This window comes from Macrotis lagotis, chromosome 1 (genome assembly GCF_037893015.1).
Source record: "Macrotis lagotis isolate mMagLag1 chromosome 1, bilby.v1.9.chrom.fasta, whole genome shotgun sequence".
NCBI classification, from domain to species: Eukaryota; Metazoa; Chordata; class Mammalia; order Peramelemorphia; family Peramelidae; genus Macrotis; species Macrotis lagotis.
This window is the reverse complement of record NC_133658.1, coordinates 297,492,978-297,546,659: the sequence shown is the minus strand read 5'-3', so window position 1 is coordinate 297,546,659 and position 53,682 is coordinate 297,492,978. Positions and strand designations below refer to the sequence as shown.

At 42.9% G+C, this 53,682-nt stretch overlaps 5 protein-coding genes across 6 annotated transcripts; 2 read left to right on the top strand and 3 right to left on the bottom strand.

Moving 5' to 3' along the window:
• Nucleotides 1–10,589: 10,589 nt before the first annotated feature.
• On the top strand, nucleotides 10,590–17,107 carry ZSWIM1 (zinc finger SWIM-type containing 1). Its single transcript, XM_074211224.1, has one exon. The coding sequence runs from the start codon at nucleotides 11,131–11,133 to the stop codon at nucleotides 12,514–12,516; it is 1,386 nt and encodes a 461-aa protein (XP_074067325.1). The 5' UTR covers nucleotides 10,590–11,130; the 3' UTR covers nucleotides 12,517–17,107.
• SPATA25 (spermatogenesis associated 25) lies at nucleotides 13,388–15,314 on the bottom strand. The gene is made up of 2 exons (XM_074211226.1): nucleotides 14,454–15,314; nucleotides 13,388–14,055 (listed from the first exon to the last, which is right to left on the bottom strand). Exons 1-2 carry the CDS (start codon nucleotides 14,506–14,508, stop codon nucleotides 13,412–13,414), a joined length of 699 nt encoding a protein of 232 aa, XP_074067327.1. The 5' UTR covers nucleotides 14,509–15,314; the 3' UTR covers nucleotides 13,388–13,411.
• Nucleotides 15,409–18,019, bottom strand: NEURL2 (neuralized E3 ubiquitin protein ligase 2). The gene is given in 3 exon segments (XM_074211225.1): nucleotides 15,409–15,713; nucleotides 17,111–17,861; nucleotides 17,864–18,019. Coding segments are annotated over 3 exon segments (927 nt in total). The 5' UTR covers nucleotides 17,924–18,019; the 3' UTR covers nucleotides 15,409–15,597.
• A 148-nt stretch (nucleotides 18,020–18,167) lies between these two features.
• CTSA (cathepsin A) lies at nucleotides 18,168–23,523 on the top strand. The gene is made up of 15 exons (XM_074211223.1): nucleotides 18,168–18,268; nucleotides 18,483–18,655; nucleotides 18,769–18,880; nucleotides 19,057–19,107; nucleotides 19,221–19,307; nucleotides 19,435–19,590; nucleotides 19,865–19,956; nucleotides 20,615–20,699; nucleotides 20,989–21,080; nucleotides 21,165–21,243; nucleotides 21,514–21,653; nucleotides 21,964–22,039; nucleotides 22,293–22,382; nucleotides 22,569–22,670; nucleotides 22,985–23,523. The coding sequence occupies exons 2-15, from the start codon at nucleotides 18,483–18,485 to the stop codon at nucleotides 23,066–23,068; spliced, it is 1,419 nt and encodes a 472-aa protein (XP_074067324.1). The 5' UTR covers nucleotides 18,168–18,268; the 3' UTR covers nucleotides 23,069–23,523.
• PLTP (phospholipid transfer protein) lies at nucleotides 20,989–37,474 on the bottom strand. 2 transcript variants are annotated; one of them, XM_074211221.1, is made up of 16 exons: nucleotides 37,304–37,474; nucleotides 35,551–35,662; nucleotides 35,244–35,343; nucleotides 32,720–32,848; nucleotides 32,176–32,331; nucleotides 31,135–31,198; nucleotides 30,882–30,945; nucleotides 27,877–27,968; nucleotides 27,590–27,766; nucleotides 27,273–27,332; nucleotides 24,955–25,119; nucleotides 24,796–24,863; nucleotides 24,673–24,715; nucleotides 24,499–24,562; nucleotides 23,914–23,990; nucleotides 20,989–23,833 (listed from the first exon to the last, which is right to left on the bottom strand). In XM_074211221.1, exons 2-16 carry the CDS (start codon nucleotides 35,648–35,650, stop codon nucleotides 23,705–23,707), a joined length of 1,488 nt encoding a protein of 495 aa, XP_074067322.1. In that variant the 5' UTR covers nucleotides 35,651–35,662; nucleotides 37,304–37,474; the 3' UTR covers nucleotides 20,989–23,704. The 2 variants fall into 2 exon arrangements, with proteins under 2 accessions (XP_074067322.1, XP_074067323.1); XM_074211222.1 differs by having other exon boundaries at nucleotides 37,342–37,474.
• Between the last annotated feature and the right edge of the window lie 16,208 nt (nucleotides 37,475–53,682).

Below are 53,682 nucleotides of genomic sequence, written 5' to 3'. Positions count from 1 at the left end.
ATCCTGAGACGAACCCCGAGCTGTGTGGGATGAGTTTACCCACTTAAATAAAACTTGAAGATTTCTCAAGGTATGAAGAGAAAAGTTTTATTCAATTCTCGAGAATTGGACCCCTTGCTCCACTTTAAACATGGAGAGAGAAAAAGGGGTACAAGAGCAGGAAATCCAAGATCCATTTATCCTAGTGTGATTCCCCCCCCACACACTGACCCATCCTCATTAGTGAGAATGTGCTGTTCACAATCTATATGAGTAAATTACTTTAAAGAATAAGCATATAATTTAAACAGAGACAGGTTCTCCCCCTCCAGGACAAGGATTGTAGAACCATCTGGACTTGTCCATATAAGACAGGGTCAGTTTACTCTTTACATTCTGGTCAAGGTAACATAAAATTGCTTGTCAGGGGAGGAGGGGGCAGAAGGGACATAATACACAGCTTTAACTATGTCTAATCTATAATATTCTACTGAAGAAATCTCAGACTTTATCCCATTCATACCTATGAGGAATCATTATTCAGAGTAGGGAAAGCAAAGGTGTAAAGAAAATAAAAATTTATTAACAGAAGTTAGAACACATAAGAAAATGGTGGGTAAAGAGAGACAAAGAAAAAGGAGTCCAGCAGAGTTGACTGCGCTAGTGAGTCAGGAGAAAACTGGTCCCCAGCAATCCTACCCAGATTTTTATTGTCTTGTCCTTATCTAGAGAGCAAAAAGTGAATTCCCTCCCCGCTTATGGACCTAGAATTAGGTAGAGGGTGATGCCTAAGAAGATCAAGATACAAATTTTACATTAAACAATGAATCATTGGTAGATTGTAGATTTACATCTCAAGAATGGGGATCTCCAACCAATTTGAAAAGACTCAAGTCTTTAAGATTACAAATTTTGTTTCTATTATATTCATAATTCACTATATCTTTTCCCTGCATCAGTAAGAAAGGGCAGAGAGTCTTTTCGTTATTGGAGAGATGATGGAACAACAATGTAATAGATGAGGAATTTCATAGAATCATAGTATGTTAAAACTGGAAGGAAATCTTAGAACAGAGAATACAGTGTTGGATCTGGAAGAGATCCTGGGAATGGAGAGGACAAAGTAAATGGGAACAGAAAATTTTAAGACCTTAGGATAAAGACCAGACTGAAATCATTTGGTCTGGTGCTGCTGGCAATGGCAGGTGGAACTCAAAATTTAATAAATCTAGGAGCTTTTTAGGGGTGCATTAAATAAATGTTTGAATATCCAAATGATCCTTGGCAGAGAAAAGGTTCTCCATCTCTGTCTTAGCTCAAAGAATGTTAGGAATGTCCAAAGTGACTGTTTTAAATTTATATTCTTGTAACAATTAACTGGAAAATTCCCCTTTATCATAAAACTTCAAATTGGGTAACAGAAAAATGGGCAAGCTCCAGTTAAAGCTACCAAATACCTCCTGGTAATCAAACTAATTAGCATTTGAAAAGGATGCTTAGAGATGACTCCCTTAATAGTAAAAGGAAACAAAAGGTTCATCTACTAATGTCAACAATAGGCCCTCAAGGTATACTTTTGCTTTGAAGGTCTTTTAGATTCTCCTTTTACTGGAATGCTGCCTCTTCTTGGGTTCCCTCCCTCTCTTTCCTCTCTACTTTGGGGGATGTTACTCTTTTTTGATTGGACAAACCAGAAGTGACTTTTCAAATCTGTCTTTTGGATAGTCAATGCTATTTAAGGACAAGGGGCAGTCCATCAGTGGGAGGTTTGGTTCTCCAGCTGTACCTCCTCCCCAGCCCCCCACAGCAACCTACCAGAAGGATGACTTAGAGTGTGAATCCTAAAATTATAAGAACCTCAAAAACATAGGATTAAAACAACATAACAAAAAAATATAGATTAGACATGAAATTTTATCCTCTGGGATTTATCAAACAAAACTTACAGGTTGGAGATCATCCCATGATAATCACAAAAAGTGGGACAAGCAAGTGGATTCTTTAATCCTTAACATCCTTAATGGCCTCTGTATAGGAATTTGCTCAATATCTCTAGTCAAAATTGATCCAAAAAGATTATCATTTTTGTATCTCTTCCTGAAATCTTCTCTTGTCTCCTCCTAGGAGAGTGGTCTCTTTATAGTCTGAGCATTGTTCTCCTAGATTTGTGATTAACTCACCAGTAAGGCAAGGTGACCTGATCTGAAGTCTAATATTCTCTAAAGGGAATTAATCTTGGATCACAATATAGTTATGTGAAATTACTATTGCTTTCACAAGAGAAATATCAATAAATGTGCTGTTAGCCTAATTCTGTTTTCATTTTCCTGCCAAAATCTCTGGTAATGTTTGTCTCTAATTAGGATAATATTGGAAGGTTATTCTAACAAGCCAGAATGTCAAGTAAGGACCCCTTCTATTTTGGGAGTATATTCACAGAAACTAATAGGGGCCTTACAACAGAACATTAGAAATGGCAAGAATCTTAGAACACAGGCTAATTACAAGCTTAATAGAATACTATAAGTAAAATAGAAATAATCTTTAAAAAATAGAATTTTTAACAAAGGCAATAAAATTATTTTTCTTTTTTAAAATATTTAATAGTATTTTGTTTTTTCATTTACATATAAAGACAATTTTCAACATTCACTTTTTTTGTTTGTTTGTTTTTAGGTTTTTGCAAGGCAAATGGAGTTAAGTGGTTTACCCAAGGCCACACAGCTAGGTAATTATTGTTTGAGACCTGATTTGAACCCAGGTACTCCTGACTCCAGGGCCCGAGCTTTATCCACTTTGCCACCTATCTGCACCCAAGATTCACTTTTTAAGAAGATTTTGAGTTCCAAATTTTGTTCTGAAGGAGAAAGTGAGGCTAGTGATTTAGCAAAGCCTCCCCCACCCCCACTCAAATCCAATTAATGCCTTTGTCATAGCATCACCTCCCTGATGTGGTCTTTTTCGAAATGATCTCTTAGGGATCACAAAGTGTAGGGGCATAGCTCTAAACTTCTCAGTTCACAACTCTCCTAACTCTGCATTATTGTCCCAATTAGAAAAAGGAATTAGAACAAAAAGGAAACTTACAACAGAACATTAAACATAGAAAGAACTTGAGCAAACATTGAAATGGAAAGAACTTTAAACACAGAATTCTTAAGAAATAAAAGAAACCTTAGAAATAGTCTTTATCAAGACTCCTCATACGGCAAATGAGGAGGCTAAAGCTTTATTTACCTCTTAATATTTCCATTGGTCTTATTTCATTCCTTATTTTTCTTACCCTTCTTGTTGTTTTTGGCATATTACCACTTCTCTCCTGACTTCTATGGCCCTGCTCTAAATTCTACCTGACTGTAACTCAGTTTCTTTTGCTGGATTATCAGCCTATTGTTGTCATATGCCTTGTCTGTCTGTGCTAGCCTAAGAAGGGGGACTTCTTAGTTTTCCTAACTAACATTCTTTTGCCCTCTTTGGCCTCCTACAACTGTTCAGCAATTGTTCTGCCTGTATTTGGGAACTCTCAGGCTTTTCTGGATACACATAACTACTGTCCTGCAACAATTAAACCCAAAGGCAAAATCTCTATGGATAATAACTTACTTGAACTCATTCCTGAATGATTAACATGTCCTCCCCCTCTACACCATTCCCTTCCCATTGATTCATAACTCCAAACTGCCAATGTTCAAATTCCTTTCTCCATTCTCCTCTTACTTCTTATCCTCATACCCTTTAATCCAACCCTTTCTTTCCCTCTTAATACTTTTTAATTCTAAATTTATTTTCCCAATTATATGTAAAGATAGTTTTCAACATTCCTTATTTTGTAGTTTTCCTCTCTCCCGCCCTTCCCTTCCCCCCACATTAGGATCACAAATGATCTGATATAGGTTATATTGTATAATCATGTTAAATATATTTCTATATTAGTCATGCTGTGAAAGGAGAATCAGAACAAAAGCAAAAAAAAAAAAACACAAGAAAGAAAAACAAAAAAATTTTTTTAAAGTGAGACTAGTATACTTTGATCTGCATTCAGACTCCCTAGTTCTTTCTCTGGATGATGATAGCATTTTCCATTAGAAATCTTTTAAATTGTCTTAGATCACTGAATTGTTGAAAAGAGCTAAGTCTACCACGGCAAATCATCACACAATGTTGCTGTGCACAATGTTCTCATTTGACTCAGCATTAGTCATGTCTTTCCATGTTTTTCTGTAGTCAGCCTGCTCGTAATTTTTTTTTTCACTTTTATTATTGCCTTGCACTATTTCTTTTTTTTCCCTTAGGTATTTTCCAATTGCATGCAAAGACAGTTTTTAACAGCCATCTTCTTGCAAGTGTTTGAGTTCCACATTTTTCTACCATTCTCCCTTCCCCATGGCAGCAAACAATTTGATATAGGTTCTACATGCAAAATCACATTTAAAATATTTCTATATTAGTCAAGCTGTGAAAAAAATGAGAAGCAAGGAGGAAAAAAACCACAAGAAAAAACATAAGTTTTAAAATGTGAACATTGTATGATTTGTTCAGCTTTCAGAATACATAGATTTTTTTTTTCTCTGAATGTAGATAGCGTTTTTCTTAACAGGTTTCTCTAAATTGTCCTTGATTACTGAACTGTTAAGAAGAGTTGAATTGATCATGGTTGATCTCACAATGTTGTTAGTGTGTATAATGTTCTTCTGGTTCTGCTCATTTCCCTAAACATCAAATCATGCAAGTTTTTCAATGCTTTTCTAAAATCAGACTAAACATTTCTTATAGAACAATAAGATATTCCCCAACTGATAGATATCCTCTCAATTTCTAATTCTTGCCACTACAAAAAGAGCTGCACTGATTTTTTTAAATACATGTTTGTCTTTCCCCCATTTTATGATCTCTTTATTTTATTTATTGCTGGATCAGAGTTTGCACAGTTTTATAGCCATTTGAGCAGAATTCTAAATTGCTCTCCAGAATGGTTGGATTAGTTCACAACAGTGCATTAGTGTCCCAGTTTTCCCACATCTCCAACATTTATCATTTTTCTTTTTTTTTCATTTTAGCCAATCTGATAGGTGTAAAGTAGTACCATGGTTTTTTTAAATTTACATTTTTCTAATTAATAGTAATTTAGAGCATTTTTTATATGACTATAGATAACTTTAATTTCTTCATCTGAAACTACTTCTTCATATCCTTTGACCATTAGCAATTGGGGAATGATTTGTATTCTTATAAATTTGACTCAGATTGAGAATAAGGCCTTTATAAGAGACACTTAAAAATTTTGTAAAATTTTGTTTCCCAGATTTTTGGTTCCTTCTAATCTTTATTGCTTTGGTTTTATTGGTACAAAACCTTCTTAATTTAAGTTAATCAAATTATCTATTTTTAAAAATTTAAATTTAAATTTAAATTTAAATTTAAAAATTTAAAAATGCTATCTCTAGTTTGCCATTTACATTTTTTGGGGTTTTTGTTTGTTTTTGCAAGGTAATGTGGTTAAGTGACTTGCCCAGGGTGATTTGAACTCAGGTCCTGGGGGGGGGGCATGCTCCATCCACACCTAGCTGCCCCACTCTATAGCTAGTTTGATCATAAAATTATTCCCTTCTCCATTGATCTGAAAGGTAGACTATTCCTTGCTTTCATAATTTGTTATGGTATCACCTTGTATGTCTAAAACATGCCAATTTTTGATGTTATCTTAATATAGGGTGTGACTTTGGTCTATGTCTAGTTTCTACCATGTTATTTTCCAACAGTTTTTCAAATAGTAGATTCTTATTCCAGAAATGGTGTCTTTGAGTTTATCAAACAATAGATCATTTTAGTTTACTACTGTATCTTGTGAACCTAACCTATTCCACTGATCTACCACTCTATTTCTTTTTTTTTTTTTTTTGGTTTTTGTGGGGAAATGGGGCCTGATAGCCCGTATCTGAGGCCTGATAGCCAATATCAAATAACTGTCTAATATAGTTTTTAGATCTGATATGGTTAGGCCATCTTCCTTTGCATTTTTTTCATTAATTCTTCTGGTATTCTTGACCTTTTGTTCTTCCAGATAAATTTTGTTATTTTTTCCAAGCTCTATAAAATAATTATTTGGTAGTTTGATTATGTTGGCACTGAATATATTAATTTATGTAGAATTGTCATTTTTATTATATTAACTGAGTCTACCTGTGAGCAACTGACATTTTTTTTCAGTTGTTTAGATCTAATTTTATTTGTGTGAAAAATGTTTTATAGTTGTATTCATATAGCTCCTGAGTTGCCTTGGCAGGTAGACTCCCAGATGTTTTATATGGTTTACAATTATTTTGAATGGAATTTCTCTATCTCTTGTTGCTCCTCCCTCCCAACATCTCTTGGAATCCCCTTCCACTGTGCTCTGGAATCCTTGTTCCACAGGATAGACTAACTTTCATTCTCAATCTTTTCCCTTCTTGATCCCTCAATCTTTTTGCATTTACCTGGTTCCCTCCTGATGCTCTGGCTAGTATTTCCAGCACTGGCCGAATTTTCAATCAGACCCCCCAGTTCACTTGTCTAGGTGTGGATAATTTGTCTCTGTGATTACTTCCAAGCTCTCTACTATTATCCCTCAGTACCCTTTCTCTCCTGGAGGCTCATTAAATACATATTTATTACTCAATCAATATTTTTGTGTCCATTGTCCACCAACTAGAATGATCTTCTTCACTTGAATGTCTGTCTATCCTGCCCCACCTCTCCTAAATTCCTGCTTTCCTACAAAGGAACTTTATATAAATCAATATTCTCTTAAAAAATTATAATCTCCTAGTTTCGGAATTTTCTCATCTCCTTTCTACCCTTCTTCAGTTATACACCAAGGTGAGGCAGCTAGATCTGGAATCAAGATGACCTCAGTTCAGATCTAGCCTTAAACACCAGCTGTGTGATCCTGGGTGAGTCACTTACCCTCTGTCTGCTTCAGCTTCCTCAACAGTAAAATGGCAATCATAATTGCTTCTACTTCTCAAGGTTGTAAGGAACAAATGAATTAATTTAGTAAAACACTTAGAGCAGGACCTGCACATGGTTGTTCAGTAGTTTCAGTTGGACTCGGTGACACCATTTGGGATTTTCTTGGCAAAGATCCTGGAGTGGTTTGTCATGTCCTTCTCCTACTCATTTTACAGTGACTTGCCTGGTCATACAGCTAGTAAGTGATTGAGGCCAAATTTGAACTCAGATCTCCCTGACTTCAGGATTGCTTTTACATCCAGGTACTTAATAAAAACTTGTTTTCTCCTTCTAAGTCCCTTTATACCCTTGATCTTGCCATCATCCACATATGTTCTGCTTCCATGTTTATGAATCTTGAAATTCCCTTAATCTGATTACAGTCATTTCACTTCTACCTTTGTCTTGTAACCCTAAATCCTATTCTGTTCTCCCTGAAATCTCTAATTCCTGTCCCTCCACTCCTCAGTTCTTTGCCAGTTCTTTGCCCTCCACTGGCACAGTCATCTCTCCTCCCCATCTTCAACCCTTGATGAGCCAGTTCAACCCCAGATTTTCTTACTCTCTTATATTACCAATCTTGTCCTAGACTGTCTAGCCTGGATTTGATACAAATGCAAAAGTTCAAAAGATAGATTCTTGGAATAACCAAATTATTATAGTTAGAAAATAATAAAATGAGGTCAGTGATGCTCTTGGAAACCAAATACACCCCTGGAGAACATCCTATGTTAATTACCCTCAAAAAAGTAGGTGTTCCCAACAGGTAGAAATCATCTCTGTTTAAGAATTAATGAAAAAATATATATTATAATGAGAGGTGGGGCTTATACCAATGAGCAAATCACTCTAGAACCCAGACTACACTTCATCTGGCAATCTAGACTTCCCAGACTACTTATTGTTGTGGATTAGATTCTCTTTACCCTTTAATCATAACTAAGTTTTCCCAGTTGGGTAAGATCCTCTCCAAGACCAAAGAAAATGTCAGCCTTGTCCTTCACAAGGCTTTGAATGAGGAAATAGTAAGAGGGGGAAAAAAAAACCCTGGATTTATACCTGCCCCCCCCCCCCCCACTACCACCACCATATTAGTAATTGGTTATAAATTATCACTTCTCTCAGCCTCTACTGCCTTCATGTGCTACTGAAGCTGGCGAAAACCATGAAGCTGTGCTGACTGAATCTACTACAAATTTGTGCTATATATTTTCAATTAAGTCCTCCTGCAGCAATCTTTTTATATCTTTCTAATCTATTCATTTTTACTGCAATGATTTTTCTTTGTCTTTTTTTTGCAAGGCAAATGGGGTTAAGTGGCTTGCCCAAGGCCATACAGCTAGGTAATTATTAAGTGTCTGAGGCAGGATTTGAACTCAGGTACTCTTGACTCCAGGGATGGTGCTCTATCCACTGTGCCACCTACCCCCCCCCCAAACTATTACTTTTAAGGGTAAATGCTCACACAGAAAATTTAACAATCAACTCTCTCTAGCAGGTATGAGTTGGCTCCAACATGTCTCATATTCTCCCAGTCGCTTTACAGGCTCTCAACCTGTTCTCCTTGCTTCTTTAACCTCTCTGTCCCATTTCAAACTACTTATCAAGTCCTATCATTTCTACTTTCTTAGCATCTCTTGTAGGTGCTCCCTTCTCCCTTCTTGATACTGTTGTAGATCCTCATCATTTCAGGTCTGTATTCCCTGCATTGTCTCTCTCCAACCTCAAATGAGGTCAGTCATGCTTTTTGTTTTTTTCAGTTATTCTTCCCCTTCTTTCACACAGTCTCTGCCTTACTTAGTCCAGGCCTTTCCTCTTCACTTCTCATTTGGACTGTCATGGTAACTTTCTAAATGGCTTTCCTGCCTTCAGTTAATCAACAAATGCTTGTTGACTGACTGCAGTCTTTCTCCAGTCTGTTCTCTGTTCTCTGACTGTGAGGTCAAGAAGGCATGGCTGAAACAATTAAACAACTACAACTATATGTGTATTATGTGGAATCCGGATTCTCCAGCTAGAAAAATCACGGCACACTAACCTTATAAGATGCAAACAAACACTTTCTTGGAAGCACTCAGGTATACTTCCCTTCTCTTCAGACCATCAAGTTTGACCAACTGTCGTAAGGGTCGGCAGAAAAAACGAAGGGGAATGGGTTGTGGTTTTTTAAATGCTGCTTCAGCGGCTTTTCCTGCTCTCTCTCTCATGTAAAATTAGGAACTGCCCTGCCTCTTGCAAGAACCAAGTTAAAGGGGTGGCGGGGTGGCTAGGTGGCGAAGCGGATAAAGCACCAGCCCTGGATTCAGGAGTACCTGGGTTCAAATCCAGTCTCAGACAATAATTACCTAGCTGTGTGGCCTTGGCAAGACATTTAACCCCGGTTGCCTTGCAAAAAGAACCGAGTTAAATTTTAACTCTTTGCTACCACTTTGAGAGGACTCTTGAGTAATCATTTGGGGGTTAGGGTTTAAATCCCCCACACACTTTCTAATTGACCTTCCTTCCTTCCTTCGGTTAATCCACAAATAATGTTTGTTAACTGACTGCAGTCTTTCTGCAGTCTATTCTCTGAGTAACTTCCAAAGAGAAGAGTCCTAAAGCAGCTCTAAAACAATGTCACTCCCTTACTCAAAAATGAATGATTTCTACTTGCCTTTGGGATACAAATAGGAACTCCTCAACCTGGAATTTAGCATTAAAGATTTAGAGATGGCCATCTAGTCTTTCAAGATGAAAAGCTAGGGCTTAGAGGAGTTAAGGTCATCTAACTTTCTGAGATGTTTCCTACTGTGGAGTCCATTTCATTAGACTTAGCTTTCTCTAAGGCCTTTCCAGGCTTACTTCATATCAGTCCTTCCCCTTGGATCACTTTCTATCCCATTTTTATTCCCAGGATATACCATGCCCTCTCCTGCCTCCTGGCCTTTATAACACCAGACACTCCATTTTGGATTTCACTTCTTCCTGGTTTCAACTGGTAGAATCTTTGTCTTCAGAGTTCTGGTGCTAACTCCAGCAGGAGACATTTCCCATTCTCCCCTTGTTCTTCCTTTTGAAACTGCTTTTATTTTGTATTTGAAATTTTGTATTATTTATATATTTATATGATTGGCTCCCTTTTGAAATTCCTTTTATTTTTGTATTCTAAATTTTGTACTTATATAAATATTAGATAGATATGATTTATATTTGATCACTTTATTTTAAAAGTAACTTACACTTTTTATTCATTTTGTATTCTTTTTGCACATACCTACTTTGAGTAGTTTTTAATGCCCAGTGGCCCCAGCAGCGTAGTTTTATTGTGGGCATCCCCAGGGCCCAGCACAAGGCCTCGTGCCTAGCAGGGCCTGGATGTTGGACTCGAAGCCCCTTCCGGGGCCCACATCACCCGCGGGTCGGTTGGCCCAGCAGACCGGAAGCTCCCAGGGAGCCCGCTCGGTTATTCCCGCCCTTGCGCATCCGGGGCTCTAGGCCCGGAGTGCAATCATCCGTGTCGGCATTCCCCGCACTTCCCCGCGACTTATGGCCAGGTACCCAAAGAGGAGGCATCTCGCCGACATAGAGCTTTTACTTTTCTAGGGCCTCGGTTGGCTTGTCTTAGGTCAGGGTGCTTCCATAGTAACGCACCCTTCCTTCCGGTCCGCCGGGTCCTCGATGCCCCGCCCCCCAACCTTTGACCGCAGCCTCTCCCCGCCCCTTCCGCTTTTGTCCCTTCCTCGAGGCCGGGCCTCCGGTGGCGCTGGTTACCAGGGCCGCCCTGCCGCCCGCCGGCCGGTGCTCCGCGCGTGGTGAGGGCCGCCGTTCCTGGGGCTGCGGCGGGCGGCTCGCCTGCTGACTGGAGGGCGCGGAAGGCTCTCCGCGCGCGGGCGGTGTCCTGCGGGGCATCCCGGGAAAACGGGCGGACGCGGCAACCGGTAAGCGGGGCGTGAGGCCGCGCGGGCCCCGCTGCCCCTCCCCCCCGGAAGTGAGGCCGCGCGGGCCCTCCCGGCGCGTCCCGGATGCCGGTGGGGCGTCCCCAGCCCTCCCCCCGCCCGCGCTGCACAGCCCCGCCCCCGCGGGGCCCCCTGGGGGGGCGTGACCCGCCCCTGCCCTGAGCCCTCACCCCGCACTGCACTGCGCAGGCGCCTCGGGGAACACGCGGGCTGAGCGCAGGCTTTCCACATGGCCCTCACCGCCCTGAAGGAGCTGCAGGCCGGGGGCCAGGCCTCCTTGCTGGCCTTTGAGATGGGCCGGAACTCCCAGATGGCCTCCCTGAGCTACCAGTCCCCTCATATGCGCCAGGTCTTCCGGAGATTCCCCGAAGTGCTGTTCATAAACCGCACGCACAATCCCCGAGGCAAAATACTGTACACCTTCCTGGTGGATGGCCCCAGGGTGCAGCCTGAGAACCGCCTGACCAGGATGGTGTATTTCTCCATCCCAGTCAAGGAGAATACTGAGGAGTTGGTTCAGCTTCTCCATACGTTCAAGAAGTTTAACCCTGAGTGGGAGAGAATTTGCACCATCCTAGTGGATCCTTATTTCTCCCTGCTGCCTGTCCTAGCTATGGAATTTCCATCTGCAGAGATACTTCTGTCTGCCTTTCACGTATGTAAGTTTTTTCAGGGAAAGTTCCACCGACTTGCCCTGGAGCACTCAGTGAAGAAGCTGCTTCTCACCACCCTGAAGAACACTATGTGTTCAGCCACAGCCAGTAACCTGAAGAAAATGCACACTCTCCTTAGTGACTCCGTGCCCCTGGACCTGCAGGCTGACCTTCACCTGAGCTGGCTGCTAGATGACCGGATCTGGCTGGCACACAGGTGGAGGAGCAAGGCCGAGAGCATCTGCTACTTTCAGGATCTCGAGATCACAACCCGAATCTTAAGCCGATTCTTTGGTATCGAGTTGTCTTTGGAAAGGAGTATCCTTTCCCTGCTAGGGTATTTGAAGCAGAATGTGGAGAAGGATGGGGTCTCCAACCCAGAGCTGAGCATCCCAGCCAACTGTACCCCACCAGAGCCTTCTGCAGAAATGACCAAGCCCCAAGAGGTGGAAGCCTGCGTCCAACATTCCTTGCAAACCATTTGTGCTGAACCTGCTGCCCAGCTCTGCTTGGGAGAGTTTGCTGTGGTCCAGAGATCTGTACAGCTAATTGGCTCAAGCACAGACAAGGTGAACGTCCAGATCTTAGAGGACATTCATGAAGTACATCCTCAAGACCCAGGCAGCTGTACCTGTCGCTTCAGCCAAACATTTGGCCTGCCCTGCCGCCATATCCTGACTGTCCTTAGCTCCCGCCAGCAAGTGCTGCAACCTGAAATGCTGCCTGAACAGTGGAAATCTGGTGGCTGTGGGACACCCCCAGAAAGTGTAGCGAGCCTGACCAATATCCTGGGCAGTAGGTGGAATGGAGCCCTAGAGAAGGAGCTGGTGGTAGCTTTCCTCACTGGGGAGGTGAGGCGGCTTTTACTTCAGTGTAGCCGACAAGAGTTTGAGCGACGCTACAATACCCTCCGTGAGCTGGCAGATAGCTGGATTGGACCTTATTTCCAAGTTCAAGTCTAGGTTCTCTTCCTTTTTCCCTGTTGGATGTGTTCTGCTCTATAACCCAACTACCTGTCCTTCCCTAACTCTCCTAAAGGGAATGATTACTGCCTAGGACAGTGGTATAGCCTTTAAGCCTCAGTTTTCTCTGCCATTAAATGGGGATATCTATCCTACTACCTGCCTCACAAGATTGTTGTGAGGAAAGCATTTTTCTAAAGTATATAGTTCTACAGAAGTGATTTGGTTTTTTTTACCTAGTGGGGAAAAGGGAAGGAGTAATGTACTCCACCACATTCCAACTTGCTTTGCAAACTCTTTGTACTCCCTTTCTATCAGTTGACCTAAGATGGTTAAAGATTTGAGACCAAAGGAGAGGTCAAGTCCCTTTGCCCAGCCAACTGATTTCATACCTGTGATCAATCAGTTGATCTAAGCATTTTTGCAGCCTAGGTGGGGACCTTTCTCTAGCATATATGCTCTATGTCACATTGCTTTACTTGGTCTTATGATTAATTAAACCTGAATTTTGCTTATGTCAGTGCTGCTTATTTAGAATTAGATTTCTACTATCCTATCCCCTGCCCACTACCAGCAGGGGAAATTTGGATTGTTTAAAAGCTATAGCAAAGAGAGTATATTGATTGATTGCTGCTACCATAGCAATAGGGGAAAATACCCCTTCGCCTCCCCAATCAATTTTTGTAATTTTAGGTTATTGCCTTGTTCTCTGGTCAAACCCATTTCCCTATTAAAGTAAATAAGCTTCCCAGCACTTGGCAGTATTGAAGCACTGGTGTGTAGATATATACTCCCCCCCAGACAGTTCCATCCCCTGCAGAAATGGGTCCCCCACCTAGCTGCCCAATAACCATACAGAGAAGCCACCCAATGAGTCTAGTGCAATTTCATCTGGCTACAAGCAGGAACCAGGACCCTGACTCCTTCTGGGTCCCACCATTGGGGCCTGGCCAAGCACCATGTGAGATTGGGCCTGACCCCACCTCCCCTCAGTAACCCCCTCAGGTTCTGGATGGGCCATCATGAAGGCCTGGGCTGCCCGGATCATGTCCTCTTCCCTCAGGCCTGGGACAGGCACAGTGGGGATGCCAGCAATCATCATAGCCAATGTGAGGATGCAGATGTCAGGCTGGGAACCAGGCTCTTTGCCTCCTGCCTCTTTGGGCACTAGCAGGGCCCCTGGAGATAGCCCACAGAGCAGCAATGGCCCATGCCCCCCAAGGCCTCCCATCTGCCCTCCAGCCAACTGAGGGACCCTGCCCCGTGGGCAACCATCCTCCCAGCCCAGGTTCTCAAGCTGCCTCACATGAGGAAACTTTCTGCAGTATCTGCCATGATACTCTTTCCGCCGAAGCGGCTCCCAGCCAGCCCCCCCTGGGCAGATCCCAGGCTCTGGTGTAGGTAGAGAATGACCCCAGGACTGGGGAACTGCCTGACGCTCAGCTTTCTGGCTCAGTGGACCTGGCCCTCCAGGGGCCACCACCACTGGCTCCATGGGACCATAGAGGCTGAGAGAGGAGCTTGGAGGGCCTGCCCCACCTGCAGAGACAGGAATGAGACAGAAAATGATTTACAACCCTTCTGATCAAACAAAGGGGAAGTTCAGGTCAGGGAACAATTTGAACATTTATGTGTTCTAAAATTAGAAGGGTCTTTAGAAAGCATCTAGGTCACACCCTCATTTTTCAGATAAGGAAATCTAAAGACATTAAAAAAATTGCATTAGGGAACATGTATAAGTAACAGAGCTAGAACTCAGGTATTGTGACTCTACATTTCTACTATCTAAGTGCCACCTTGCCTTTATCTTTGGGGAGAGCAGCTTTGAGGCTACAATTTCCCAGGAGAAATAACTACTTTCTGGGGCACAGTCTACAAAACATAGCATGCCAGGGTCAGCTGTTTCTCTAATCCAACCTAAGAAATCAATGTCTCACCTTGGCCAGGAGTAAGGAGACCCGAATGAGCTCTCTGTGTCATGAAGTAGGACATGGCTACCACAGGGGCCCCAGGTTGTGAGGAAACAGTAGGACAATTCCTTCATGTCTTACCCCACTCACCCTTCTAGAACCTACCTCACAACCCTAGCCTATGTTAGCTGGAATCCACCTCATAACCCTGGCTTGTCCATTCTAGAACCAGTGTATCTTTGTGCTCAACCAGGGCAAAGGAACATTGAAAGTGCTGGGCTGTGTCATGGAAAGAGGAGAATTTGGGGAGTCAAACTGACATTGGTTCAGATCATGTTCTCTTCTCCTTACCTGTGTGACCCTGGGAAAGTGTCCTCACAGCCAAAGAGTCCTTATTTTTAAAATAAGAGACCAGATTTCTAGCATCCTTCTCAACTCTAAGGCTTCTGATCCTTTGACTAAGAATCTACTGACCTGGGTTCTAGACCTGGTCCTTCTACTAAGGAAGTATGCAGTGTGACCTTGAGCTTCTTCTTTAGAGGTCTGTCTCATCTTAAAACAAAGGCTGGGAAACTTCTGCCAGAGGACTAAATTAGATAGTTATATTTTGGTACAGACCATGTGAGCTAAGAATGACTTACATTTTTAAAAATGTAAAAAACCATTCTTAGATCGGGAGTGAACCGAAAAAAAGTTGACTGGTTGTGCAGTGTGTATTAGATTATATTTCCAGTCCTAGAATGTCTAGTAGACCCCACCACCCCAAAAACCCCTTAAAGATGGGAAATCTGGATTCTTTTCCTGTTTTATAACATAGATAACTCCCAAATCATTTTGATTCCCTACCTCTTGATTTTCCCATCTGTGAAATGAGCACAATTCCTTTGCCTTACTTCATAAATGTTTTGATAATCAAAATATGTGAAAATTTGGAAAAATGACATGGAAGATCACAAATTCTGTACTAAGAAGCATCAAAATGTTAAATCATCATTCCTTTTATTATAATTTATCTGGGGGGTATGAGGCACTCATTCCCTAATAGGACTAGTTCCTTCAAAGATCTGATCTTGAGTAAGGGCACTTGGGAGAATGCTGAGGTTGTAGAATCAGGCACAAAGGAGTTTTACTGCTTTAAGCACCTAGAGCTGCTGGTTTGGAGGTAGTGACCTCACTCATACTTGCAGAAATCCTTGAGCCCTGTGGGCAGGTGGAGCCCATCTATGGCAAGCCGGTGTGTCACACTTCTCTGAATGACAATTCTGCACAGGGTCTGAAGGGAAGGCACTGTGGAGAAACAAAGAGGGATTATAGATCAGAAAGAGTGATTTTAGGCCAAGCCAAAGCTGGCCTCCACTTGAATTGGAGATCATCAGGTGTAATCTGGAGAAAGTGAATCTAAACTAGGAATTGGGAGACCTGAGTTTAAGTCTCAGCTCTGCCACGAATTCACTTGTTTCCTAGGATGAATCACTTCACTGTTTTGGCCCTTCTTTCTCCATAAAACTGGAATACCTTCCCATCTGCATCCATCTCAACTCACTCTCTCACTTCAGTCTCTGGAGTCTTTATTCACTGCACACTTCATTCCTAAAAGAGCTTCTCCTTAGAAATACTCCCCATCTATCTCAGGTGTCATCTACACAAAGCCTTCTTTGATCTCCCTAATTGGAAGTAATTTCTTCCTGGGAGCTCCAATTGCATTGGTGGTCTTTTACGTGGAATAACCACAACAATAACAATAATAATTTTCTTAGCTATTGAGAGGAATGAAACTGTCCTCTATTAGACTTTGAAAAGACTGGTCCTGCCCTCCTGCAAAACTCGTAAAAAAAAAGTTATCATCCTGAGGCAAGATAGATAGTAGAAAGAGGATTCTTTTTTTTTTCCCCTTGAATTTTGCAAGACAATGGGGTTAAATAACTTGCCTAAGGTCTAGGGTGAGAGGCCCAGATTCAAAGTCCGGTCCTGATTCCAAAGTCAGGGCTCTATCTATTGTGCTAACTAGCTGCCCCTCCCTGAAAGCCCAAGGATTGTATCATTTTTTTTTTTCATCTTTTCCTCATATGAAATACTTGTCCATTAAAGTCAATCTGTGATATCTGATCGTGGCCTGAAGGTGACCAAGGGCTACACCAAGCAGAGCCACGGTTGTAAACAGCAATGGACTTCATGAGTACTCTATTGTGGCAATGACAATTCTTATAGTACAGGATCCCATAGCATTTTTGTCTTTCTAGAGGCCATTCTATGAATTAGGGAATAAAAGTATTTTAACTGCTTGTTTTTCTAGCCCTTTTCATGTTTAGAAAGTATCCCCACAATCTTCGATTACAATGGACATCCATTTTACAGATGAGGAAACAAGCTTAGCTAAGTTTTGCTACTTATTCGGGCTGCCATTGTTGGTCCTAGTCTTCCAATTAGCACTAAAAGCACACTGATGAGTGCGGTATCGCGGGGCCTTTAGACACAGGTCCTGCATCCCATTAGCTATGTGGTGAGGGCTATCTGAAGGCCTCTGGGGGCCTGCAGACGGAGGAGCGGCTGGGGACCTCTAGGGCGCCCTTTTCAGCTCTGCCTCCTACAGCCCCCACTCCACCAACGAGAAAGGGGGGGGCTCAGAATGGGTTGGGCTGTTGGAGCTCCACTGGGGTCTCTGCGGCGCCGAAGCCTCAACCTACAGCCGTACTCCAGCTGGACCAGGCGCACGCTCTTGGTGGACGCGAAGACGTCCACCACGGCGTAGAGGGGCTGGGCGGCGGGCAGCCCGCGCGCGCTGGGGCCCATGTCCTCCCCGTTGATGAGGATGTGCATGTCGGCCGTGCCGTCCGGCCGCGGGCAGAAGAGGACCCCGAGCCGGCTGCGGCGCGCCGTGGGCGGCAGCACGTTGAGCTCGTAGAGCTGGTCCAGCAGGTGGCTGTAGCGGCCGGGCCGGCTGCGGCCCACCAGGCGGTCGCGGGGGATCCTCAGCTGCTCGATGTGCAGGTAGGGCTCCTCCGGCAGGCCCGGGGGGCGGCCCGGCGGCTCCTCCGGGCCGCCCTCGGCCGCCACGCGGTTGTGGTGGCGCGTGATGGCGAACACCCAGGTCCGGCCCAGGCTGACCAGGTCGGGCAGCGAGTACTCGGGCACGGGGGCCAGGCTGCCGGGGTCCAGCGCGGTCAGGCCCAGGCGCAGGTGGCCGCACCAGCCCAGCTCCTTCTCCTCGATCTCCACCAGGAAGACCTGACCGGGCGCCAGCGGCTCGCGGCTGAAGCACAGGCCGTTCGCGAAGCTCTCCACGCGCGTGGCCCGCGTCCCCGAGGCGTCCACGCGGATGTTGGCCCCGTGGACCTCGTGGAAACGGGTCGGGGGCGGCTCCCGGCGCGGCGGCCCTCCGGCCGGGCCCGGGGCGGGTGCCGGGGCCGCGGCCATCTGCCGGCGTCTGGCGGGGGGTGGAGGCGGGCGCCAGGGGCTATTTTGGGCCCCGGGACCAGGCGCGGGCCGGAGCGGGCCATGGCAGCTCCCGAGGGTCTTCCCGCGGGGGCGGGGCCGGGGCCGGCCGGGGGTCCTAGCGCCGCCGCCTCCGCGCCGACCCGGCCCGGGCGGGCAGGTGGGGGCGGGGGCGCGGCCCGGCAGGGAGGGGCGGCCCGGGGCCGCCCGGCGCCCGCGAGCGCGGGAGGGGCGCGAGCCCACGGGGGCGACCCAGAGCCGAACCGGGCCGGCGGCCCCCCGCCCCTCGTGACTCCTCCGCCGTGGGCAGCGATCAGGTGATCGGGGCCCGTCACGTGACCGCCAGTTTATGTGAGGGCCGGGCCACACCTGGATCCCCGAGAGAGCCGCGGGACGCCGCTGCGAGCGAGGTGCGGGGGGCGCGGGACGCGGGGCGGCGGGGGGCGCGGGACGCGGGGCGGCGGGGGGCACGGGACGCGGGGGGCGCGGGACGCGGGGGGCGCGGGACGCGGGGCGGCGGGGCGCGGGGGGCGCCCGCTTCTCCCCTCGCTGCCGCGCCGCGCCGGGCCCCGGGCCGCCTCCCCCCTGCAGCGCGGCCCCCGTGAACGCCCCGTGTCCCCGCAGATGGGCCCGGCCGCGCTGCTGCCGCTGCTGCTGCCTCTGCTGGGCCCGGGCCCGGCCGGGGCGGCGCCCGAGAAGGACGAGATCCTCCGGCTCCCGGGCCTGGCCAAGCAGCCGGCCTTCCGCCAGTACTCCGGATACCTGGACGTCGCGGACGGCAAACACTTGCACTACTGGTCTGTCCCGGGCCAAGGGGCTGGGGGCCACGTGCCCCGGGGGAGCGGGGACCCCGGGGGGGGGGGCTGCGAGGAGGCCGCACGTCCCCCTCACCTCGCGCTCTCTCTCTCAGGTTTGTGGAATCCCAGAACGACCCTCCCAGTGACCCCGTGGTTCTGTGGCTCAATGGGGGCCCGGGGTGCAGCTCCCTAGACGGGCTCCTCACTGAGCATGGCCCCTTCTTGGTCAGTACCTCCTGCTCTTCCTCCTTCCTAATGTCTTACCTCTCTCTTCCTCTCTGAGGCTGAAGGGAGTGGAGAGGCTGAGAAAGGCCTTCTTCTCGGCTAAGACCTTCCCTACCTTTTCCTACCATTCTTCTGGCCAGGGAGACACCTAACTGGGGCTGTCCTTCCTTCCTCAGATTCAGCCAGATGGAAATACCTTGGAATATAACCCTTATTCCTGGAACTTGGTAAGACCAAAGAAAACAGTCTTTAACTGCTGGGGTGAAGGGGAGAGCAAAATATAAACCTTGGGACTTGGAAGCAAAAAAATCTACAGCTGTCTTCCCTACACTATCCCCAGAATGCTAATATGCTGTACCTCGAAAGCCCTGCCGGTGTGGGCTTCTCTTATTCTGATGACAAGAACTACGTGACCAATGACACTGAGGTGAGCCTTCCTAGTTACTCCCCCAGTCTTCTCAACTTTTCTTCAGGAGCCCAACACCCACACCCACACCATCCCACACACATTCTACCAAGTATTACTTATCTGCTGTTTTATTCCTCTTGTCCAGGTTGCGCAAAACAACTATGAAGCACTTCAAAAATTCTTCCACCTCTTCCCTGAGTTCCGCAGCAATCAATTGTTTCTTACTGGGGAGAGTTATGCTGGCATCTACATCCCTACACTGGCTATGTTGGTCATGCAGGATCCCAGCATGAATCTGCAGGTGTGAGAAAGGAGAAAAGCCTGGAAATAGGGGAGTCTGGGAGTGGGGAAGGTCTGGGAACCATGGGGTAAGTGAAAGACCAGGAGGCCACTCTTAGATGAGCCATAGTTTTTTGTCATTCCATTGTTTTCTGAAAGGCAGGGAGCAAAGCTTTTCCATATTCTTGGGTTTATCTTAGTCTCTGAGGGGAGGTCTTAGGAGGAAAGGGGAACACACTCTACCCCTGGATAAGCCTAATCAAAATTGAATTTTGTTTATGTATGTTGTGTCATAGGGCCTGGCTGTGGGCAATGGACTCTCATGCTATGAACAGAATGATAACTCTTTGGTCTACTTTGCCTATTATCATGGGCTGTTGGGCAACAGGTGAGGTGAAGGGTAGGGCTTCTGAGAATTTGATAAAGGACTATGGGTTACCTGGACAAGATTCTGAAGGTATAGATAATTGACCTGAGACTGGAGAAGGAAAGAGGGGTATCATCCCACTAGATGTGAATTCCTTGAGGGTCAGGATCTGGGATTTGTTTTCTTTCTTATATCTCTGGCTCTAAGCCCTCTACATCAGATCCTAGGATTTGGAGTTGGCAGAGAGTTTAGAGATCCTTTATCCAGCTCCTTCACTTGACAGAGAGACTTAAAGAGGGAAGTCACAGATATTAAGTGGTAAATTCCACAGCAGTAATGTCTGCTGAATTGAATTGAGGTGCTGGATTTTTAAAGCCCATAAAGGGAAAGGGTCAGGGGTGAGGATGGTGAAATGTCAAGATAAAATATTTAAGGAATTACTAAATATTCAACTTCATACCAGGCACTAGAGAAGATAAAAATGTAGGCAGTAGAATTGTTTTGTGACCACTTTTTGTCTTCAAAACTGCCTTTGGTGTTCATCAGAACACTACTCCCTGGGATATGAATGTTGAGTGGGAATGGCAGATATTCAGTGTTATTTAGTACAAGTCCTGCTAAATGAAAGGAGTTCCTTCCCATGTCTGCCTTTTGGGTGACTCACTTTAATTTTGTTCAGGTTATGGTCCGCCCTTCAGACTCACTGCTGTTCCCAGGGGAAGTGCAATTTCCATGACAACCAGAACCCAGCATGTATTTCTTTTGTGAGTTTGCTTCTTTTTCCTTGTTCTCTCCACCCACATCAGTCCCTTTGACTAAGTCACCTGGGCTTCCAGTCTATGGGTGTATTCATATTGATTTATCTGCCAAAACTCCTTAGTTTCTATTGTCCCTCTCTAACTTCTTGAGACCAAAGGTGTCCATATGCATATTTGCCAACTCTCCCTTTAGTGTCAAAACAAATATTTCCTTTCCCTGGCCTCTCTGCCCTTCTCCCCATCACCACCACCACCACTCCCCTTCCCGAACATACACACATATACTTTGTCGTAGCTGATGGAGGTGAATCGTATTGTAAGCAATTCAGGGCTCAACATCTACAACCTGTATGCTCCCTGTGCTGGTGGAGTTCCTGGTCACAGCAGGTATGTGCTGCCATGGGGAGGATCTGGAATCTTTGACCCTTTGCCACCCCCACCCTGGGACTCAGGTCACTCACTTTCCCACAGGTATGAGAAGGATACATTAGTAATACAGGATATGGGGAATCTCTTCACTCGATTGCCAACCAAGCCATTGTGGCACCAGGTAAGTTTGGGGAGGGGTATTAAGCTAGAGCTCATCCACAAAAGTCTGTCTCTACTTTATGCCAAAGATGTTATATTTCGTAAAATGGATGGGAATTTGGAATTTGAGTTTTTTTGATTTCCAAATTCAAACTTTTTTCTACTAAAGCTGAGAGTATCTATATCCCATCTCCTGTCTTGCTCTGTGCCCTCCCTCTACTTGATGTCCTCTTCCCTTTGTGCCACCTGGGCAGGAAGGCTGCAGCAATCAGGAGATGTTTTCTCTTGGCAGGCACTGACGAGAACTGCAACAAGGGTACGACTGGACCCACCCTGTACCAACACTACAGCACCCTCCACCTATCTAAACAACATCTCTGTGCGAAAAGCTCTACATATACCTGAATCTGTCCCACGCTGGGACATGTGCAAGTGAGAAGCCTGGGCTGTGGGCTAAGGAATGTCATTTAGATGTGGGGGAATAGGTGGTAAGGACAGGGAAGTCACATTGTTCATTGAGTGTAAAAGCTTAGAACGGGATTTAGAACAGAAGAAATTTTAAAGATATCAACTAATCCAACTCTTACTGTTTGGTTGAGGAAGCTGAGCCCCAAAGAATAGCCCACCTCCCTAGAGTTACCAGTACTACTAGGGTATCTGAGACTTAACTGTGTTAACATGGGCTTGAAACTGCCTTTCTGACTGTTTCTCTTCTTGCCCTGGCCACTTTTCTCTTTGTCAGCTTTCTGGTGAATAGTAACTATCAACGCCTCTATCAGACCATGAATGAGCAATACCTCAAACTTCTCAGTGTGCAGGTGAGTGAGAATAGAGTACCTTGTTTGTTACAAGAAGAGAAAACAGGCTCAGAAAGGGGAAAATCCTTCTTTGAGGCTTTTGACATGCTCGTGGCACTTCACAGACCTTAAGACACCTTAGTTTCTTTTCCTTCTGTTAAGTGTGTTCTTTAGGAAGAGTATATTTGATTTGTGAGCAGGGAAGGTAGGCTGCCTGTAAGACCCAGGATCTGACCAGAGTCCTAACTTGACATTCCCCTCCATTCTCCCACAGAAGTACCGCATCCTGATCTACAATGGGGATGTAGACATGGCTTGTAACTTCATGGGAGATGAGTGGTTTGTGGATTCCTTGAACCAAAAGGTGGGGAAGTGGGCAAGAAGGGAGGTTGGGGTGAACAGGGTGGCCATGACAATCAATGGGTAGCCAGGCAGAAAGCTGGGCAGCAGTTGCCTTGTGTTTGGCTGGTTTGGATCTTGGTTAGAAGACTTCCAGGTTAAGCCTTGATGCTTACTGACCACATCCTTCCTGGGGTGGATCTGGAGACAGGTGGAGGTACAGCGACGGCCATGGCTAGTGCCCGATGGTAATGGGGAGCAAATTGCTGGCTTTGTGAAGGAGTTCGCCAACATTGCCTTCCTCACTGTTAAGGTACTTGAAGTTTGGGGTGGGGGGAGTAAAAAGGAAAGGGAGGGGGAGAGCATGGGGTTAAAGATCTCCTGGGTAATGGCGTGAGTGGGGGAGACCTAAAGGTGGAGGTAGAGACGGCACCAAGTTTGTCTGAGATCAATTAAAAACTTGAGAGGCAGCAGGGACCTGCAGTGAGCTCAGGCTTCAGTCTGGTAGCTGTTGTCTCTTAACTGTCTGTGGGACACTGAACAAGTCACTGCACATCTCTAAACTCCAGTTCTCTTAGAGTCAATATAGAGTGACCTTGTACTCCATCTTGACCCTTTGTTCTCTAGGGAGCCGGTCACATGGTACCCACCGACAAGCCCCTGGCAGCTTTAACTTTTATCACAAGATTCTTGACAAAGGAACCCTACTAAGTTACAGCTTGCCCTGCTGTGGAGGAGGAGGGCCCACTGGTCAGCAAAGCCTTGCTTCCTGCCTGGGATGAGGTCTGGCCCTGCTTGGCTGAAGTCTGGCTGTCTGTCCAAGGGAATCTCTTGGTTAGCCAGGATCAGGCCCAGGCCTGCAGGGGCAGAGATTCAAATTGGATTCAAATTTCCCTTGGGGAATTAATCAGAATTTTGAGTAGTGGGATTAATTCAAGCTATTTGAGGGAGTGAATTGATTCTGGTTTATTCCTTAGGTTCAACTTTTCTGTGGGGTTGGGTACAAGGGTGCCCGCTACATGCCACCACTCACTTTCCATTGTTACCTGCCCTACACTGAGCTCAGGACTATGCACATGTCACCTCTATAGAAACTGGAGTGGGGGGAGGGGAGAAAAAAAGCAGGGTTTGACTGTGATTATGGAAATAAATGGTCCACAGCCCAACCACTCTCTCTCTCTCTCTCTCTCTCTCTCTGGATCCTGACTGGGGAAAGGGGGGGCTTTATTGAAGGAGTAGGGATTGGTTCCACTATAGTTTGAGAAAGAGAAAAGAGAGGTTGAACTTTGATGAATGAAAGCCTGGACTTGCTTGAATGAGTGGAATGACAGCCCCCCAGAAGCCTGTTCAGGAGGTAGGATCAACAGATTGAGGTGGAGAGGAAGTGGGCCCATGGTCACCAACTGGCCGGTTCTTTTCAATCACCTCTCGAAGCCCCTTGGTGAAGTGGAGATCAGCTCCAATGGTCAAGAATCCCTAGGGTTCACAAAGGGAGAAAAAGATTTGAGAAAATGCATCCAGAATTTCCCTTCTACCCCTGTACTTTGCATACTCACTGCCTGGTTAGTCACCACCTCTTTGACAAAATCAATCCCCTCAGGGAGTGGTATCTGTACCCCACGCTTGGTTCGATCTGCAGGAAAAGAAAGCAAGAGAACTTGACTCCAAAGGAGAATCAGAACCAATGGGTAGTCATCAGGAAGGCAAAGATGCTGGCTCAGGCCCACACCTGTGTCCTCCTGACAGGATAGGGTGCTGGGCCAGGAGCTGGAGGGATCCCTGCCTTGGGGAGGATGGGGACTAAAAGAGGAGGCAGTCCTTTCCAACTCCTAAGAATTTAAGGATCATGCGGAGACTAGCAGGGAGAATAATGAATACCAGTCTTGGAGTAAGTCATTTCCTGTCTGGGTGATCTGAAAGTACTTCCCTTTTTGAGGTCTCCTGTAAAACGTTCACACCAGGCCAGTAGAAGTTTAAATGAACCCTTATGGATGTTGTAAAGAACATTACTCTTCATTTATGGGTTGACCTGGAAGACTGCTAGGTTTTCTTCCACCTCTTTGGGTTCTGATTCTGGGACTCCCTCTCTCCAACTCTACTGGTCCCCCCCCATCCCATCCTCCCTGAAATGGACAGCTTACCATTGAGCAGGGGCATCACTGCAATCTGTAACAGTGTCTTGAGTGGTGCCTGCAGGGGAATCAGCTGGGATTGGGGGTGGGGGGAGGGAGAAATCAGGGGCAGGTTTCTGGTAGGCTTGCTGGTTCCCCCTCCCCAGCTGCTTTCTCCATCCCATCCAACTTGCTATTACTCACTGCCAGGGACTCCAAGGCAGACTGGTTTGAATAGATGCGAAACCTTTGAAAAAACAAAGGAACACATTGAGGTTGGTATTGGGGGCCTGCCCTTCCTCCATACCCGGTCCTCACCCCTGTTACCTGCGTAAATCCATCTGGGCCTGAAGAGCCTTTCCCCGAAGAGCCATTTTTGCACTGAGACGGGCATCCTAAAGGAAAGGGGGGGCCAGTGATGTTTGTGACCAGCCTACCTCCCATCCCTTCCTTGGCAGTTCTCCCCTTGCCCTTTTAGCACCGAACCATGGTCATGCTGGAGAGTTGCACTTGCGGCTGGTCAGGTGGTGCCAGGGCGATAGTGAGGCCAGCAGTGACGGAGATGGTGGTGCCTGAAGGCTTAATGGTGCATCGAGGGGGTGCAAGGACCTGCAGCTCCAGCTTTAGAGGTGCATCTATCACTGTTGGACTCTTCAAAGAAGGAAGGGAGACAAGTTAAGGCTGGGCTGAGCAGGAAGGACAGCACAGTGGAATGGAAAGAAGCTAGTGATGAATTCAGATAACCCTGGTTTCAAATTCTGGATGTTAACTACTACCTTAGATCTCAGACAAGACACTTGCATGCATTTCCCCTATCTGTAAAATGAGGAAGCTGAATTAAATAATTACCACGGACCCTTATGGCTCCAGAGTCTGAATGGTGAAAATTATCTGGATGGCAAGCCAAATCCCTGGGGAAGGCCATGGAAAAGGTCAGGGCAGCAATGGGAAGGAATAGGGAGCAACAGGAGTTTGAGGAGAGTAGCATGCTCAGATTGGCTCTTTAGGAAAAAACACTTTAGCACCTGAGTAAAAGATGGATTGGAGTGGGATAAGACCTGAGGCCAGGAGATCAACCAGAAGCCTAATGAAACTGTCCAGGTTATAGGGGTAGCTAGGTGGTGCAGTGGATAGAGCACCAGCCCTGGAGTCAGGAGTACCTGAGTTCAAATCTGGTCTCAGACACTTAATAATGACCTAGCTGTGTGGCCTTTGGCAAGTCACTTAACCCCATTGCCTTGCAAAAAAAACCAAACAGGTTTTTAGCATTATATTATAATGTAATTTTACTATCTCATACTTCATATTTCTTCCTTAAGGATATGATTTCTTTGTCATCACGTTCAACTGAGATCAGTGTATAACATGGAACCAATGTAAACACTAACAGAATGCCTTCTGTGGGGGGGAGGGAAGCAAGAATGGGGGGAAATTGTAAAACTCAAATAAAATCTTTCTTTAAAAAGAAAAAAGATGGGCAAAAGCCTGGATATGTGTTATCTTAACTCTTTGGTCCTCAGTTTGTTCATCTCCAAAGTGTGCAAATTATAAACTACATTAATCTTTTTTGTTTTGTGGACCCCAATCTAGGGAATTCTATAGGCTCCTGATCAGAAGAAGGTTTTTAAATGTACAAAATACATAGAATTACAACAAAAACTATCAAAATACAATTATCAAATATTTTTTAAGCATTTGTTAAATGCTTACTCTATATCAGCCACGTTGCTAAGTACTTTTATAAATGTTATTTAATCATCATAATGATATAAGAAAAATACTTTTTATTGCTAAATAAATATGAGCTATTACTTAAAAAAAAAAAAGAAACTGTTCAGGTTTGAAGTGCCTCCTGACCAGGGCAGTGACACGGAGGTGAGAGAGTAAAAGAATCTGGAGATGACATTGAGGTTGTGAGCCTGAGAATGGTGCTGCTTTCAACCATCATAGGAAAGCTGTATTTTTGGATATGCTGAACTTTACATGTCCACAGGAGATATCCAAAAGGCAGTTGGTAATTTGACCCAGAACTTGAGAAGTGGTTAGGGCTGGATAATCAGGAAATCCTCTACATAGAGACAAGAATTAAACCCATGGGCTCCAAAGTCACCAAGCAAGGCAATAGAAAGGGAGGAGATGAGGTGATGGCTCAGTTCAGAGCTTTGGGAAAAAGCCACTGTTATTAGGCATGAGTTAAAGGAAGAACCAGCAAAGGAGGATGAGAAGTTGGATAGGTGGATGAAAGAGGAGGGAGCAATGTCACAGAAACCTGGAAAGAAGAAAGTAATAATGTCCAAAATTTTAGATCAATTAGGATGATAAGCCAGACTGAAGAGAGATAAAGGAAAGAAAGGAGACATCTAGTTTAGACATGTGTGACATTATGGAGTGACCTTTAGTTCTCCAGTTCAGGTTTGCTCAAGAAGTAAGGGCTTCTTGTATGATAAATCATTTTCTAAAGGCCAAACTGGCTAACTTCAGGGAGGTTTATCACCAAGGTGCTAGTTCTTGAATTTACTAGGTTATAGAGGAGTTGCCATCTGCATTGGTGGAGGAAATGCCCACAGAAAAAATTTCAAAGACCAAGCATACCTGTGCTTTTGAGTAGAAAGAAACAGTACAAATCATCTAATCGCACTGTTTTCTTCTAGATAAAGAAACGGGCTTAGGAAGTGAAATGACTTGTCTAAAGTCATATATTAAGTAATTGAGTCAGAATTTACTTCCAGGCAAGGACTCATCTAGAGAAGTTTTGGAGTGAACTCTTCCTCACATTCTGTCCTCCCATCCCCCATCCCTCTCACCAACAAGATGATGCTCCCGAAGAAAGTGGCCCTCAGTACCATGTCCAGGTCTTTAGGTACCTATAAGAAAAAAGAGAACTTATAGGTTAGATTTGATAAGACAACTAGACCAGTCCTCTGTCCCTGAATTTTCTCTGTATCATTCTTATTTTGGAACACTTCCAGTGATAGGGAGCTCTTCATTTTGCAAGGCAGAAAGATTCATTCCTTTACACAGTCCTCCTGCCCCCATACTGGCCCCAGCCTATCAGTGGGTCAAGCACCACAGTTTGGGAACCCCTCCAAACCTTCCCCCAACCCCTGCCATGTTATCTTACCTTGTCCCCAACAAGCTCCAACCGAAGCACACCAGCCCGAAAATAACTGTCCATAGCAGAGTCAAAGAAGAACTCAGAGAAAGCCACATAAACCATCCTCTCTTCTTCCTGCAACTGAGGCTCCACAGCCCGGTTAGGGAAGCTGGTGTTGGCCTCCACCAGAGGGAAGAAGGCTCCCTGAGCAGGAGCAGTGAGGTCAGAACATCTCAGAAAGAATGTTTGAAGGAAAGAACACTGGATAGGGTCAAGTATCAGGCCCACCCACAGGACCCAAGCTAGGCACTCACCCGGAAATCCATGTCCAGATTGCTGGCTGAGGTCACTGGATCACTCAGGAGGGAATAGTCAATGCCAACATGCTGGTCCACTGCACTTCTTACTATAGGGGAAGATTTGTTTATCACTTAGTTTAACAGCCAATCAATTTGATGACTTTTAATGAGGCATCCTGTATATAATTATGCTTCCTGGGAGGCAGGGCTATGCAAGGCCAGGCAAGGCTATGGGACTTGGAGTCCAAAGAGAAAAGGTTCATTTATCTAAGTCCTGAGTTCCAATCTCATCTCTTGACTACGTGACCTTGGATGTAAAACTGAGGGATAACATTTGCACTACTAACTTGTTATTCAGTCCCTTTCAGTCATGTCCGACTCTTCATGATCTCATTTTACAAATGAGAAAACTGAGGCAAACAGGGCTAAATGACTTTCCCAGGGTCACACACTAGTAAGTGTCTGAAGTCAAATTTGAACTCAGATTCTCCTGACTCCAGGGCTGGTATTATATCTACTGTACCACCAAGCTACTCCTAGGGCTGGGGACAGATAGAAAGGTGGGAGTCCCCTCCAGCTGTAAAGGCCAGATTCTTTGTAAAGTGAATTATAACTGGAACCTGCTCTATTCAGTATGAACTGCTATTCCATAAAGGTGACCTGTAATTACCTTATTTAACAACTCTTCTTTTTACAGAACTGTACGATCTACAAAGTGCTTAGACCAATGTTTCCATCACAAGTAATACAAGTTCAAGGGTGTTGCTCATCTTAGAGAGGAAATTGAGCAACAGATGCCTTAAAGCACCCGCCCAACAACAGTGGCTTAGGGAGTAAGGGAGCAGGTCTCCATCCAGGGGATCCTGGCTGTCAGTGGAACTTTGTTTTTCTCTTTGCCACACTGCCCCAAACTCCCTGTCAGCAGATCCTGTCGTTTTTCCCATATACCAAGGGACAGCACAACCCAGTGGAAGTAGCCAGAGACTCGTCAGAAAGAGCCAGGTTCAGATCTCTCTTCAGACATTCAGCAGCAGGGTGTGTGAGTTTGGGAAAGTCATTTTGGGAGCCTTGGTTACCCCGGCTATAAAATGGGGACTATCATGATAGCACCAGCCTCACAGGGTTGTTGTGAGGTGCAAGTGAGAGAATGGATAGAGGCAGGGTGATGTAATGTATAAAGTGCTAAAATTTGGATCCAAAGACTGGAGTTTGAATCTTGGTTCTGTCATTAGCTGTCTGAATTTGGACAAATAACTTAACCTCCCTGGGACTCAGTTCCTCCTGTGTCAGTGAGGATCTGCTAAAAAGACGTAAATTTCCCTTCTGGCTCAAAATCCATGAAAAAAAAAAGGACATCATTTTGAAAACCTTGAAGGACTACATAAATATTAATCATGACTTTTCTTCTTTGTACTAAGCCCTATCCACAAGGTTGTTGTGCACACATAGTGCTTTGTAATCTCTAAAGGGTTGCTTGAAAGTTATTTGTTCTATTCCCCTAGAGAGACAAACAAACGTGTATGCTAAGCCTGCTGGAGGGAAGACCAGGACAGAACCCGAGGGAACCTCATTCCCAGGGCCTTCCCTGGCCAGAGACTAGAGACTATAATATAAGATGAGATCTCATTTCCACCCAATGGTTGGCACAGGAAAAGACATACTAGACTGGAGTTCTATGCCTCAAAATTTTGTGCCCTGTCTCCTAGAGTTGGCAGTAAATGGGTGAGTGTTTATGGAGGGCCAAGTACTGCTCAAAATCTGTGCTCATCAGCTAGGTGAGATAAAACTCTAATAAGTGCAATTAGGACAGCTAGGTGATGCAATGTTAGAGCCTTGGGCCTGGAGTCATCTTCCTGAGTTCAAATCCAGCTTCAGTCACATCCTAGCTGTGTGTCCCTGGACAAGTCACTTAATTCTATTTGCTTCACTTTCCTCACCTATAAAATGAGCTGGAGAAGGAAATGAGAAATTATTTTAGCATTTTTGCCAAGAAAACTCCCAAATGGGGTCATGAAGAGTTGGAAACTACTGGAATGACTGAACAACAAACAAAAAATAATTGTTAGACATTTCTGGAGTTTACAAACGCACTGCCTACTGTCTTGTGGTTAAGGCAAGCATCATTACTTCCATTTTATATATAGGGAATAACAGGCGCAGAGGAAGAAAAAATGACTTATTGGCTATAGTGGGGACCTGAACCCTCCAGATGGCCTTATGCTTATTCAGTATGTATTTTGTATATCATTAGCTGGATACCTGTTGTCTCTACCAATAAAACATAATTTTCTTAAGGAACAGTCTCACTTTTGTTTTGGTATCCTTATTGCCCAGTATAACACCTTTCCTGTTGTTGCTGAAGAGGAGTCTTCCTGACTCCAAGCCCAGTGCTCTATCTGCTGTGCCACCTAGCTGCTCCATCAAAAGTAATCATGAGGAAGCTATAGAAGAGCCAAGTCTCTTGATTACAAGTCTAGCAGGTTTACTCTCTTTCCCCATTCCTTCCTCTCCTTCTGTCTGTCTGTCTGTCTGTCTGTCTCTCACAAACAGAACTTTGGCTTTTTTTTTAGGGTTTTTTTTTTTGCAAGGCAAATGGGGTTAAGTGGCTTGCCCAAGGCCACACAGCTAGGTAATTATTAAGTGTCTGAGACCAGATTTGAACTCAGGTACTCCTGACTCCAGGGCCGGTGCTTTATCCACTATGCCACCTAGCCACCCTACTACGCCACCTAGCCGCCTCACTACACCACCTAGCTGCCCCCACTATGCCACCTAACTGCCCCAGAACTTTGGCTTTTACAGCAGTCATTTCCATATATAATAAGTCTCCTCCACTCTACCATGCTTCCTCATCTTGGGGAGTCTTGGAGATAATTACTTGCTTACTAAACTTCTGAACAGAAACTCCCAGCCTCTGGGCTTCTCATTTCCAACAGACCCACTGGGAGTTGGTGGGAGGGGAGCAGGAAGAAGAGACAACAGCAGATGTATCCCACCCTTTTCCCATTTCCAAGACTCACCAGGCACTGTGTCCAGAAGTGAATTGAGCAGGACCAGCCCTGCGTGGTGCAGCACAGGGCAGATCTAGGATCCAAGCATCAGCATCAGACCCCTATCTGCACATCAGCACCAGACCCCTATCCCCCCAGCCCCACCCCAGTCTTCATCTTTCTCCACATCCCTACCTACTCCAGCCAACCCTCATGCTTCTATTTCTGTGTTATTCTCTAACACCTGCTCCCTCCCAGACCCTGCCCCTGTCTCCAGCATCACCTGTTGATTGAGAAGGAAACGCATGCCTGAGATGATGAAAGTGGAGAGGAAATCATAGACCTTCCTGTAAGGAGAGGGGGAGTAGAGGGGAGCCTCTCTGTAAACCACATTCCAGTCTGGCCTTATCTCTTCCAGGCATGGAAGGAAGAATAGAGTAGGGGAGTCTGAGGTATGGGAAAGGGTTAAAGTTGGGGACCAAACCAGATCCTCAAGCAGGACAAAACCTGATGAAGACTGGGGAGAAGGCAGGGTTCAAGACACATTCCACCTTTTCCCTCTCACACTCAACATCTGTATCCCAGTGAAGAATAAGTGTGCAGAGGGGAAAGGAGAGTGGCCTTAGGGAGTAGAAAGGGGGAATCCTGGTAGCCTTGCATTCAAGGCCCTCCACAACCTGGCCTAAACTTTTATCTCTCAACCTTGTCTCTCACAATTCCCCTTCATACAAGAATCACTCCTTCCCAACCAGACCCTCCCTGCCCCATCCCCAAGCAGGTCCAATCCTAAACCTTGGCTATGCTGTTCCCTGTCTTGAAATGCCCTCTCCTACCTCCACCTGTCAGTCCTACCTCCAAGGCCCAGTTCCAATCCCAGTTCATTCATGAAGCCTTCCTTGATCCCCACCCACCCACCCACAACTAAAAGTAATCTCTCCTTTTTCTGTACTGTGAAACTTTACATCCTTAATGTACTCTACCTTGAATAACTGTGTGTCCTGTCCCTCCCCGAACCCCATTAGACAGTAATTCTGTGAAGACAGAGAAAATGCCTCATTCATTTTCTCTCATTGCCTAAGATGGGGCCAGGAACCCAGTGAACATTCCATGACTGTCTAGTCTAGAGCATTCACCTTCTTCCCCACTGACTGTCCCTGACCCATAACTGGACAAAAGCTGAATAAAGACCATCCCGACCCAGCACCTGGGACAATGAATTATCCTGAGGTATGACTGTCTCCCCTGCCCTCCAAGGATGGGGAATGAAAGTCCATTAGGACAATAATAGAAGGAATGGGGTTCTGGAGTCCAAGAGAGGCCTCACTTGAAGGTTCCCCCAAAGGCAGCTTGCATCTTGGAGACAGAGGCTCCACAGGACACGTTGGAAACTTTAATTCGACCACCAGGGTCTCTGGCTAACTGCAGGGCTGTATGAATGGACACTCCTTCGGCTGAAGCATCAACAAAGCCCCCATCATAACTGCCAACAAGTGAAAATTAAGAAAGAAATAAGTAGTTAGAGTACATCTCCTATGGACACTTTACACATCTTGTCTTATTTGATCTTCACAACGTTGCTGGGAGGAAAGTGCTGTTATTATTATTCTCTTATACAGTTGAGGAAACTAAGGCAAACAGAGGTGAAGTGACTTGGCCAGGGTCACTCAGCTAGCAAATGCATTAAAGAAGATTTTGGACTCAGTTCTTCCTGACTCCAGGCAGAGTTCTATCCACTGCACCACCTGGCAGAGTTGGGGTGCAAAGAAGAGGCTCAGACAAATAAACCCACCCCCTCTACCTCATCTATCCTCTCCCCTGCTCAATCTCCCCCCACACCAGCCCTCCCCAGTCCTCACCCCTGCACTCACAGGAACCAGTAGAGCAGTTGTCTCCGGAAACGAAGACTGATGGAAGCATTGCTGATGTACAAGATCAGATTGTGGCTTGGCTGGAAGAACAGTTCTGATTGGACTAGCTGCAATTTGTCTACCTTCACCCTTGTGGGAGAGAGAGAGAGAGAGAGCAGGGAGAGCTCAGATCCAAGGTGCCCCAGCCTTAGATCCCCATTTGGAGCTAAGTTTCCTTAGGAGAAAAACAGGAGAGCTGGAAGAGCCCCTAGTAACTTTGAATTGGGGCAATTATGTGGCTAGGGCTAGTCAAGAAGTCACATGACTAGTTGTGTGTGACCTTGGGCAAGTCAATTTAACCCTGTTTGCCTTCAGTTTCCTCATCTGTAAAATCAGCTGGAGAAGGAAAATGGAAAACATTTCTAATATCTAAAAACCCTAAAATGGGGTCATGAAAAGTTGGACAAGCTAACAAAACAAATTAAAATTCTTCTCTTTTCCCTCTCCCTATAAACATTATGAGAGCAGGGCCATCCAACCACTCATTCAACCTAATCTGAGAAGAAAGTCAATAAATAGCCTAGCTCTCCCAGGGAAGGACCCCTAAGCCACATGTAGGAATGGACCTTAACTACCTTGTTTTACAAGAAAAGAAACAGGCATAGAATCTCAGAAATGGAAAGAAACTCAGAAATCCTCTAGTCCAATCTACTCCCAAAGGAATCTCTTCTTTGACCGCCCTGATAAATGATTACCAGGCCTCTACTTGAACAAGTACTAATAATCAATAATAGATAACACTTATATAGCACTTTAAAATATGCAAAGTACTTCATAAATATTCTTATTTGATGAATTCTTTTTATGGGGAAATTTCAAAGCAACTTATTTCTATTTTAGACAGATGGAAGCGTTTTCTTTCATCTAGCAGAAACTAGTCTCTCTGCATCTTCCCTTACTTGTCTCCTGTTCTATCTTCTGGAATCAAGAAGAGCAAATCTGATCATTCTTTTCCATGAGAGAAAACCTCAAAGATTTGAAGCTATCTTTCCTACAACTCCTTTTCTCTAAAAAAAAATAATTATCCCCAGCTTCATCAACCAAACATCTTTCATGATGACTTAGCCACGTTCGTCCATTGAGTTTTTAACAGAAATGAGGTTCTAAGCCCAAGCCTTTTCTATCCCCTTCATAACCTGACCCCAGAACCTCTTACTGACTCAATCCCTGGAAGAAGTAGGATGTGAGTGTAAAGATGTTTCCTATTTGAGATGAGGAAGTATGCCCAGGATCCCTAGTAGGTATAATTCTGTTCTAGGCAGTAGATGAAAACGACACTGGATTAGGAATTAGCATCAGAGTCCTAGCTCTGAGACTAACTAGCTGTATGACCTTGTATAAATCACTCCCTCCCTGGGGGTTGCATTCCTTCTCTCCACTTTGAGCAATTTTTCTTGTTGTCCCTCCATCTCTAAATAATCTTCTTCAACTCTATTTCCTTCCCTGTCTTTAAGCTCTGGATAAAATCCCATCCTTTATAGGAAGACTTTCCCAACCCCTCGATTTCAGTTCTCTAATTACTTCTTTTTATCCTGCATATAACTTGTCTATATTTATTTGTCTGCATACTGTCACCCCCTTTAGCTTATAAGCTCCTTGATGGCAGGGACTAGTTTTTGCTTCTTTTTGTATCTGAAGCACAGGGTCTAATAGTAGGGGTGCTTCTTAAATTGGACTTGGTCAGGGGTTCTTAACTTTTTTTAGGTTATAGATCTCTTTGGCAGTCTAGAAGCCTCTGGATCCCTTCTTAAAATAATGTGAGTGAGCATACACACACACACACACACACACATATACACACACACGCAAATACAAGATAATACAGAGAGAGGATGGCATTAACAGCTGCGGGGGAGAGAAGAGGGTTTGCTTACTGAAGTTAGTGGTGAGTCTCAAAGGCAATCAGAGATTCTAAGAGGGGCAAAAGAAGGTTTTGTGGGGAAGAGGGGCAGAAGGTGCAGAGACCATGAATTGGGAGATGGAGGGAACTCTATGGAGGAGGTTTTTACTTTGCATCTACTTCTATGGGTATTCAAAGTGCCTTTCCCAAGAGAGTATGGGGTCTTCCTAGGGTCTAACAGGGGACCTGTCACAGAGAAGGCACTGAAAAACTGGACAGATAAATGATCTCCCAAGTCCCTTCCAGCTCTAAATCTCACAAGCTTATAAATCTACAAACACTGACTCACTAGGCCTCTGGCAAATTTGGGCTGCCAAAGTTGAGAAATACTGTGACACAGTAACCTCCTGGGGCCTTAAGTCCCTCCTCTATAAAATGAGACAATTGGACTAAAGAGTCTCTGGGGTCATTTCCAGCTCTAAACCCATGTGCTAATGTTTTGTATTCAAGTAAAGAAATTCTGACTTGAACTGAATAATTCTGACATAGCCCAAGCATAGCACAGTCCCATTCTTCCCCCCCCTGTACTGTACCCCATCCCTAGCTTTTTAGCCCACCCCCCCCCCAATCCCAGACCCCACTCACTCAGAGATGTTGTAAGAGAATGGGCCCTCGCTGCCCCGAAGGTCTGGGATGGTAATGGTTTCTAGCTCCTGCTCCAAGAACTTCAGTCCTTCTTGCTTTACTGAGGCAATGAGACCATTAGAATTGGTAACTGTTCCTATCAAATACTGTCCCTCCTCCCCTCCTCCAAGTTAATCCTTCCTCCATCACAAAACACAGGCTTTTTGGTTGGAAGAAAAGGAGAGGTGTCCCCAGGGAGCTCTCTTGAACAGGAGACTCCCCCAAGTAGGGACCAAAGAAAGGCTGGCCACTTGTCTCATAACCTTACCCAGCTCCAGGGCTTTGGATGTGACACGGATCTTGCACCCTGGAGTCTCAGCATGAGTGACTACTAAAAGTGCTAGGAAAAGGGCCCAGAGGGGAGTCATGGCTGCACTGACCTGCGGGAAAGATGAGTAAAAGAATCATTATTCTCCCACAGACTTTAGGAGCAATCTCTTCTCTGGGCCTCAGGGCTCCAGGACTTAGGCACAGCTCTAGGGGTATCCAGATACCAAAAGAATTCACCTAGTAGGGGCAGCTAGGTGGCTCAGTGAATAGAGCACCAGCACTGGAGTCAGGAGTACCTGAGTTCAAATCCAACCTCAGACACTTAATAATTACCTAGCTGTGTGGCCTTGGGCAAGTCACTTAACCCTATTGCCTTGCCAAACAACATCACCTGATATTACTAGACTGAGGAACAAGAGGAAGGGGCCTCCAACTTCCTCCCCATTCTTGATAACCAGGTTTTTCCTGGGGACGTCAGTCTGTTTTACAGACCTGTCCTGGGATCTCATCTTCCAGCTCCACGTTCTGCTATCCACTGGTTTGAGCAAGGAGAAGAATAATGGGGGGAGGGGGTTTAAAGCTTCTTGAGTAGCAGTCACATGACAGGCTAAGACTAGTGGGGTGACTGACCCCCATCCCCCATCTCTAGCCACCTGGCAACAGAAAGCCTGCAACTCAGCCTCACTCCATGGTAACGGGAGCAAACACATTCCTGGGGACAGTCTGTGGTATCCAGGGCACTACTTAGGGAAGGGGGCAGCCCAGTACAGACAGAGTGAGATTTAAAGGGCTGAGCTCCTGGAGGAATCCCCCTTTCGGCCTTCTCCCATTCCCTGGATCTAGAGAATCTTGGGATGACAGCTGTGGAAGGGATCTTAGAATGTGGAGCTTAAGGAAAAGAGAATGTCATAGATGAACAGAACTCTACAACACAAAAAAATGGAAAGTTAGAAATGTAAGGAACATATATATACAAATAGATTATATACATGTATCTATATAAGGAACATGTATACACACTTATTTATAATGTATAGCACATATAAAGTAAAACAGAATGCTAGAGCTAGACAAACTCAAAAGAGAGACTATGGAATTTCAGAGTTAAAAAGAACCTTAGTATGTGTCAGAGCCCGAAGGGAACTTACAGCATTTCATGCTAGAACTGGAAGGAACCTTAGAATACAAAAAAAAAGAATGCTAGGACTTCTGGGAGCTTTAGAATATAGGCTGTTACAAATGAAAGGACCCTTTGAGTTCCAGTCCATTCCCCCTTTATTTTCTCAGAGAAAAGAACTTGTCCGCCATCAGTCTGACTTCGAATTAGCTACCAGAACCCGGGTTCTTTTCATCAGGCTCTCTTCTTGCCCCATTCCAGTCTGGGAATTAAAGGGCGCCGACCCCTCCCCAGCTGGACCCACAAAACCTCACCCCTTAGCTCAAACCCAAGGGGAGTGGGGGAGAGGGAGGGGAAGCCAGGGTCTTCTGGAAGGGCAGCATGAGCCATTCTCTGCGCTGCCCCAGCCCCGGTGCCAGCCCCAGGACAGATCCTCTGCCCTTAGCCCTCGCCACCGCGTCCTAAACCGCTTTCTGCACATCCCCGGAGTCTCCTCAGTTCCTCCCCTAGCCCGGATGCTGTGTGAGGTCCAGGCTTCTGACCTGGGGGAGCGAGGATGGGGGTCTGGGGAGGAGGGCACCGGAGGCGGCAGCGAAGATGGGGGGATGGGGGTGGGATTTGTGCTGAGACTCACGCGGCGGGGGCCGGGGGACTGGGCTCAGCTGCACTCACGTCCTGCCTCCAGGGCCTGGATCTGGGGAGAGAAGCAGGGCCAGGGTCTGTAGGGCTTACTTCGGGGACTGCTGCCTTTATAGGGCGCTAGCCGCAACCCGTTTCCACCACCACCACCACCACCACACACACTCACACCCGCCCCTCTCCTCCCCTCCTGAGTAGGGAGGGATTGGGGCGGGCTGACTAATGTGGAGGAATGGTGGGGGGAGGGCTAGGCAGCCCGTGACTGATCAGGCCCAGGCAGGCTGCATACTGCCAGAGACCAAGGGTCCCTTAGCCATGGAGACACATGGTCGGTTCATCCTCAGGACAGCCTTGCCTCTAAGGTATGTCTCAGGGGCTCATTATCCCCATTTTACCGATGAGAAACCTGGCCCAAAGAGGGCTAGTGACTTACCCACCATGACAGAGATAGCAGATGGCAGAACTGGGATGCTGAGTTGGAGTCCAAAACTCTTCCCAGGACTTTAGGCTTTACCCGGCTCTTTTAGCTCTTAATTCTTCCTTCCTCATCATTTACTTCTCATCTGCCTATCTCAGGTCCTACTCCTGGATTGCCCCTCTTCTTTCTTTTAAGCTTTTCAACCTAGGCTTTCAGCCCATTTAGAACTTTTGCCTTGGGGATCCAACCTAGTTAAAGTTATATCCAAATTATTGTAGGATTTTAAAGTAGGAAAGGACATTAACATCACACACAAATGCACATGCACACACACACACACACACACACACACACACACACACACACACAGACAATTTAACAGAAGAGGAACCTGAGGGTCAAAGAGGTGACATGATGTGCCTAACAATCCCACAAGCTGTAAGTATCAAAGCTGGGATTCAAATCCAGTTCCTCTGATTTCAAATCCAGTATTCTTTCTACTACTCATTTTCCTGTCCATTCACTAATCTTCACCTGATAGATGCCTATTAACTCAGGTTTCCCTTCACCTCCAACCCAAATACCTTAAATCTATTTTTTCCATCCTCAGGAGAGCTTGTTCTCCTAGAAACATTCCCAGGGATTTTATCAGATGTTGAAAAATGTCCAGTCTCAGGCAGCAAGGTGCCCATCTGCCTCCTGAGTTCCACAGTTCTCACCAGTTTCTCCATGGGGGAGCAGATAGCCTCAGAATCACTGGTTCCTTTGGTTGAACTGATCTTACACAACATATATGCTGGCAGTTCAGGTGAGATCCTTAGTTCAAGGGCCAATCAGGCACCTTTCTACCCCATCTCCCCCACCCGACCCCCTTTCTCCACAGGGGGTGTTGGCTGACTCATAGAGGCTTGGAGTTGGTCCCCTTCCCCCATCCCTTGGGTATTCCCCATGTGTCCACTGTTCCAGGACTCAGGCTTGGCTTGGGGAAGCTGCTGCAGCAGTCACTCTCCCAAACACTCTCCCTTCTTCCCTTTACATTTGCATTCATGCACACACTTACCCAGCTTCCTTTCCTGAAACTGAAACCCCTCTCACTGATCTCATCTTGCTGGAGCATGTGAGTCGTTGCATGTGACATTGTTAGGGTTTGGATATGTGAGGATGAGCAGGGGGAAACCCAAATAAAAGGGGAGAAGTCCCAGGAGTATAGACCTTGATTCAATCTGCCTATAAACAGGTCAAATATTTCCAGAAGCTTGCTCCAAGAAATCAGAGAATCACAGTGGGAAAATAGTGGAAATGCTGCCTCTCCGGGGTAATGTTTGTAGAGTTAGATTAGGAGAAAGGACAATTGTTTTATTTTGACCTGTCCTTGTGTTTTGATACGGTAAAAATAATCTTTTTAAAATATCTTTTGAAACTTTGTTTGTTTGTTTTTTTACTTTTTAAAAAAGTCCATGAAACTCCTCCTCATATGTATTTCCTCACCTTTAAAATGAGGAAATTAGGCTAGAGAATTTTTGAGATCCCTTCTAGTTCTGGCATGCTACATTCCTCTCATACCTCACTGACCTCTCTATATAGCTCAATCAGTCTTTAGCATGGAGTGCTTTATATTATTATTGAACTGTTTCATAAAAGGAGGTCCAATCAGATTATTGCAACCATGTCTTTCTAGGTTTAACTTTCTAAGACTCCAAATGTGTTAGTCTTTCCCAGGGACACAGAGAGGTTCTTTGAACAGTAGAATTCTATCTTTATCTCCCATAGTGCCTTGGATAAAATTGGTACATCATAAATTAAAAAAAGGTACTGAAGCAAATATTACTCTTATTAGGGCAGAAGGTTCATCAGGCCACTCTGTTACTAAGTGATTGTAAAAGGATATTGGGTCTGGAGGATGGCTTTCATGGAAGGCCACTACAAAGTCAGGGCCCTAGGAAACCTGGAGGACTGGGACTTCTAAAAACCCTAAGAGCTTCCAAGTTTATTTTGCTCTTTCCTAACATCAACCAGCCCTTTCCTTATTTCTCCAGGAGATCTTGAGCTGGCTATAAGCCATGCATTCTTTCTATTCCTAATCTCTTAGGATTGGGTAATTCTGTATAAACAAAAAAAGTAAACTCTTTTAGCCCCTGACCTCTCTTAATATTTAGCCCTTTTGTATCTCTTGTCTTTACTGTGGGGTCTTCACTGCTTTCAAACAGCCTAATTCCTTCTTGCTGTTTGATAAATCTCAGTTTCCATTGCATCTTTCCTCTCCCTCCTATTCTTGTGACCTTCCTTGTTCCTGTTTTCTCCTCTGATGCCTCCCTGGTCTGTAAGGGGTTTTTTGGCTTAGGAAAAGCTAATGAATCATAGCATCTTAAAGATGGAAATGATCTCAGAGGTCATTTAGTTCAACCCTTACCCAAACCAGGAATCCTGTTGACATTTGCACAGAAAAGACATACAGATTCTGCTTGGTGACCTTCAACTCACTGGGTGCAGTATGTTTTTCAGTTGTGTCCTGCCCATTGGGGTATCTTGGCAAAGATACTGGTGTGGTTTTTCATGTCTTTCTCCAGCTCATTTTACTGAAACTGAGACAAACAAGGTTAAGTGACTAGCCCAGGGTCACACAGCTAGTAGGTGTCTGAAGCTGAATTTGAACTAAGGTCTTCCTGATTCCAGGTCCACTGAGTCATCTAGCTATCCCTAAGAAATCTACTTCCCAGTCTGATGCCAGCCAATTTGTCAGTGTTCCTAAGAGCTAGGGTACTCCCCAGGCAGATTAAGAAGGGATAAATGACTTTCCTACTCTGGGAAGGATGAATTATACCAGAACTCTTTTTGATTTGCTCATCTTTAAAGATAGGAATTAGTCTATATAACCTCTAGGGCTCCTTCTATCTTTAAACTTAGAACTTTGAAATCAAAGTAAATTAATTATATATATATATATATGTATATATACATATATATATATATATATGTATATATATATGGGAAGAGAAAAGGTCAGCTTTTGGTGAGGCAGCTGAGACAGGATGGGAAGGGAAAAAGTATTCCTAACTCCCAACTAACAGGGTCTTTTAAATCTAACCTTTAAACCTAAGGTTCTGGTTAAAAAAGGAATTGGAGGAGGAAATAAAAAACCACCACTCCAGTGACTCTTCTGAGAAAACCTCAAATGGGGTCAAAAAAGATTTAGATGTGACTGAAACAACTGAACAATAACAAGATTTGTTGGACATTTTCAGCATCACAGAACATCAGATTTGGAGGAACATCAAATAGCAGAGCTAAAAAACTTTAGAACATAAAAATATCAAGTGGTATTTTAAAATGGAATTTTATAAAGGGAAGGGACTTTAGGAATAATCTAATCCAACTGCTTATTTTATAGTTGAAGAAACTGAGGCCCTAAAAATATAGCTCAAGAGTCCCCATTGGTATATTTACCTTGTCTCTAGTCAGTCAGTTGACATAAATAGATCAACATAAAGGCATCCACTGAAATGCCCCAATAAGACAATCAGCAGAAAAATATATGTCCCCCACAAAATTCAGTTGCACTCTATCACAAATACATATCATTAGGAAGAATGGCTATACGTAGAGTTCAGAAGTGGAGAGGTACACTTAGGTATGTGGCCTAGGTCCCTTACACCTGCAAGGCCAAAGGACCCCTCTCCATACAATATCATCTCATGATGTCTTTGACCTGGCAGGGCCCTCTCAGAACATGGTATCTGTATTGGAGCATTGACTCTGCTGCAGGACTGACTGGGCATGGTAAATCATTGTCCCCACCACCTGTCCTTTGGGTTCAATTCACATGCTGCCTGTGAACCTTTGGAAAGAACTGATGTCCCCAATCTAGGACCAACAGGTACCCTGACTCTGGGACCTTCCATATCCTGAGCAAGATGCCAGATATAGACCCTCTTTTGCCTCTTTCACATATAGAAGTTCTTTCCCAGATTAGGACTAAATAACAAAAATGCATGTTACTTCTCTATCTTTGAGAACCAAGTCATTGCCTTTGCTGACTTCCAACTGCAATTCTCTAGATTTCTTCATAATTAATCATCAGAGAAACTGTAGGCAGTTTTGAACCACAACTTGGGGAGGAACTAGAGGAGACATATTGGACTGAATCTCTTTCAGCTCTGAGGTTATCTGGTAGATGGTACATGCTTCCTCTGTTCTACTTCCTTACTGGGTGCTGTTGTTTATCCTCCCTCCTCAAAGAGGGTCATGATATTAGGGAGGTGGTGCCATGACATGCAAATGGATTAGATTTAAGTGAGGGTGGGAGGCCTGGTAGTCTCAGTTTCTCCTCTAGAGACATCTGGGTCCAGTGGCCAGAAATGGATCAAGACCTAGATGTAGTGGGAGACCTTGCCCTTTTTAAGCTAAGGTCTTTAATAGGTCTTAGTTTGACCGAGGCAATGCCCATTCAGTGATTAAGGCTAGGTAAGAAACAAAATTGGGCAAAAAATGACTTTTTCTTATTAGTCAAAAAAAAATCAATCTGGAAAGGGAAGACTCTTGGAGCTCCTGGCCAAAACAGAAACAATTGCTTGGGCAGAAAAGAATAGGATAAGGTAGTAAATCATATACTGGCTATTCTATGTCAGGAGAAAAAAGGTCATATATTATCAAAAAGGTCACTTTCAGAGCAGCTTGTGAATGAGAGCTGACCTTTAAGATACCCATTATCAGATTTACAGCTGTCTTGTTCTTTGCAGGGTCCCTCAGGGACAATAGTCATCACTTTTTTAAATCTTAATCTCATCTCCCAGCTAAGATTCATGAGACCTGGCAGTTTTTCATTCTAGGAAGGCAGCTAGGTATTTCAGAGTCTTAGACCTTTTTTGCATGATTCAGTTACCCCTAACCCTTCTTAGGCCTAGAGTACTACACTGGAACATACCTCAAATTTCTTTAGTAGTCTGCTTTATCTGGGAGAAAGATCTTGTGGCAGGGGAGGTGATGCCATGATAAGCACATGAATTGGATTTTAAGTGGGGGAGGGGGTGCTGTGCTAAATCACTAGCCTTACTTTCTCCATCTGGGTCCAGTGTTCAGGTATGAATCAGGATGACTTACAGCCCAAGGTCACACAGCTAGTAAGTGTCTGAGGCCACACTTAAACTCAGATTCCCAGGGCGGCTAGGTGGCGCAGTGGATAAAGCACGGGCCCTGGAGTCAGGATTAGCTGAGTTCAAATCCCATCTCACACACTTAATAATTTCCTAGCTGTGTGGCCTTGGGCAAGCCACTTAACTACATTTGCCTTGCAAAAACCTAAAAAACAAAACAAAACCAAAAAAACTCAGATTCTCCTCACTCCAGGGCTTTATCTATTGTACTACCACCTAGCTGCCCCCATTAGGATCAAAGGATTTATAGGTGAAAGGCACATTAGAGACCATCTTATTTTAGAGATGAGGGAATCTCAGAAAGGGGACTTAACCAAGCTTGCAGAGAAAAACCTCCCAGCCAGGTCTCTATTCATAAGATTAGGAGAAGCAGGAAGGATCTTAGAATATTGAATACATAGCAGTCCCAGAGTCAAGAGGATCTGAGTCTGGCTTCAGACATTTACTAGACGTGTGACCTTGGGCAAGTTACTTAACCCCACTTGCCTTTAAAAAAAAAAAGAAGAATATAGAATGAAGAGCTCTAAGAGACCTTAGAACTCATGTAGTCCTGGGATCCTTAACCTGGGGTAAAAGATGTGGACAGATTTCAGAGGTTTTGTGAATTTGAATGTGAAAAATTTATCTATTAATTTTCACTAACCTCTATCTGAAATTTCAATAATTTTTTTCATTATGAATGTAGGCAACAAACTTTATTCTGAGAAAGATTTTGTAGTCTGTCAGAGGGGTCCAATGGCAAAAATATTAAAACTGGAACTAGTCAAATCTTTCACTTAAATTTTTTTTCTCAAAAATGTATTAGTAAAGACAAATATTCTAATATGCAAACAAGACCAAAATGAAGAAAGCAATTATATACAACATATATAAAATATGACATAATATATACATTTTTACGTACATAATACATCACATATATCATATAAATATCAAATGATATTATAGGATATATCATATTTGCTATAACATAGGTATATAATATGAGTGGTATGTTAGAACCAACTCAAACTGGCTCATGAGAGTCAATTATAAAATTTTCAGTGTGTGCATTTTTATCTTAGAAATCAGTAAATGCTATACATCAGGGTTTGATTTATTGTTTGGTTGATTGTCCAGTCTTTTTTAAAAATTTTATTTAAGGCAATGGGTTTAAGTGACTTGCCCAAGGTCACACAACTAGCAATTATTAAGTGTCTGAGGTCAAATTTGAACTCAGGTCCTCCTGACTCCAGGGCCGATACTCTATCCACTATGTCACCTAGCTGCCCCATGGACTGTCTAGTCTTAAGAAAATGAACAAAAAAATGTTAATAATGCAATATATGTATACATATTGTACACACACACACACACACACACACACACACATTTTTTTTTTCAGAGATGATTGTTAAACTTTTACCAGCACACCCTTGTGTATGCGTGGTCTGTGGAAGACATTGCATAAGTTGCTCTGGTAGCTTTTGACTAATCCCATTTAGCTAAGCATTGAGGGACCCAGGTGTACTAGAATCAATGAAACAATGCCTTCATTGGTCCTTTGGTCCTGTGATGACAGTAAGAGGATATCTCTGTCTAGATGATTGGCCTTTATACCCAGTAGATTTTAAAGGAAAAGAGTTTCTAATTCTTTTTCCTTTCTTCTAGTCTACAGAATGTGTGTAGAAAAAGCAAGGTGTAAAGGAGGGACAGACACCCTTTCTCCCACTTCCGTAGAAACAGCAAACCCCTTGCACACAAGATTCAGCAGGTGCATTGGCTTATGTGAGCTTGAGACTAACTCAAAGCCTCTCTGCTTCCTCTACTCTGTGTTTTTGTCGTGAAGTTCAGTGATAAACTTTGGTTCTGGGATGGATATTTCCAACCTTGACAAATCTGTGGATCTGAGAAGGTGAGTGCTTTTAGGTCTTAAGTTGGTATAAGCTGTACATTGGGAGCAACCCTTGGCAAAGTTATTCAAGCATTTCTTGAAAAAGAAGACTTGTTGAGTCTAAGCCTAGGACCGTTTGCCAGAAAATATGGACCTGGAAGTAATTGTGTGAACACTGGAGAGCCTTAGGTTAGAGTGAAATGGGAATTCAAAAATCCTTAAAAATGTTTTCTGTTTTGATATTTTTAACTATTAGCCTCCAGGAAGTCACAGAAGTTGCTTAAGTTTATGTTTTTTTTTTTAAAATACAAATTGCATACTTGTCTTTTTTTATTCAGTATTTCTTTTGTGTAGAGGGAATAAATAGTGGTTCTATACATTATATGTTGTACATTATTATATATCATTATACATTCTGTACATTATTCATGATGAATTAAATCTAAACTCTTAAGTATTTTTCCCTGGAATGAGAGAAAGTGAAAATGAGAAAAAGAGTGAGCATGATCCTTATCTTCCAGGGTCAGGCTCCCCCAGTCTTCATGCATGGGTCCAGGAACTCTTAGTGGACTATAGAAATGAAAGGCTCTTCTGACTAATAGATACAATATCTAGAATTTACATATTTTAATTTTTGTAAGGTGTTTTACAAATACTATCTAATCTGATTCTCATCACAACCTTAGGAGGTAGTGCTAGAATTATTCCTTTTTTTAAAGATAAAGAAACTGAGCCAGAGAGAAATTAAAGGACTTGGTCAGGGTCACCCAGCTTATAAGAGTCAAAGACTGGATTTGAAATCAAGTCTTTTTGATTCCAGGTCCAGTGCTCTATTCACTTTGCTACTTAGCCGCATTACATATAATGTATAAATGTATATAAAATAAATATAAAAAGATACAAAACATTTAGAAAATTAAATACCAAATGGTTAGAGTGGAAGGATACTTAGGGTAAGTCATAAAGATTTCATATGGAAGGTGATACTTAAGGAAGAGAAGAATTTTATGAGATAGAAGTCAGGAGGAAGTGAATTCCAGTCCTGGGGAATAGGCAGTACAAAGGAATGGAGATGGTAGATGGAATATTATGTATGAGGGTCAGAGAGAAGGATAGTCTAGCTGACCTGGAGAGTGAGGGTCAAATGAAGTTGCAAAGATTGATTGGCACTAGTTTGTGAAAGGCTTTAAAAAGTAAATGGCTAGGTGGCGTAGTGGATAAAGCACCGGCCTTGGAGCCAGGAGTACCTGGGTTCAAATCCAGTCTCAGACACTTAATAATTGCCTAGCTGTGTGGCCTTGGGCAAGCCACTTAACTCCATTTGCCTTGCAAAAACCTAAAAAAAAAAAAAAGTAAATGGGGTGGCAGCTAGGTGGCACAACCGATAGAGCACTAGCCCTGGAGTCAGGAGGACCTGAGTTCAAATTTGACCTCAGTCACTTAATAATTGCCTAGCTGTGTGACCTTGGGCAAGTCACTTAACCTCATTGCTTTAAATTTTTAAAAAAAGGCAAATCGAAATAAACATTATCCTTTAAGCAATAGTAAACCACTGAGGTTAATTGAATAGGGGAATGACATTATCATATATGAGCTTAAGAAAAATCACCTTGGTAGGAGTATGGAGGACTTGAAGGGAGGTACTGGAGGCAGGGAGCATATTTATAAGTCTGTTACAATAATCTAGGTGAGAGTTGATGAGGGTCTGAAATAAGAGGATGACTGTAGACATAAAGAGAAGGTGTGATATTAGAAAATGGCAAGATGAGGGAAATGTGAAATGAGGGAGCATGAAGAATTGAGGATTACCCCCAAGGTTATGAAGCTCAGAAACTAGAAGAATGGTAATACCTTGTCAGAAATAGGAATTTTTAGAAAAGAGAAGGGTTTGAAGGGAGATAAAATGAGTTATCTTCATCTCTGAAGTACTGATTTTTAGTGTTTATTAAGTTCAGACTAAAAAATAAATAAAATTAAATAACAAAAAAAGCTCTAATTTGAGTTTGAGATAAAGATTGAGTTTGAGACAGCTCTGTGGAAGCCAATTTGAAACATCCAATAATCTAAAACCATTAGCAAGTATTATTGATAATGGGGATAAGCTAGAAGTCGTCCCACTAAAAATAGAAATGAAACAAGGATGCTCCTTACCACCACTATTATTTAAGATTGTACTAGAAATGCTAGTTAAAGCAATAAGAGAAGAAGAAATTGAAAGAATTATCATGAGGCATTGAGGAAATAAAACTATCATTTTTGTAGATGATATGATGGTAGACTGGCAGGATCCTAGATAATCAACTAAAAAACTACTTGTAATAATTAATAACTTTAGCAAAGCTTCAAGATATAAAATAAATTTGCAAATTTCATCAGCATTTCTATATATTAACAACAAAGTTCAGCAGCAAGAGATAGTGAAATTCCATTTAAAATAACTGTAGGGAGGCTAGGTGGCGCAGTGGATAGAGTACCAGACCTGGAGTCAGAAGTACCTGAGTTCAAATCCGGCCTCAGACACTTAATAATTATCTAGCTGTGTGGCCTTGGGCAAGCCACTTAATCCCATCGCCTTGCAAAAAAAACTAAAAAAAATTATAAAATAACTTAGACAATATAAAATACTTGAGAGTCTACCTGCCAAGAGAAATCCAGGAACTATATGAGCACAATTACAAAATACTTTTCCCATAAATAAAATTATATCTAAACAACTGGGAAAAAAATAATTGCTCATGGAAAGGCTGAGCCATAAAAATGATAATTTCAGCTAAATTACTTTACTAATTCAGTGCCTTATCAAACTACCAGAAAATAATTTGTAGAGTTAAAAACATTTTAATAAAAATCATCTGGAAGCACAAAAGGTTAAGAATATCAACAGAATCACTGAAAAAAGTGAAGGAAGATGGTTTCATCATACAAAGTGGTAGTCAACAAAACAAAGCTAAGAAGCAGAATGGTGGCTCTAGAGTGGAATAGATTAAATAGACAATTGCATAGTAGTAAATCACCATAGTAATCTATCAATAAAACCCAAAGATTCAACTTTTGAGAAAAGATTTCACTAGTTGACAAAAACTTGGGGAAAACTGGAAACATTTTGGCAGAAAATAGATAAAAATAAATATCTCATATTATTTACCAAGATAAGGTCAAAATGGGGACATAAATTAGACATAAAAAGTGATACCATAAACAAATTAGGGGAGTACGGAATAGTTTACATATCAGATCTATGGTTAAGGGAATAATTTAGGATTAAACAAGACATAGAGAATATTATGGGATATAAAATGGATAATTTTGATTACATTAAATTATATTATCTTGCATTAAAGTTTTTGCACAAATAAAACCAATGCAGTCAAGATTTAGAAGGAAAGCAGAAAATATGGGAAAATTTTTTTTGCAGTATTTTTCTGATAAAAGGCTCATTTCTTAAAAATATAGAGGACTTAGTCTAATTTATAAGATTTCAAATTTATATTTATGAGCCAAATTTATAAGTTATTCCCCAAATCATAAATGGTCACAGGATATGAATAGGCAGTTTCAGATGAAGAAATCAAAGCTATCTATAGTCATATGAAAAAATGCTCTAAATCACTATTGATTGGAGAAATACAAATTAAAACAACTTTGAGATACCATCTTATACCTATAAGATTTGTTAATATGTCAGAAAAGGGAAATGACAGATATTGGTGGGGATGTAGGAAAATTGGGACACTAATGCATTGCTGAATACTCATTCTGAAGAACAATTTGGAACTATTCCCAAATGGCGATAAACTGCATATATTTTGACTCAGCAATAGTATTACCAAAGTCTATATCTCAAAGAGATTTAAAAAAAAAGAGGGGGAGAAAAGAGCCTAAAAGGACCTATGTAAAAAATATTTATAGCAACTCTTTTTGTGATGGCAAAGAACTGGGAACTAAGGGTATGCTCATCCTTTGGGGAATGGCTGAACAAATTATGGTATGATTATGCTACAATACTATTGTGCTATAAGAAATGACTAAAAAGATACTTTCAGAAAAACCTGGAAAGACTTATATGAACTGATGAGAGTGAAGCAAATAGAACCAGAAGAATATTGTACCAGTAACTATAGGGTTGTACAGTAATCAACTTAGTTATTCTTAGATATTCTTTGATCTAAGATAATTCCAAAGGACTTACGATGAAAAAATGCCATTTACTTCCAAAGAAAGAACTAATGGAGTCTGAAAATAGATTTTTTAATCATATTTCTTTGAAACTTTTTTCTTTCTTTTTCTGTCTGTGTTTTCTTTCACAATATGATTAATATGAAAATGTTTTTACATGACTAAATATGTTTAACTCATATCAAATTGCTTGCTATTTCAGAAGGGAGAGAAAGGGAAGAAGAAGGATGGGAGAAAATTTAAAACTCAAAATTTTAAAAATTTTTACTTGTAATTGGAATAAAATTTTTAAAAAGAAGTATCTAATGGGCAATTGGTGATGCAAGACAAACTTAGGGGAGATTGGATATACACACATATTGTTAACTCTAAAACTATAAATCTTAAGTTATAGGGTTAAAATAAAATGATAGAAAATATAAAGTTTCAGTCTCTAGGATTTACTATTAACCTATAAGTGGAGGCCATCTGTCCAAGATGACCACCCCAAACTGAAACAGAGGGGAATATTTATGCAAAACAAAGGATAGGGGAAATCATTAATCTCCTTGGTGACCTGACTATGAAGGTTGTACAATAGTAAGTTGCCCAATTGCTTCTTAAAGACTCATCCTTATACAATACTATCTTCCTGGACTTTAAGCATCATGAAAACAGGGCAAGTTTTCCAGCATCCTGATCATTGAGTTTGTAATTAACATGGGGAAGAAACCCATAGAACTTTACTTTTCATCTAGGAGCAAATGTGATTGAGCTATAAAGGTTAAGTACTGTCAAAAGAAAGCAGCCTTTGTTACCAGGAATATAGTTTAGACTTTGACATTCCCCCATTTTGATTAAAGATGATGTCATTACTTTAGCTCTAGATCAGTAAAAGAGGTGTAGAAGAAAAAAAAAATTGAGGGGGATATTGGAGGGAGAGATAACATCTCTTAAAGACCTAGAATTGCTTGAAGAACAGACAGGCAACAAACATAAGGTCTATCTATGAGAAAGATGGGGTATGAGGATGAACAACACATTTACAGAGTCAAGGAGCAAATTATAGAGATCAAAACGAGGCAATCCCCCAGTCCCCTTTGATCAAATAGCTTATATGATCAAGAAGTGCAAGAGGAAGAAAGCAAACAATAACAAAATTCTTCTGGAGATATCTGCTGTCCTGTATCTCCAGAGTCTGTCAATGACCAGGCTTTCCCAAGTTCACTGAGGTTACTTAAAGGTATCTTCTTTTCTGGTAAAAGAAATATCTGAACACAATTTTATCAGGTCAAAATAAGATTTGAAACCTCTTTGATTTTTCCAGTTGTCGCACAGGGACCTTAGTTACGAATAGAAAATTTGAGAACAAAACCAGTTTTATACAATCCAGTTTTAAAAGACTCAGTTTAAATACTTGGCATTATTATTTTATTTTCCCCATTTAGAAGTTACTGTCCCACTTACAAAAATAACTTCCATAACATTAAAGAACATATACTTTTGATAACCATTTTTATAACAGTGTTGTATCTGGTAGGTGGTTTATAAATCAAACAGTTTTTAATCTTCATTCATGTTTAAAAAGAATCAGAAAAATATATATCTTAGCTGGAAATGGATTTCTCTAAGAAAAATTAACAAAAAAAATGTTTAAAAATAGACCACAGGTGTGGATGTATTTAGTTGGCTAACATTCCTTTCCTTAAAACAGAACTTGAGATAGACAGAACTTGATGTCACAAAAACTTTTATCATATCTCTTAGCATTTTGAAAAACTAAAGGATCTTAATCCTCATAGGAATATGTAGCTGACAACATATGGTTATATACTAGCCTAGCTGCCAATTAAAAATTAGATAGTTGTGAGAGAAAAAAGTGGCATAAATTTATATTTTTTTGTACTGATCATCTGCCTTGATTATAAGAATTTACCACAAAGATCAGAGACATAAGAAAGTAAAGTTTTTCTTTTTATTTAGTTGTCAGTTTCCAAGTAAGGCTAGGTGGATGACCAAATGCCTTGAGTCAGATTTTAAATCTACCAGGTGAGACATTTCCAAATCTCATGTTTGAGAAACCGAGGTAGGAAAGTCTAACTTCAGAAGTTGTTTAACAATTACTTTCCCAGTCTTTCCCAATGAGTCTGTCACCTGCAATAATCCATGTCCAAACCCCATAGAATTGCAGGCCTCCTAGCCATTGGAAACCTAAGTTTCAGTATCCACCCTTAGACTCAGAAGGCCAGTTTTCAGTTTCTCTCTTTAATAGCAATTTCTTGTGCTCAGACAGAAATTTAGTTATAAACTTTAGAATCTAAAAGGTCAAAATATGTCATGTGGTGACTATACTTTTACAGGAGCAACAATAACATTATCACAGAAAAACACCTCATTCTACTGTTGCACATTAAGCATTGTGCTTAAAAATGAAATATAAACTTGGGGAAAAAAAAACAATAATCCCAATTGCATCTAGAACCAGGCTTTATAGGAAAAAGGAACTTCTATAGTAGAATATGTTCAATTAAACCATGTTTAAAAATAGACATAAACATAAACCATTGCTTTAAGAATCCACTGAAATAAAACATCTTAGGTGACTTTAAAATAAATTCAAAGCAGTGTTACTAATTCCGAATGAAACAAAACTGTTCACAAAAATCAAATTTCCAAGTAGGGCAACACATAAATTATTATATTTCACTAAACATAATGTTTTCTTATTGAAATCTTATTTCTTAGAACAAGATGTTTTCTTAACTTTAATCTTATAAACATAATGACTTTACATATTTTGTTTCAATTATTTCTACCCAATTATACTTATATAATTCTCAAAAAAGAAAATGAGATTCTTCAGGAATTTGAATTATATACTTGTGATAAATTCAACACGTAAACATAATTCTTACCTATGCCATGGAAATGGCAACAGATTCAGATCAAAAACAGCAAAAATCCTTCCTGACAGTAATTTAGATGCTTTCATCTAATGACAAAATGTTTTACAAATAGTAAATTTCTACTTTTACTACCTTAAAAAAAAATAGAAACTTTTCTATGAGAAGTATAAGCAGGGACAAGACCTAGAAAAACTCCAACAGAAACATTCAAATGATCACTTTATTGTAGTAGTTTGGATCAAAAGGGAATTGAATCATTTTTCACTGAGAGCACAAGATTCATTATCAACAATTAATTTCAGCTGAGGCCCTCTTTCTAGGGTTGTTTATGTATGTCTGTTAGCATGGGTTAGGTCTTAGCATTTGGTCTCTAAACATATGTCTCCAGAACAAGTCTACCTCAAAATGTAAAGATGAGAAACTTCAAATATACAGGGTTCCCAAGAACTCACTAATTGAATAAATTGGATAAATAATTGTTAGCATCAGATTATTGTCCTAATTTACAGGTTGGAAAGTTAAAATCACATTCAAAACTTATTTTAAACTAGTTTAGAAAAAATTTCTCTTGTTTTTATTCAGCCTTAAAGTAAAAACAATTTCTTAAAATATAAATTTATTAAACCCAAATTGATGTAAAGTAGTTTACGTATCACATATAAAGCCCAAAAGGTCCTTAGAAACACAAAGTTGTTTGTCTGATTTTAGTTTTTTTTGCAAGGCAGTGGAGTTAAATGGCTTGCCCAAGGTCACACAGGTTTTTTTTTTTTAAATAAAAATGTGCTTACAAAAGGACAAAGGTTTGTTCTTAAATATATTTAAATTACTCTTAGTATAAAAAAAATTAACAGACCTTTGTCAATAGATGGAAAAAACACTGGCCTAGGAGTCAGGAGGATAGGAGTTTAAATCTGACTTTAGACACTTGACTCACTGCCTATCAGTTGTCCAGATTTGTATCTGGCCACTGGACCCAGATAGCTGTAGGAGAGAAAGTGAGGCTGGTGACTTAGCACAGCACCCCTTCACACAAATCCAATTCATGTGTTTGTCATGGCATCACCTCCCTAATGTCATGGCCTTCTTTGAAAACGAAGGACTAGGAGCAGCTAGGTGGTGCAATGGATAGGGCATTGGCCCTGGAGTCAGGAACACCTGAGTTCAAATCTGATCTTATATACTTACTAATTACCTAGTTGTGTGACCTTGGGCAAGTCACTTAACCTCATTGTCTTGCAAAAACCTAAAAAAAAAAAAAGAAAATGGGGGCAGCTAGGTGGTGCAGTGGATAGAGCACCAGCTTCTGAAGTCAGGCCATCACTTTGGACCTCAGTTCAAATCCCAGCTGAGGTACTTTGTAATCAGCTAGCTGCATGACCTTGGGCAAGTCGCTTTACCCCATTGCCTACAATGTCAAAAATCAATAAAGTTTGTTATTTAAAAAAAAAGAAAAGAAAATGAAGGACTAACATTAACAGAACTTTAAGCATTTACTTAATATATTTTTATCTTTCTTTATATCACCAGAAATAATCCTACATCATAATATTTGTCCTTTATTCTCAAAAAAAGACCATGACATAAAGAAGGTGATGCTATGACAAGCATGAACTGGATGTGAGTAAGGGGATGCTGTACTAAGTCACCAGACTCATTTTTTCCACCAGACCCGTTTCAGTCCAGATATGAATCACAATGACTGGAGATGGCCATGGACAGGAGATAATCATGGTTAAGTGACTTGCCTAAGGTCACACAGCTATTAAGAGACAAATGTCTGAGGCTAGATTTGAACTCCTGTCCTCCTCTCCTGTATCAGTGGTGTACTGAATGGAACACTGACCCTGGACTCAGGGCCTCAGACACTTAATA

Bases quoted from the DNA above. Each gene is read 5' to 3' on its own strand.
- ZSWIM1 (XM_074211224.1), top strand. From the start codon at position 11,131: ATGGCCCTCACCGCCCTGAAGGAGCTGCAGGCCGGGGGCCAGGCCTCC.
- SPATA25 (XM_074211226.1), bottom strand. From the start codon at position 14,508: ATGTCCTACTTCATGACACAGAGAGCTCATTCGGGTCTCCTTACTCCT. The intron at 14,056-14,453 runs GTGAGACATTGA...CTGTCTCTGCAG, and splicing joins TCTCCTTACTCCTGGCCAAG to GTGGGGCAGGCCCTCCAAGC.
- CTSA (XM_074211223.1), top strand. From the start codon at position 18,483: ATGGGCCCGGCCGCGCTGCTGCCGCTGCTGCTGCCTCTGCTGGGCCCG. The intron at 19,957-20,614 runs GTGAGGTGAAGG...AATTTTGTTCAG, and splicing joins CATGGGCTGTTGGGCAACAG to GTTATGGTCCGCCCTTCAGA. The intron at 21,244-21,513 runs GTAAGTTTGGGG...TTCTCTTGGCAG, and splicing joins CCAAGCCATTGTGGCACCAG to GCACTGACGAGAACTGCAAC.
- PLTP (XM_074211221.1), bottom strand. From the start codon at position 35,650: ATGACTCCCCTCTGGGCCCTTTTCCTAGCACTTTTAGTAGTCACTCAT. The intron at 32,332-32,719 runs GTGAGTGCAGGG...ACTTGTTGGCAG, and splicing joins CAACTGCTCTACTGGTTCCT to TTATGATGGGGGCTTTGTTG. The intron at 30,946-31,134 runs GTGATGCTGGAG...CTTGGATCCTAG, and splicing joins GTTTCCTTCTCAATCAACAG to ATCTGCCCTGTGCTGCACCA.